We start from the raw sequence: 72,089 nt of genomic DNA on the forward strand, positions 1-72,089 counted from the left end.
CAAACCCTAAAACAAACTATATATTTATAATAATCAATACTTGTATTGCAAGGAAATAACCCTAAACTAATTACTAAAAGCACCCGTAATTCTATTTGGTGTCGGTGTCCCAACATCCTTTTTGTTTTTCAAATTTCAAACATTAGCATTTCCTCAAAACCCTCTTTTAAACCCTAAACCCTCGTTGTTGTAAAACTTCTCTTTCTACAGCCTCCATCTCCACCCTCTCTTAAAACCCTACAAAAATTATTGGTTCTAATGGCGATTTCTATATTACTTAGAGGTCTTGCTGGTCGTAGTCAGATTGCAACCCAGGGGCGGAGCTGAGTGAAGTTGTCCTCCCTAGAATTTACAATCCGGATATTTTAGGTTTAGAAATTTTAGGTTTTCCATGATTGTCCCCCTGGATTCTACAAAATTACTATAATATGCTTCATTTGTATAATTATTTACATACATTTCAAAATTTTCTATAACAAATTCTAGCACTAGGCTTACATACTATAAGGTTCTATGAAGTATTGATGATATTTTGTGGAGTCTTGAGGCAAATTATGTTCTTTTTGTCGCAAAATACCCTAAAAATTTCGGGCGGCCGTTAGTGTTATCTTCCCCTTTATATATTTCTCCCCCAAGTTGGAAAGTCTGGCTCCGCCACTATTGCAACCTGTCTCTCTTCTTATGAATCTATAAGTACTCTTACCCATTTTGGGTTTCTTTCAAACTTTCAAATACCGCCCCTTTTCTTGATTTGTAACACGATCCTTTGGTAGTTTTGTTCTTTACAATTTGGGAATTTAGTAATTTCTCTGCATATCTATTGGTTTCAAATTCTTGTTCTTAGGGTTACTCAATTTTCCTACAGTAAGCATAGAGATTTCAGTGAGTTGATATTGTTATGAAATTTTAGTCGAAATTGGGCATGATTTTTGGTTTCGGGGTTTTATCCAGTGAAGTGAGTTCATGCTTAATCTAGCTTGAATCAATTTGGTGTTTTGTTTGCCTTTCGTACATGTTTCAATAGTGCCAGATTTTGCAGCTTTTTAACTCTCTAATGCAATGTTTATAACTATTCGTGGGTTTTTCTAATCATGTGGTGTTCAGGAATGTTAACACTCCAATGGTTCCATCGTCTGGTTTTGTGGTGGGTAAAACGCTAAGTTTGGGTAGTAGAGCACTCTGGTAATAAGAATTCTTCCCTTTTGCCATTAGTGATACTACATTTTTCTTTTGTTAAATTGTCAATTCTGTTTGCTCTAATTAAGTTGATTTTTTTTGTTTCCACTCCAGCTCAAAACCAGATATAGATGTACAGGTAAAGGTGTTTACCTTTTGGGTTGTTTTTTGCATCAAATAAATGTAGATTGTGATTTTATTCTTCCCTAATTGTTGTATAAATTCTATGTGACATAATGAAACCAAGATATTGTCTGTGACCAACCCAACAAAGATAGTATTCAAGTATGCACGTGCCACTGACAAGCCTCAAGAAGATAGCAAGTGCTTCAAAATAAGAAAGATAATTGAGACTCCTCCTGGAGATGCACTCTTTTAACTCAATAAGGGAGGTGATAAATATTATTTCATGAGCAATTTTTTCTCTCCCTATTTGGGAATTTTTTGAAAGCTGTGGAGTCATTCAGTGGACGAGAAGTATCAGCGCTTTGTGTTGTAATACCTCCATTATTCAATTTGGATCTGCATTATTTTTTGATGAAGGCAGAAGCATTTTTTGGTATACATGTAGGAGGCGTGATTGCTGACATGATAGCTGACTCAATTCCCAGTAGGATTAACTCCGTCTGTAACTACTGGAAATCCAGTAGCACACCCAAATGGAAATAAGATAATTCTAAGACATAATTCAAGTGAACGAAATAGTAATGTTGCTTTATTATTAGATCGAGATAATGATGATATTACAAGTATTGAGACTCATAATAACCCTAACTTACTTTCTCTAAACATGACCTCTCCGCATACAAAATATCCAACCCCCTTTACAAGCAATTAAGGTCTCTATTTATAGGCGAAACTGAGTAGTGGAATATAACTCATTTTACTTCGTGGACCATCACACAATTCACGTGATCCTACTTTGTAATTCGCCCAAACCATTTTCAATAAAGTTTTTCCATTCTTTTTTCCGATAATCTCGGTAACTTGTCGGTACAACTGTCCCATTTCTTGTGCAACAATCCATCTTCGTCTGAAATCACTGTTTACTTCGTGTGACTGTTTCTTCGTTAATCGCTTTCCCCCTCGATCGTATCTATTTCGCCTATTGGTTATCAGTGTTTATTTCGCAGATTTGATATCCAGGATGAGTTTATACTTCGCAGATCCGATCTCGTAAAAGTAGTTCTGGCACTTGATTTGACTCATCACTGACATTTCCCTCGAGGCTGATAAAAGATCTTTTGTTTTAAGATTTACTTTGCGTATTTCGTTTAACGTCGTTTGACCACGTGGCGAGTAAGATTTCTGTAACTACATTTTGACTTTTCTCATTCCATTCCCAAGGACTTAGGAATGGAAAGAGAATATTGCATTAAACCCGTAACCGCCACGTTTCCGCTTTTGTCGCTCTCCTGTTCCCCACGATCTTTTGTAACCGTCTATAATCGGTTCCACTTCCCCCTCTAACTCTGCAACCTGCCTTTGTCAGTTACCTCTTGGTTCCACTATAAATACCCAGCTTCCCTTTTCTTCCCTTATTTTTCTCAAACTTCATCTTCCACCCTGCTACTGCTGTTGCTGCTGCTGTTGCCTTTCTTCAATTCTTTCTCTCTGCTTCTATTGTTTCTTCCATAGTTCTTTTTTGTTTTCAAGACTTCAAAACTTTTTAATTCTTAAAGCAATGGCTCCTAAGAAGATTCCTTCTTCAACAATATCTAATATCCTTGAGGATTTTCAAGCCAACTTTGGGAAAAAGGGTTTAACTTTAACTCCAGCAATCGATTCTTCGGTTTCTCCTCTCATTACTACAAACAAGTTCATGGAAATGAATTATAGGTGGATTCAATCAGAAACTTGGTTGTCTACCATAGTGATCATCACTTTAGGTCAATTGAAGGTAGGCCTTTCTTTTCCTCTGTATGATCCAGCCAATCCCTTTTTCTACGAGATATTAACCAAACTCCAGCGAGGTGTTTATCAATTGAGTAGAAATGCAATTCGTATTGCGAATGAATTCGTGTTATGTTGGAAGGGTGGTCCTTCTCAGATTTCGTTAGTCGCGAAGGAATTTGACCTTGAAGATTATAACATTGATTCCTTCGTATTGAACTACACCGATAAAACCTTCGTATTAAGCTCACTCGAAAACCTATGGATGATCCCTCTAAAGCTCTTATTCAAGAAGTTGAGCCTTTTGGTCATGCGAGGAATGATCGTCTTCGTTTCTCTAACGACGAAGATTGGATGATGTTCCCCTTGATTGTTGAAGGCCCTTTGATCTGGAGAATTGGCGAAAATGCCAAAGTTCGTATCTCGTAGCTAATGAGCCTGGGAGGTTCTGATGGTCTGAGATGCCAAATGGGGTAAGCTTTATTCTTCTTCTAACTCGCTTGTTTCTCGTCTGTGACATTTTTTAACTCTATCCTCTTCGTTATAGTATCCACATCCTTCTCCTGGTTTACTTAAAGACCGCACAAAGAAGAAATCCACTGCTGAGTCTCCTGCTTCTGAACAGGTATAGTTTAGTTGCTTTACTTCGTTTCTTTCATTGTTCTATCGTTTTCTAACTTCATACTTCGCAGGAGGATGAACCTGTGGGCCCTCAAGCTGCTGCAGGATCTACTAGAGGTCAGAAGAAACATGACCGCCCTTCGGTACCTTCCCCTGTTGCTAAGGTATTTCGCCTTCCTTACCTCGTGGATTCCACTTTATGTCATTTTCTAACTTCGCATGTTTGTAGGATGGTGCATCCAACTCTCCTTCTGCCAAAGATCTTACAAAGCGTCAACGCAGGGTCCTGGATTTAGCTACTCTAACCCAAGTCAAGGGTTCTACTGTGGCTTCGAGCCAATCTACTCCTCCTCCTCCTAAACATCAATCAGCTGGCTCTCGTCAAGAGACTGTGCTTCCTGAGTCTTCCAAGGATAAAAGTTCTACTCTTCCTACTCCAATCATTGAGGTGAACGACTCTCCAGACAAGCTTTCTAAGGATAATAAGGAGAAAGACAAGGGAAAGAGGAAAGTTTACGAAGTAGAAGATTCTGCCTATATCCCTGACATGGATTTTTTTGAAAAAGATCTTCATTTCGGCTCAGGGAAGTGCTTCTCTTAGATCACCTGCTCTTGAATCCATGGCTTCTTTTAGCGATGACACCTTCCTAGCTGAGGATCAGTCTTTCATAGTGAATGCCTCGTTGAATCTCTCTCTTCAACAACATGCTGCTATAATGGGTTTGGTGAGTCTTAAAATTTTCTTTTGTAATATCTCGTGAACCTTTCTTCTAATTTTTCCTTCTATTTCGCAAGAATTTAATCGTCACATGGCCCATCTCGTTGAGACCAAGATGTCTCATGAGCAACTGGAGAAATCTAGTGCTCGTATTCGTGAACTTGAAAAGCAACTTGCTGAGGAGAAGAAGTATTCATCCAAGCAGGAGAGTAAATCTGATGAGCTTCGCAGTAAGTTCCCTTCCCTTGTGTGTTTAATTGTTGCCTTAGCTTTATTTTTATTGTATTTTGTTTACTTCTCGTCAAGCTCGATGTATGAAACGTCAAATGGCTGCTTCTGAGGCGAAGGACTTGCTTGAAGACGCTCGTTTGGAAAACTTAAATCTTACAACCCAAATTGATAGTTATGTGTCCGAGAATGGGATCTTGACTAAAAAGATTGAGACTTTGTTCCTTCAAGTGGATCGCTTAACCGTTGAATCTTTGAACAATGAAGAGTTGAACTTTCATCTCCATAAAGAAAATGAAGGCCTGAGGATTGAACTACAACGGGTTGGGAACTTTCTTACTACCTCGAGGAATCTCCATTCTTCATCTTTAGCTACGGTTAAGCGGTTAGAAGAAGATAAAGTTCGCATAATCAAGAGAAAAGATAAGTCTGTAGCTGATCTTCGTAAATATCGTGATGAAGTTAATGATTTGAAACTAGATAATGATCGTCAGAGGAACGAGGTAAATTTTCTTCTATCTTGTTTAGAGGAGTATTAGGGTAAGAGGCGTGGCAATCCTTCTCCTGGACTCCAACCGGCGAAATCTTCCAAGAATAAAGGTTTTGTTGTAATCTGCGGTAACGAAGATGATTCTAAGTCTGGTCATGGTAAAGGGTGGGATAACTCATATCACGAATTGTGTCTCCAACTTGAAGCCGCGGATTCCGAAGTTTATAGACTCGACCATCTAAAAGTTGACATTCAAAAGACTTTGGGTTCTGTTATTTTCTCAGAAGGAAGGTTGTTTTAGGTGTTAGGTAGTTTTTGTTCCTCATTGTATTTCACTTCTTGTGTTTCTCACTTGCTTCCTTTATTTTCACACAATCTAAGGAGCGCTTCAAGAATCAAGTTCTTAATCTATCTCGCCAAAGGGACGAGCTTACTAGGGAGGTTTCCGATCTCAAAGAGGATATTAAGTATCTGAATGAGGACTTTGCTAACATGGAAAAGGATGATGCTAAGGTCGCGAAGATTACTCGCAAAAATGCTCAAGTTGCCAAGGTCCATCTCTTCAACGAATTTTGAGATTCTCGTGGCATTCCTCGTGTGGCTCTGGATCTCGAAGTATTTTCTGATGATGAACCTGCCGACGACAAGAAGGCTCCTTCTGATGAGGATGATGACGCCGAAGATACAGAAATTGACGACGATATTGAGACTGAGGACCCTAAGGGTGAAGCGCCTTTGATTACCAAGGTTGCTGCCATTCCTTCTTCTTCGACGAATCTTCCTGATCAATCTCGTGATATTGGCAATGTTGAAGTTGAAACCGTTGATGCTGTTAGTGGTGCAGAGGTGAAAACTGACGGTGTTGGTGGTGATGTCGAGGAGAAAATCGTCCAAGATGTTCATATTCAGCAATTGCCTCTTCAATCTTGATTTCCTTGTCCATGTTGGTTCTTTACTTTTGACATCTCGTTTCTTCTAACATTTTCTTAAACTGGGCACTCCCAAGCTTAAGGGCATAACACTTTGGTTTTTGCTTCGATATATTATCTTTTTGCTTCTACCTGTCTCAAAATCCTCATCGTATGTGATTAGTTATAGCTGGCATGATTAAAGTATATCTTATTTGCGAAGTTAACTTTGTTTTCAAAGCAAAAAATATTAAACTTATCCTTAGCATTTTCTTATCTCTAACATGCGAATTGATTTTACACATATAGTATATACTTGCGAAGGAAGTTCTCAAAAGAATAAAAATTATAAAAGTATATACTTGCCTCTTATTCTTTTGTGGAGTTCCGAAGCATACATGTGTTTCCTCGTGGATCACCTTATTACTTCGTGCAGTATTCAGATTGATAGTCTTGCCTCTTGTTCATGGGCCTGATCTCGCTGTTCTTATTCTTTTGTGTAGTTTTGTAGTTCATCCATACTTCGTTGTATTCTGCCTTTGCATATGTGATATCTGTCTTTCATAATTCGTCATTTCCTGCAATATTAGTTTCTTTTCGTAGTATTAACATATTGTACAATATGATGCCTTTCATCTATTTTCTTTGTTTTCATAATTTACCTCATGTTTTTCATATTATGTTGCCTCATGTTTTTCATATTATATTGCCTCTTGCCTTACTTTCCTTCATCCTCTCATGCGATCGCGAACTACCACTATGAGGTCTTATTGTGCCTCCTAGTTAAGGTCTTTGTCTTCTGCAAGTATGCGTAGGGTCTTATCAGTCTGGAAAGGTGTCAACGTGCCCCAATTCTTCTACTTTTATGCCTCTTGTCTTCGTCTTCCTTGGAACCTTCTGTTAATTATTATTTAGAGGTCTTATTTCGCCTCCTAATTAAGGTCTTATTGTGCCTCACCCCGTTGTTCAGGGTACTCTTTCGGCAAAGTCTCAGGCGCTCTTATTCTTGCGAATTAAAGATCCATCAACCTCGCCTTAGCATATGTGTCGAGGTATTACTTCGCGACAATATGACATGCCTAATTATTCCCATGAATAATAGCCCCGTGATATTGCCGTCTTTTTTGGTCACTCAGCTCCCTAATCTGGAGGGTGCCGTCCCTTTATATTCCTCCTGATTACCCCTTTAAGGTTGGTATCAATTGTTTTCGTGACTTCTTGTCCCTTCGCCGATATGGCTCATGGTTACGAAGTCACACCCTAGGTGGCCATCTACTATCTCCACTGGCTATGTTTTTACACCCCTTACTGAAGGCCATCATGGTAGGGACCCTCATCGGATAGGTCTTATCATTGCCCCTATTTATCTCTCTGAGAGTTATTCATGACGTGCGTTAGGTCTTATTATTGCCTCTTGCATCTTGTACGAACTAGGTTGCACGCCACGGATTCCCATCCTCCCTAGGTAGAGGTTTTAAGTTTCCATAGAAACTGTTTTATTTCGTGGGTCTTTGATGATATTTTCAATGATGTTGTAGTAAAGAGTTCGTTGAGGCTTGTGAAGGCAATGAATTCTAGACTTAATAGAACTTAAAAATATAGAAAACTTAACTCAAAATTGATTTCAAGTGATTGGAAAATAACCAAAACACTAGAATCCACTATTACACATGAATGATGTCAAATATTTCATAACTCTAATTATCCTTTTAATCCTTTATTTCTTAATCCACAAATAATCAAACATATTCTCAAAAATTAATTGTATCCCTTAAGCATAGATTATCTAACCAAAGCATAACCTATCTAATTGAATCACAACTAATGAAGAAAATTATGTAAACTCTTAAGAACTCTGCAAAAGCAGTGATTGAGTGAATTATAATTAAATATTAGAGAAAATGAAATAGTTACCCATTGTTCATGTGTCAATAGCTTCATCCATTGCCTTGGTTACGACAGAATTAGCCGCTCATCATGTTGGAAACACGCTCAAAAGTTTATTTCATTTATGCTCAAAGGGTTACAAATGATGAATAAGGGAGACTTATAATAAAAATCGGGTTTTCAACGCTTATAACTGTTGCAAAATCCGTTACAAAGAGCCGTTACTGTTGCTGTTGCGTTTTTAAGTCTGCCTGTAAACTGCGACCCACAGAATGAGTCGCTGTCACTGTTCAAAAACGACTGCTGGTGCAGGTCCGTTCTTCGTGTTCTTCAGTTTTGTAGCAGCAGAAATGGCAGCTCTGCAAATTTGATTTTTCGCTCTGTGGTGCTCTTTTTCTCTCCAAATCTCTCCGTCCCTCTTCTGCTCGACCCCAGTAGCCTATTTATACACCTTTGGACTAAGAATCTTCGCTCATTACTCCAGAAAATCTTCCCATATCTCAACAGTAAAGAAAAAATAATAAAGGAAATTTTCTTTCCTTTCTCGCCTCTTCACACGCCTGCTGATGTCGATATACTCTCAGGGCATTGTTTTCACGTTCCACCATAAGTAAAACTCTATCAATCCACACGCCAACTACACAGAACTCGTGATGGAGCAACCAAAACCCGAGCAACGCTGTTTTCTTCACTGCCGATTATCCAACCAAATCCGGATGATTTTGAAGCCCATACCACGCCTGTATATCTCAGTCAAGTGTTCCCGTGAAGTTTTAGCCATTGAATCACACTATAACATCTTCAAATTTCGATCGAAAATTCTTAGAGAACTGCCACATTTTTCCCGCCAATTTTTAAGTTTCAAACAAAGAAGATGGTGTCCCCCTAACCAACTGTAGGGTGCGAATAGCAGTTGCTTTTTTGGGGTGCCCCTTAGTAATTGAGGTGCCCCTTAACCAAATCTGGGCTCCGTATAGCAAGTGTCCTCCGGGGGGTGTTCCGAGTGATCTTTCGAGCCGATTTATCCAACAATATTTATTTTCCAAAAATACCTAAAAATACACAAAACACCGTAATAAGGACGAAAACGAGTACCAACAATACGAAACATTAAGGACAAATTAGACACATAAATGCGTCTATCAAATACCCCCAAACTTATTATTTGCTAGTCCTCGAGCAAAACTAATAAAAAATAAATAAAACCGAGTTAATCTCGGGAGGGTTTACCAGAGGTGTACCCACAAAACCATTACTTCTAATTGGTCACAATTATCAAAATGGCTATGAGGACATACATATTCTCAACCTATCTCCAAGTAACTAGAATGCCGGAGAAATTAAAGGTGTCAGCTCTAAAGCTGACTGAAGAAAAGGGAGACACATCCGCAAAACTTCTAGATAAAGAGATATCCGCTACACAACTAGATAAACATTGTAAAATGCGTCCGCCGCTTTACAGCTGGATAAGATTAGGAGAGAGATAAATATGAGAGGGACATCTGCTACACAGCTGGACTAATTACGTGTGATAAGTTAAACCAGTTCTAGAAAGATCTTGTGCCAGATTGAAAGCGGACTAACAAAGCAACCAAATGTATCTTTCTTCGACTCTCTCATAGTGCTCAGTAGAAACAACGTCTTCTTCGGTCTTCAACTGTTGATGATAAACTATCGAACCTCATAGAACCTTGACAATTAACTCTTCTCTTCGATTTCTTGCTTGACTTATAAATTTCTACTTCCCTTTGGCCTTATTGATCAAAACGTAACGATGATTTTTTTTCATTTTTCAAATTTTTTTTCATTTTTCAACTTTTTTTCATTTTTTTTTTTTGAAATAAAAATTACAAGACAACAATTTACATGGCCATGAGAGAAGGACTTTCAAAACTTGGATCTTCGCAACTTGTGATGTCTTGGTATCATGGGTTCTAACAACTTATATCATTTGCTCTTATAACTTTAACTTTGATTTTTGAATTATTCTCTTCTATTGTTGCTTCTAAACCTAAAACGTCTTCAACTTTCTTCATAGATTTTGATGTCGCTCCGCTTGTTGATGATGATAAGTTTCTACTGAGAGAGAGTCGCAATCCAGTAACTAAGACTACATTGTGAGGTTGCTTTGTCTTTCTGGCATTTCCTGACCTACTTGCCTTTCCATCATGTATGGTTAGGTCCATCACGGTTACCCTCTAAAAGAAAAAAGTTCTCTCCTGAATTTCAAGGATCTCAATGTCTTTTTCTCTAATGTCTCAAAAGGTTGTTATCCCTAACATTCCAATTTCTATCTTTTCGCTGAGAAATAGTATGTAAACTTAGCTAACCGGGTACCATGTGACGCTAGAAATTTCAAAAGTGCAACTAAAAAGTTCTTCCCCACCCCCAAACTTAAATCTAACATTGTCCTCAATGTTTCTAATGAAAGAGAAATACCAAAAGTAAAATAACACGAGGAGAAGTTGGAAAGATAGTACCTGGGTGAAGAAAATCAAAAACTAATATACAACATACAACTTCCTCGATGGTCAATCAAGGGTAAACAGGGTCCTCCAGAGGGACCTCCTCAACATCACCTGTAGGAAAGGGCTCTAAAAAGGGTTTCAATCTCTGACCTTTAACCTTCGAAGAACTACTACCATCCGGTGTCTCAATTTCAACAGCTCCATGAGGAAAGACAATGCGAACAATAAAAGGACCCGTCCACCGAGAATGTAACTTCCCAGGAAAAAGATGTAAACGGGTATCATACAGAAGAACTTTTTGACCTGGAGAAAATGACTTCCGTAAAATATTTCTATCACGCACAAGTTTCATTTTGTTCTTATACTCCTTCGCACTATCGTAAGCATCTATACGAATCTCGTCCAACTCATTGAGCTGGAGTTTCCTATGGGCTCCTGCCTTGTCAAGTGAAAAATTTAGTTGCTTAACAGCCCAATAAGCTCTATGTTCTAACTCAACAGGTAAATGAACGCCTTTCCATACACAAGCCGATAAGGCGACATTCCAATGGGGGGTCTTAAACGCAGTAAAGTAAGCCCATAAGGCATCAGTAAGCCTAGACGACCATTCTTTCCGATTAGGATTAACTGTTTTCTCTAATATACGTTTTATCTCCCTATTGGAAACCTCAACCTGACCACTAGTCTGTGGATGATACGGGGTAGCTACCTTATGTGTAATACCATATTTCTTCATCAAAAGCCTAAAAGGTCCATTACAAAAGTGCGACCCACCATCACTAATTATAGCTCGCGATGTACCAAAACGTGTAAGAATATTATTTTTCAAGAAATCAATCACAACCCTATGGTCATTGGTTTTACACGCAATCGCCTCAATCCACTTAGAGACATAGTCTACAGCGACAATGATGTATAGGTTACCAAAAGAATTAGGAAACAGACCCATAAAGTTAATACCCCACACATCAAAGACCTCGACAACTAAAATAGGGTTCAAGGGCATCATGTTCCTACGGGAAATGGTTCCTAATTTCTGGCAACGTTCACAAGTAACACAGTAACTGTGGGAGTCTTTAAACAACGAAGGCCAATATAATCCACACTGCAATATCTTAGCAGCAGTCTTCTTAGCACTAAAGTGACCCCACACGCATGATCATGACAAAAGGAAATAATACTGGACTGGTCACTCTCAGGTATACATCTCCTAATAATCTGGTCTGGACAATACTTAAACAAATAAGAATCATCCCAAAAGAAGTGCTTAACCTCAGCTAAAAATCTAGAACACTCTTGTTTACCCCGATGTTGGGGCATTCGACCAGTAACAAGATAGTTCACTATATTCGTACCAAGGTAATTGGGTAACAAAGAACAATTGTTCATCAGGAAAGCCGTCCCTTATAGGTTGGGAATCATTAAGGGTATCCACAACAAGTCTAGACAAGTGGTCTGCTACTACATTAAACTTCCTTAAGAGATCAACAAGATTTTTAGTTATAGCTTTATTGGCATACTGTAAAGAACTTCATTATTTCATTCCTACCAAATTGTTTTTACTTATTTTTGTTTCCTATGTTATTAACTCCTATAATGGATTTGATGCAGGTCTCTAGATTTATATGTGATATATATATGAAGGATAACAAGTATTACACGGAACAAATCGCTGCAAAGTTCAGACTACCTGAACCTATAAAAAGGCCATCTTGACTGCAAACCTGTCTGTCATTTCGATCTCTTCCTCTTCAGCCAAATGATTTTTTTTTTCTGATATTTGCTTCTGATGGTCTTTGGGAACACTTGAGCAACGATCAAGAAGAACCCACGTCAAGTATGTTGTCCCTTGTAATCTTTTTCCACTAGTTATGTTAATCCCTCCTCTATGTTCTGCACAAAAAACCTTTCATGTTATTCAGTTGTCTGGTAGAAGTCTTTGCCTTATAATTTTACAATTCTGAAGATGTCTTTGCAAAGCATGTTAATAATATCTAGTTGCCTGTGACTAGTTGAAAAAAATGTTTCTTGTCTTACGCAAAAAACTATTTTATATTTGAATTGATACTTTTCAACTGCTAGAGAATCCAGCCTTAGTTTAGACTGACAAGTTTCAGTTATGCAGGGAAGCGCTAAAACACTTGTAATAGTAGTGCTCCATGAAGCGGTTAGAAAAAGAGAAATGCGGTACGAAGATCTTCGCAGGATTGACAAGAAGGTTAGGCGCCACTTCCATGATAATATAACCGTCATCGTTCTTTTTTATACAACATGACCTTGTATGGGAACATACCTCATTGGGGTGTACAGTTATTATGTACCTTGTTTAACGTAAACTTATCTCAAATGTCAATCAGTAAGTTTGATGATTTCTGCACCCATCATATTTAAGAACATCAATACCATAATTTGCTTAATTTACTTAGAACTTATAATCTCAGCTTATCTTTTTCTCTAATTAGTGCAGGTTTTCTGGATCATGTTAGCTTTCAAATTTCTTTGGTTGCTGAGATGCATTGGAAACTGCAAAAATACAAAGGAATTTGAGTGGTATAATCTTTGCTGACATGATACATTTGATGAGAAGTAGTAGGTACTTTGTTTCCTTATAGTCTCAGTTTTGTGTCATGGATTGTGAAATTCCATTGCATTGTACTCTTAATCTTCCAAGTTTATTTTTTAACTGAATAATAAAGTTGTGAACTCAATATAATCATGATCGAAATTTTCTATGTGTTACAGCGGTTTCCATGGTTAGGCCGTTTGTATGTTCTTATAAAGTTGTGGATGGTTCACTTTGTGTTTTGAGTTTGAATCTTTCTGCTACTATCTTACAGATTGGTTTCTTGCTTTATTTCCAAAAGTTGTGACATGAAGTTTGACTTACTGTGAATGTGGACATTGTAGGTGGATTTTAATGGAGATTCTATCCCGATTGTTACTAAACAGGTACCACGCCATTGGCTAATCTCTATCTCATGTGATATGATTCTACATGTTTCACGTTGCATGTTATCTAAATATGAGCCACGTATATTATATGTTTATGCATATAATTATTCATATGTTTAATCAGGCAGCGTAAGGTATATTATTTTTTTTTTGCTTCCATACTGAATTGTGATGAACTTTGTTCATATAATTACCTAGGACTATTTCCTAGCTAGTTTCCTACTTTTCAAGAAGGTTTCCATTATTAACATGATATGCACATGAGGATAAGTTTTTGATACTCCTTTTTTTTGAATTTCCAAGTGTTTAGAAAACTCACAACCTTTTTAAAGTCCTTGCCTATATGTGGTACTAGTTGCAGTCAAGATTTATCACTCGTTGGGTCGTTTAATGATTTTTTTTCTCGCTATAAACAAAAACAGTCATTATCAATGATGTCGTCAGCATGTCCGGGTATGTTGCACCTCTCTTGTTGCGCACCCTCCATGAATGTCGAAGGTTGTAGGCCGTTGTAAAGATGGTTTTGGGTGACCTGATATGCTACCATGCTAAGACTCTACATGGTTCTGATTTAGCAACTTTAACCAAGTGATGTCTGTAAACTATTAATGACGTATATCTTGGTATTTTCCAAGTGATGTCAGTTAATTGTTAATGATGTATATATTGGCTTTTTTGTGCTGAGTTTTGCAGTTTGTAATTAAGCTTCGAACTAAGTGTTGGACACTGTAAAGGGAAGAGAAGTTTGCAGTATTTGTGGTCGTAAGGTGATAGAAAGAACCAACGAGATGGGAACTCCACTAAAAAGTGTATGTGTTGAGATAAGGACTTTAAAATTATGTAATCTAGCTTGTAATAGTCCTTTGTTAAATTTGTGTTTTGAGATATTGATTTCATTCGTTGCAAGGATGAATTACTGATTTGGATGGATGTTATATTAGAATCATGTACAGGTGCATTGATATATATAATATTAAAATTTCTGGAATTTCCGAATGTTTTTTTTTTAATGATAACTATATAATTTGAGACATCTATACGCGTCTCTTTATTACTATATGCGTCTCTTTAATAATTATATATGTCGCTTAAACTAATTTACGCGACGTTTATATGTGTCTCTTAATTAATTTAACCGACGTTTATAAGTGTCGCTTAAAACGCTCTCAAAGGATTCCAGACGCACGATTTGAGACACTTATAAGTGTCTTTTAAAATCAAAGCAACATAAATAAATGTCTCAAAATCGTTGATGATGGTGTACTGTGAGAATCTTCTCTTCTGATATAAGATTCACTCAAACTAGATCGAAGTATCGACGGGATCTTTAAAACTGTTGTTAGATCTAAAGAGATCTTGTGATAATCCATTGTTAACAGACGTCGTTTTGTGTGTGATTGATCACAAGATATTCAAGTGGTGTTGTGCAGGTTATTGAAGATTAAAGAAGATTTGAAGACGAAAAAGATTTTTTTATTGGTTTTCGTATCTTGTGAATTGTGTGCACAAACCTTGATCGGCTAGGATCCAACTATAATCAGATTTAACCGATTGATTAGTTGCGTGAGATCGACATTCCCAATATATCTCTTTGAGATTCATTTGATTGAGTGCGAATCTATACTTGACTATTTCGGTAGTTAAAGTTAGATTGATTTAAACAGACAAAGGAGTTTATTATATTAAACATAAAAGCCTTTGTCAACGATTCATCCATATCTTGTAGCAAAGTTTGATTAGAGCGGTTATCAAACAGATTCTTCCTTTGTTGTTTGGTATACGATCCAAATGACTTTCTATTCACGTGCGTTACTCTAGAAGTCGAAGGTGCAAGGATACTGAGGGAATTATAAGTAGCTAGGAGTAGTCTGCTTGGTCTCAACTATACGAAGTTGGTTTATATTTTGTATATCGGCTTAATTATGAGAGTATTCAAAACTGGACCAGGTCCCGGGATTTTTCTGCATTTGCGGTTTTCTCGTTAACAAAATCTTGTTGTGTCTTTTACTTTGATTTCCACATTATAATTGTTTTATTATGATAAAGAAAAATACACATATACGTTAACTCTGTTATACTTGATAGTGATCCTATAGAGTTTGGTTATTACCGAACCTATTATCAAGTAGCAAACTTTGATTGTCGTATTGTCTCGATCCCATATCCATAGACGATCACACAAAGTGTGAATTCTGAAGTTGTTGTATTGTCTCGACTTTGTCCATAAATGACCACATTTGGTAAGAGGACTTATAGGTTGAAACAAAAATAATGTGATATATTTGGGTACCCTCGTCTTTTCAGACAAAGTCTAGCAAACCTCAAAATCCGGTACTTAAGACTCCCTAAGAGCAGCCTAGATTATTATTCACCTCACAAGTAATTCCTACTTCGATTTCAACAAAGAATCATTATAGAGGAATGTACCTGTGGAATCACAAAATCCGAGATGAAGAACTTTGTGATTTCTATCTATCTCGCCTATTGGACCTAAAGGCTCAACAATCAGTAGCAAGATCAGGATACATGAACTATAAAGATAAAGATAGTTGGACCTGGCTTCACGAATCCCTAGGTGAATCCTTTTTAGTCGCTAAACCCAAAAAGGTTTAGATAAGAGGACGACTCTAGTTTACAACTATGACACACAAGAATAGTGTCGGGGATTCAAAGATCCCAGTTGCTTGAGGTTCTCCTTGTATAAACTTTTAAGATCAAGGTTGATTTAGATTTAAGTTAAGTTAGGTTTGGAATCAAGCAATCAATAATCACCGTTAAATGAAAACTTGACTTGAAATTAACATAACATAATACACACTCTGGTAAGGATGAACCATAGCCGAACCATGTACAATGACTTATTCATGAAAGGTTAGCCGAAACTAGCCAGACGAACTGTAATCTTAACCATTTTCATATAACACTTTAATACTTTAAACTTGAGTCATGAACATAGGTTATAATGTGATCAAATATGTATAAAATATATTTTTAGAGAGTTGTTTAAATGTCGATTATCTCATACAAATAATTCTGATGCATCTGAAAATATTCGACATGGTAAGTATGTGTATTGTATTCCTGTTCGTGAGCATTTTTTTCATGGTACGTGTACCGGGTTGTATACCCTTAAGAAAAAACGGATTCAGGAGTCAACGAATCTTTTCCGGTTTGCATACTAGGTATGCATACCATCCTGGTTCAGGAATCAACAAATTTTTTCTGGTTTGCATATTGGGTATGCGTACCATCCTGGTTCACGAGTCAACAAAATTTTTAAAGTGTGCATACCGGGTATGCGTACCAATAGTCGTTGCCAAACTATAGCTACGCCGGTACGTGTACTGGATACATGTACTGCGGCTCCGGACCTATACCATATGTGTCAGTATGTGAACTAGTATGCATACTGTCCAGTATGCAGATTTACAGTAGTTTTGTATCTCTCTAATAATCAATTTGAAACATTCTCGGATAACATCAATGACACATATTACTGTTCCACGCTATTTTCAAGTGATTAAATCTTGAATCATAATTTAGGTCATAAATAATAAATTGTTCTTAACCAAATTCATCTAGTATGAACAAATGTTCTTAAGCTTAGTCAACATATTTCAAGAATGATTAACAAGATAAACTTGACTCGAAATTTATGTTATGCATGTAATGTCCTATTTAGTCATGCGATATTGTCTCATAGATATAAGTGGGAATTATATAAATACCCTTGATTTTCATGACCTTGAAAAATGCCCTCCACCAACAATAATTATACCTAGTTTAATTGGGGGCCATAACTTCTAATTGGGGGCCATGGAATTTTGTTTGCCCCCCAAAATTTTCAGGGGTGTAAATATCGCAATATGAATATACTATTTTACCCTTCACTAATTGAAAATCAGTTTCACTAATTAATTATCCTAATTAAGGCCCCTAATCTATATACCCTAATTAAATCAAAGACAAAATCAGTTTCTCTTTTCATCTTCATCTTCCTCTCCTCCCTTTCTCTTCTCCACCTCCACCATTAACGACTCCACCTCCACCGAGGAAAATTCTTCGAACCGATTCATCGCATAATCGTCGATGATAAAACTTTAATCGACGATTAACTTCTTCTACAAATATGGCTACAACAAAGCAAACCGCTCGCAAATCACTTCAAATTTCTAATCTTGTAGATACGGTGAATGCAAAGGTGTACGTACGAATAGCTCCTGAAGCAAGCAAATCGGAACCCAAAAAGGGAATGGCTCCAATTAGAGGGTACGTGAACTTAAACCCACCTCCTATTCGATGTTTTGGTTGTTTTTTGATTGTGTAATCGAGATTGGTAATTGAAAAATAGAAGTTACAGAGTGAGAGTCGTTAGTATCGAAGAAATAATACCCTAACGACTCTTACATTGCATGCTTTTTCTATGAAAAATCGTTAACCTGTTAGTGTAAATATGACGACCCTTATTCTGCTACTTCGACCTTTTGTGCCCTAGAATAGAGTCGTCGCCATATTAGGTTGAAGATGACGACCCCAAATTAGTGCGTAACGACTCTGGGTTGAACTTGAACTTCCTTATGTTGAAGAAAACGATAGAGTCGTCAGTAGTATATAATCCCTAAACTAGAGTCGTCAGTAATCTATAATCCTTAGAGTCTTCATCTCTTTTATAGGGTCGGCAGTTACTTGTTTGACGACCCAAGTTTAATCTTTAACGACCCTTCAAGGATCAAAATCATCCTCACTGTCCAATTTTTGCAAAGAGTCGTTACCTTATAAATTACAGTCGTTAGTTTGTTAGAGCATATCATTGACGACTCTTTAACTGATAGAGATAAAGTTGTTGTCTTATAATTTATTTTTTCGTGTTTGGAATGTAGTGACAAGAAAACGAAAGACAAGGTTGAAATCACGATAACTCCTCCTTCGAAACCTCCCCGCAACGATAAATACTTACTTGCCGGTCCATTGCACGGAAGAAGGCCGAGTGAGGTATCATTTTCTATCACCGAACCAAGAGACAAACGTAATGAGTTTTCCGATTCGTCAGAATCAGACACTCCTGTTGTTTCGGCTAACACTAGTGGTGAAGAAGAAGATGAACAAGAAGAAGAGCAAGTAGAGGAGGAACAGGGTGTAGAACATGAGATACAAGAAGAAGAAGAGGAACAAGAAGAAGAGCAAGAAGAGGAGGAAGAGGGTGAAGGTAATGGTAGTGGTGATGATGAGGATGATGGTAATGAGGAGGAACAACATAAAGGTAATAATGGCGGTGATGATAATGATGATGAGGAGGAAGAGAATGATGATGAAAAGGATGAAGGTGGTGATGATGGTAAAACCACTGTTGAGGATGAGGAAGAGAATGCAAAGGCGAAAAAGCCGGTAAAGAGGGCTAAGAAGGATGGAACAGATATTGCACCCAGTGCGAGACACGTTCCCGCTACTCATTTGATGTTGCCTCCTCTTCGAGGTGGTAAACTTAGAGGAGAACCTAGAGATGGGGGCAAAGTTCTATTTGGATATCCTGGATCGTGGGCTCATTGCATCAGAGACAATCGTAAGAATCCCAAATTTGCTTGCTATTTGATTAGTTGGTGTTAACTTGTTTATGTTTTGTTTTTTAAATACGTGTTTGTTTATGTTTTGTAGGATCATAAGGATGCCGCACGTCTTTTCCGGCACCAATATTCTTTCAAGAAAATGGAGTTGTGGCCGCTAGAAGGTGAATGTGCAAGAGTTAGAGATTTGGTTGAAAACTCAGGTTTGTACAATGTCGTTGTGAACTCTGTGATTGCGTATGACAAGGTCGCAGTATCTAGTTTCTGTGAAAGGTATCACGCTGAAGTCGACAGATTCCAATTTCCTTTTGGTGAGATGGCGATAACTCCTGATGACGCAGAACAGATATTAGGGCTGCAGGTCGAAGGCAAATCAACCGGTGAGAAGTTCAAGAGAAGGCCTAGTTGAAACAAGTCAAGGAACGCTTCCAGAAGATACAATTCGAGTGTGATGTTTTGAAAAGAGAACTTAAGGCTGTTAGGGAAGCCTTTCCGGATATGCTGAGTGTTGTAAGAGTAAGTATTTGAACAAGAGGTAAAACTTATAAAAATCTTTGATCGATACTAACTAAGTATATTTGCATTTTCAGTTGGGGAAGGCGTATCGATATTATGAGGAGCTTCGTGGGGAAAAGTTTGAGCTCCACGATTGCTACTTTATCTTGGAAGGCACTAGATATAACTACGCCATATATGATTAAGTGTATAAGTGCACCTTTATTATCTATTGTATTTCATTTCCTTCAATGCAACGCTATGCGAGATGTATGCCTTTTACGATTCAATGAAATGATTCTATGAAATCAAAAATTATGAGAATCTAGTGCAAGAGTCGTTACTTTATATAATTAATCAAACTAACGACTCTAAAAGAAATTAGTAATTGATAGCTAGGATCGTCATTTCATATGACTACATGTATGACGACCCTAAGTGTTACTTTTTACAAAGAATTTTGGTTTTAAAGTCTTCTATGTGTAAACAAAACAACAAAACGACTCTAAGTGACCTAGTTAAAAAGGGCCGTCAATGTTTAGCACACTACCCTGACGATTTTTCATAACATGGAAAAGTTGCAGGTTTGATTCGTTATTGGTAGTGTCAATATACTGACGACCTCAGAGAGTTGTTTGGGTATACACCCCCCGACTATGACGACCCTTTCTCTGAGTTGTTCCATAGTGTGGATGATTCGACCACTTGGAGAAACAAACAGACAAATCGAAGGGTATAAGATGTTTACCTGATTGTTTTGAGCTTCGGGTTCCTCATTTTGAGTGTTGGTTCCTACATCTTGAGCAATGGGATCTTCATTCCAACCATTGTTCATGCCTTCCTCTATCAACATCTTCTCATCAAACATCCAACCCATATCATTAGTTGAGACAATCTTACCATCAACACAATCATTGTTGTTATTTGAAGCTTCACCAATCTCATTCCCTCCACTTGAATCACTCATTTGTAAAAACCCTAGGTTTTCCTCTCAAAACTCCTCCTCTTCTTCTCAACACATAAAACACATAACACACATTTTCCACAATTTTTTTTTCCTAAAATCAGATTTCAATCTAAATACACTTACCACACTAATCAAACTAATTAATTTCTAATACTAATCATATAAGAGCAGTTTTGCCACTTAGAAAATATTTTTTTAAGTGATGACCCAAATTAGGATTTGATGACCTTTTTTATCCTGTAGTGCATCGCCCCCAATTAAAAGTTATGGCCCCAATTAAACTAGGTAATTATACCCCTCACACTTATAAGGAAATTCATCGTGTCGTTAATTCCATAAATACCCTACATAGAGTAATAAAAGAAAATCGTTTTTTTTTTTTTTTTTTTTTTTTTTCAGATCTGAACTTTTTCTCTTCTTCTCTCTCGAAAACAGACGCCACAACCACCACCATCGTTTCTCAACCTTTTTTCAGCCGTCGTTAATGGTGATGATGCTGGTGGTGGAGGATATCAAATATCTATTAATTAATTAATATGAATGATTCTTCTTACTGGATTTCGCAAATCTCTGTTTCATTAGTTGATTATGGTGGTGGCGGTGGCGGCGGCGCTAATGGAGGAGCATATGTTTCGTTAGTTGTAGATTCAATCAAAGTTACTAACTGGTAAGAGATATTACTTGAATTTTATGTTTCAGCTTCAAAAATTCACTCGACTGATTAGTTTTATTGAAATATGTTTGAAATTGCTCTTGTTTTGATTTGATTAGGCTTGAAGCTATTGAAAATTCAGTTGACTTTCCTTTCTATGGATCTTTAGTGTATCTTTTTTTATTTTCTTCTGTTGATTAGTGTTGATTGGTGTTAATTAAGTGACAGTTTGAGCTTGATTCGACTCGTATTGAAGATTGATGAGATTATTTGTTATGTTGATTTGGTTTCTTGAAATTTTGCATGTATAAGTTATTTTGCGGATTTAAACATGTTCTGTTTGAAGTAAATGTGGAGTTGATTAGCATTTAGTAATATATATTCATAAATTCATAATGTGGAGTTGATTAGATTTCAACTAAATTAATGAGTACACAAATAGAACCAGTAAGGGGAGTAGGTGGTGTTGCAAATCCTAGTGGTGGTATGGTGGTAGTGGATTGGGAAAGTAATACTTGGTAGCTGGCGGTATTGTTGGTGCTATTAGTAAAACTTGTACTGCTCTCTTCTAACTATCCTTTTCCAGGTTTATTCCCTAATCAATTTGAGATTTTTCTGAATTTAGATTATGTTTTTATGCGATTTGGTGACATTTTAATTGAAGTAGTTGAAAATTGGGTAAAATTTTGCTCACTGTGGTTCACTTGAGTTTCACTGTTTGTTTCCCAAGTTATGTTTGTTTTCAAGGGACTATTTTTGGAACTTATATCGGGTAAAATGTATGTGAGTCAGTATTATCTGTATGAAGAAATCTAATCCACTCTTTCAAACGTTAAGTATCCTGGCTTTCCCGTGCAGGATGTTAAGCCAAAATTGCATCCAGTTGATGTGAGAGGGTCGGAACTTTGTTCAGAGCATGTACAAAGGACAAATAATGGTCAAATTACTTCTTTCTCGAGTGGCGGTAATGCTCTTATAATGTTTTAATGCAACAAATCTTTTAACGCACATTTTTTAATCCTTAGGTACATTTCTTTTCCATCCGTTTACTGATCTTAATGCTAGCCAAAGCGATGCCTGTTTCTATTACTGTTCATAGTCAGTACTAGCATGTTTGCTTGATAATTTAATTTGACTTTGTAGTTTGAAATCTTTTAGAGTTGTTTGTTACACGGTTAAGTTTCATTTAGTTAAAATGGAAAAGGTATCTTCCTTTACAAACAAGCATCTTGTACGCCATACTTTTTGAAGGGTGCTGGCATGTTTGATAAGTACATGAATACGTAGATCACTAAGCTAGATGGGAAGGTAGATGCTTTTGACAGTTTGGATTGAAGGAGTCTCTGGGAAGTTTTTCACGGGATCCGTTAGATTCTGGGATTGGTTATTTGTCTGCTATCTTGGTTGCCTCATTCTTACTGTTTTAGTAAATGACACATTTTACTTTGTTGTATAGCTTGTACTCTTTAACAGACTATAAGCATTCTCTTATTCTGTTTGTTTAGAGTAATTATAATGTCAGATGAGACTAATGGCTTTACTTGGTTGTCTGCCAAGAGAATTTTTTCTCGCATGAAATATTTTGACTTGTTCTTTTGCAGGTGCCATGAATTTCCAGGGAGAAGAAAATGACTCCAGAACTGTACTTGTTACTAATGTAAGTTCATTTCCTTTGATTAGTGTGAAATTGAACTGATCCTGTGGTGCAGTGGTAGCACGACTGACTCCACGTCAAAAGATGCGTGTTCGATTCACGTCAGGTTCACTAATTTTAGTATATCAAATTTTTGGATCAACTTTGGATGTTGACAACAAATTTTGGGATCAACTTCGGCTGTTGACTCCATTCAGTGGGATCAACTTTAGTTGTTGACTCCATTCTGGGATCAACTTCCATTGTTGACACAAAAAAGCTAGAGTATTTGTCAGTTATTGTGTGAACTTTGGTTGTTTACTCTATTTACCGGGATCAACTTCCTTTATTGACATAGCTGAACTGGAACATTTTCAGTTATTTGTGTCAACTTTGGTTGTTGACTCCGTTCACTGGGATCAACTTCCATTGTTGATACAAAAAAGCTGGAGTATTTTTTCAGTTATTGTGTAAACTCGTTATTATCATAATTAAACGGGATATTTTTTGGTTATTTGCGTCAACTTTGGTTGTTGACTCCATTCATTGGGATCAACTTCCATTGTTGACACAAAAAACTGGAATATGTATTTGGATCAACTTCGATTGTTGACCAAATTTTGGCGGTGGTGGCGGCGGTGGTGGCAGTGGTGGTGTTGGTGGCGGCGATGGTGGCAGCAGCGATGATGGTGGTGGTGGAATATTAGTGGTGGTGGAATATTAGTGGTGACTGTAGTTAGTAAGTGGTGGTGGTATGGTGGCGGTGGCGGTGGAATGGTGGTGGTGGTTGCGGCGTCAGTGAAGGGATAGAGAGAAACATATTGTATTTTGAAATGAAAAATAATGTTATAAATGAGGGTATAAAGGTAATCTATTTTCTAATGGATAAGGTTTTTAAATGATAGGGGTATATTTATTGTTGTATAAGGGTATATTTATTGGGTGTCAAAATTAGGGGTATATAATTAATGTACCCTAGATATAAAGGTGAAAATTTGAGTAATAGGTGGTTTAGTCTGCACTTACCTTTTGTTGATGAAGTTCTCCAAAATCTTCGGTTGATCTTCACCTTCAAACGGTAGAACGTAATGATGTCTGGTACTCAACTACATACTTCTATCATAATCCGATATTTGACTAAATGTATCTAGAAATTAAGATATAGTTTTGATCAACCAAATTTGATAACAAACTTGAGATATCAACACTTGTGAGTTCGACCGAGCAATGCTCTAACAGAGTCTACCAGCAAAATAGAGCTTTTTTACCTTCCCGAGACTTGACTAAATGTGGACTAGAAATCAAAATAAAGTTTTGATAAACTAAATTGGGTAACAAGTTTGAGATAGCCACACTTGTGAGTTCGACCAAACAATGCTCTAACAGAGTCTACCAGCAAAATAGAGCTTTTTTTTACCTTCCAAGACTTCAGCCTTGCAATAACGCTAGAAATGGGAGGTAAATAATATTCATAAGAGAGACTAGTGGAAAAAAGGGACCTACCCAAATACCTAAAAGGGAGAGAGACACTAATACAATCAAGACGCTTTGTAATAGACTCAATAGGAGTATAATCTAAAGCAGAAGAATAAAGAGCAGTCTTTTGTTTATTCATTTCAAGCCCAAAAAAACTGATAAAATCATCAAGACAACCTTTAAAAACATAGGTAGCATATATAGTTCATTTGAAGAAGACTAGGACATCATCATCAAAACAAAGGTGTGTAAGCTTGGTGAGGGACCATCTTGGATGAAAGTGAAATGACAAGGGTACCAAATACACCAAAATCTTTGTGATATCAACCTATAAATCTGATACCTTACATGATCTAAGATGTACAAAGATTGTCAAGGAGATAACAACCATAAGGTATACACTTGATATATAGTTATTAGTTCGAAATCAAACCTAACTATTGGGATCAATCCGAGTGGTTGGATTAAGTACAAGTACAATTACTTTATTTATGACTTAAACAATTATAATGCATAAAGTAAAGTAAAGGCACACAAAAAAAATTCATTAACGAGGAAACCGCAAATACAGGAAAACCCGGGACCTACTCCAGTTTTGAAAACTCTAAGAATTAAGTCGCTATATATACAAAGACTACTACCAACTTCGTATAGTTGAGACCAAGTAAACTACCCTTAGTTACCTAGTTTCTTGAGTATCCCTACGCCTACAACCTATCTGGCCAACGCATGTGAACCCTAAGATAAAGTCCACTGTTTTAAGTTGCTTCAGCCGTTGTGGGGACTTCAAGCACTCAACTCCTTTGGATCTTCTTCGAAACAGTAAATGACTAATCTGTTTAGTAACCGCTTTATCAATCTCAAGAAGTAAGTCAGAGATTATGTTGTGTGTACGACAAAGGCTCTTCTGTTTCCTTTGTCTGGTTTAGATCAATCGAGATCTAGATTACTGAAATAATCAGATCTATATTTACAAATTATCAGATTCGGATACTAAAGAATACCACCAAATGACAGCTTGTCGATCTACTATGACTATTAAATCAATCACCTATCAAAGATAAACGAGATATAATCGTATCCCAGCCGATCAAGTTTGTGCACGAAGCAAATCACAAAGATACGAAAACAATAAGAAATCTTCTTCTCTTCAAATCTTCAATGTCTTCTTTTGTACCTGCACAACCAAACTTGACTCCAACTTATGATCGATCAAGCATGGAACAGAGTCTGTTAACAATGGATGATCACTAGTCAACGTCAGATCTAAAGACAGATCTGAACTACCGTTAATCCCTTGATGTAGTTTGAGTGACCTTATGTCAGAAGAGAAGGCTCTCAAGAATAATCAAACTAGGTGCAATCAAGGTTTAACAACCGTTAGTCAAACAAATCAATGATGGAAAACTAAAATAACAATGTTGATTCTAGTTTCCCACCAACAGTACTAGTAGACACTTCTTGATCCCAAAGAAGTCTTTAAACTAGCGTACAGTTTTCGCCTAATTAGGTTACTTTTCTCTCCAAGATAGTAATTATAAGTAATACAGACAAAGATCTCAAGTATATTTACAGTTTCTTAGGTTAGAGAAACATGGAAGGAGAAAAGTCCTTTCCAGAAACAATTTCTTGGTCCAACAAAGAAATCAGAAGATTCCTTGTTAGTTTCATAACCTACCAAGAAAATAAAACTTGTTTTATACAAGACTAATATGCTAGGGCCCACCGGTTATGGTTCATGACCAAGTGGTATGTACAAGGGCATAATATGCGGTCTGCCAAGTAAAGTTTATCGTGTATGCACATCTTCAAGACTTCGGCAAGGTTTTATCTTTCATGAGACAATATATCTTTCATGTCAGGATTACACCTATATACATCCTTTCAACAGTGAAAACACAAAAAGCTTACTTCAAAGGAAGTTTTTCCTTTCAATTACTATGCATTCGCCAATTACAAGAGAAGGCACGGGGTAGTAAGATTAGGTTAAGTTGTGATAAGCACCTTTTTGCTTATCCTGAACAATTAGATCCTTTTCTTCAAGTTTCTGTTTGGAACCTAATCAGATCTTGATATTAGTCTCAAAGACAGTCTTAGAAAAGAGAGAAGTAGAGCAGTTACCTGAAACCAATCTTTGCTTTGCTCTTTTTATGCCTCATCTTACTCTGTTAATGAAACTTTTAATATCATAGATTCTTTTGTCAATATCAATATGACAAATATCTCTGCTGAAGAAATAGTGCTTCTGTGAGAACATGTATAAAAGGCATACTTTAAATAAGTTTATGGTTTGAAGTATCCTTCTTATTATCGCAAGACTTAAGAGTGACAACACATTTAATAATATGACGCAACGATTTCTTTAAATCAGAAAATATTGTACTCTCAAGTTGCAAAGAACAATCCTTTGAACGATGTTCATTTGATCTGTGGTGACAAAACTTACAATTGTTGGTAGTACTGGGAATTTCAGTATGTGAAAAGTTTTCTTAAGATTGTTCGTCACTGTTTCAAAAGGTGTCCCTTTTTTCCACAACCATAAAAGTTCTCTGAGTTCTTATAAGATCAGTTTTAAGCTTCCTAAGTGGCGTAATGATAGCTTTAGAGGATATTGAATCATTCTTTTTCTCAAGGAATTTAGAATTATGGGAGATTACACTTTTTACCCAGTTTGTATACAAGTGTGAGTTAGACTCTTTCACTAGATCATAACATGATTTAAGAAGAGATACATCTTTCTATGTTTCTTCAATCCTTGAGAGAGCCTGAATGAGATCTTCTCTTGAGTCGTTAAGTTTCATTCTCAAGAGTTTCTCAATTTTTATTACTTTCTTCTAGTCTTTTATTGACTCAGCATTACTTCGTTCGTTCGATTCAAGAAGTTTATCAAAAATAGTAATTTTGTCAAGTAACACAGACTGGATAGATAAGTCCTCATCAGAACTAAGCACGGTAACTGAATTAACCATTTTTCCAACTGGTTCATCAATATAATTTAAGACCCCGTTGTTCAACTATCTTTGTATAGTGGTAAGGTATATTCTCTGAGGAGATCTAAGTTTTCATAGAGAGTAATCTCTTTACAAGTGGTGTTCTTAATTCTGGGTAGAACGTACGACGAGTATTTTCTTGGTAAAAAAATAACAACCATGATTTGACTCATTGAATACAAGCCTAGACTGTTTACAAACACAGACTTATCATGTGTTATCAGTGTCTTCCCACTTGGATACCAATTGAAAAGGATAGGGTACCAAGTACACCACAACATCTTCTTTCTGCAACCTGTATAGACGAAACCCAATACAATTTCAAGTAGACCAACTTAATGATCCTTGAATATATGTATATGAGTTTATATCTCTATCTTTATCTCTTTTCAATCAGTATGTATAGACTGGGAGTCCGTGAACCCGATTGTTAAGAAGAGTACTTGGACGATCCCAAAAATCAATATCCAAGATCAATCTAGTCGTATCCAAATAACCCAATTGGATTGTTCCAAGTAACAAATTTGTTATCTATCTTTCAAGATACGAATTCTACAATAAACAAGTCTCGTAATCGATCACAATTAGATGGACGTATCTGATAAGATTGAATACGTACTATTTGTGTAAATCCTATTATAAAGATAAACAATATAACGTGGAAAACGAAAAACACAAAACACCAGAAGTCTTGCTAACTATCGGACTTCGGAGTGGAAGTCTCGTCCATATTTGAAAACCAAACTGTATTAGGACACTACAGACACTAGCTAGCCTACTATCAGACTTCGTAGACCGTATCCACCCTCCAAGCGATTCAGTTACAGTCGCTCCTTACATCACTTGAAACTCGCAAGGGTCTACGCAATTGATTCCCTTAGGTGACATCCTTTATAGCCTAAGAGTTGCTTCAACCCAAGTGAAGACTTTTGATACCAATATGCCTCTAACATATGAGACTATTTGGTTTCTCTTTAGATCAAAGATCGAGGCTTGGAAATATTTTTGTAATAGACAAAGCTAGCAAACCTCACAATCCGTTACACTTACACTCACTTTGATGAAAAGCCTGGATCATTTACCACCTCTCAAGTACAATATTCAACTTATCAATTAAGAATAGTTTTCAAATATTTATCTTGAGGAATCACAAAGTCTGAGACGAAGAGAACTTTGGTATTTATATCTATCTTGCCTGAAAGAGTATCAACTTCAACAAAAACACCCAGATGGCTCTCCTCCATGTATCCCTGATAAAGATATCGCAGCACCACCTCTTTCGGTTGATGCGAAAGCTGTTCAAGCCGTAATCAAAAGCTTCCCTAAGGGAACCGCGTGTGGCAGAGACGGTTTGAGGGCTCAACATCTCCTTGATGCGTTGAGTGGAAATGCTGCTGCGGTTGCTGATGAGCTATTACAATCCATTGTAGGGGTGGTCAACTTATGGCTATATGGCGCTTGTCCACCCATTCTCGTTGAATATGTTGCCAGTTCCCCTTTAACTCCTCTTCTCAAACCAGATGGAGGTGTTAGGCCCATCGCAGTTGGTACGATCTGGAGGAGGTTATGTTCCAAACTTGAAGCAACTTTAGTTTGCAAGAACATTCTTCCATACTTGGGAACATATCAATATGGTTTTGGTGTTCCATGTGGCGGTGAAGCTATCTTACATGCTGCAAACAGGCTTCCCGAGACAAAAGGTACTTGCAATTCAATTACAATGATGTTGGTTGACTTTTCCAATGCTTTCAATCTTGTAGGTAGATCTATATTGATTCATGAAGTGCGTGCACATTGCCCTAGCATCTCCAAATAGGTAGAATTTTGTTACTCTAAACCTGCCAGGCTATACTACAGTGATACTACTCTATCTTCTACCAAAGGGGTTCAGCAGGGTGATCCATTGGGTTCGCTCTTATTCGCTTTAGCATTGCACCCCCTTGTTCTTCAGATTGCTGCACAATGCACTTTGGACATGCAGGCATGGTACCTTGATGACAGTACAATTGTAGGAGATACTCTTGAAGTTGGGAAGGCTCTGGACATCATACAGACTGAAGGTCCTAAGAGAGGCTTACATCTGAATGTTACCAAGACGGAATTATTATGGCCTACAATCGATCCAAGACGCAATGAAGTGGGAGTCTTCCCTGCCAATATTTGCAAACCTACATCAGGCGTAAAACTACTAGGTGGACATGTCAGTTTAAACACTGATTTTTGTAGTGATATGGTCACCAGCAGGGTCGATAAAACCATAGCATTGATGCAAAAGATCCAGAAGTTGCATGATCCACAATGCGAACTTCTGCTTCTCCGTAATTGTGTCGGCATATCAAAACTCTACTTTACTCTCAGGACAACCAACCCACAAGCACTACAAGTTGCTACTGCTCACTACGACAAGCACCTTCTCGACTATCTGAGGCAAATCATTGTAGGCGACGGTGCAGGTTTTGGCTTAGTGCAACAACGTCTTGCAACCTTGCCTATTAAAGACGGAGGTTTGGGAGTCTACACTATGAAAGATACCAGTACATATTGTTACTTTGCATCTTGTGCACAAACTAAGTACCTGCAGAATACCATCTTGCAACCTACATATTCAGGTGAGCCATGCCTCATCTATAATCACGCCTTGCAACTATTTACACAAGCTTGTGGGATATCCGAATCTGAGTTCAACATCAATGACACTGCCCCCCCCCCCCCCCCCCCATTTCATGAAGTCATTGGCAGTAATATACTTTGGTGTTGTCAAAGATTCTACGCTCTCTAGCCTCCCTTTCAATGAGCGTGAGTCGATCATTTGGAAGTGCAACAAAACAAAACATCCCATGGATTTTCTGAAAGCCATTCCTATTACTGGGCTCAACCAGTCTGTTGGTCCTAGACAATTTCAGTCTGTCCTCCAATATCGCTTGGCCACACCAATGTTTGTTGCTGATAGTGTTTGTTCTAGCTACACTAAGCCGATGGATATCTACGGAGACCATGATGTGCACTGTGCTAAAGACGTGTGACCTAAATACAGACATGATATGGTAAGAGATTTGATCTCGGAAATATGCTACAAGGCTACTATTCCTTCCCAGAAAGAGGTTTCGTTGGATTTCTTTCTAACAATGACAATGATCTTAAGCCGGCAAATATCTTAGTACACAGCTGGGAGGATGGGAAGGATGTGTGTTTTGACGTAACAGGAGTCTCACCTTTCACTAGTGCACGTACTCGGTTGTTCACCCCTGGACAAGCCATTACCGCTGCTGTCACACGCAAAAATAATAAATATCTTGACAAGTGCATTAGTAATGGTTGTGGTTTCAGTGTCTTGGCTTTCACTAATTTAGGTGAGTTGAGCGGTGTCTTTATTGTTTTTCTAAAGAGGTTGAGTAACCGCCTTGCTAATTACGATGTGAACTACAAAGTTGACAGTTTACTCTTTCATAGACTAGGTGTTATTATTCGGAGAGGAGTTGGAGCCCAGATTGTCGCTAGGCTGCCAACTAACCACTTGTAAACAATCTTTTTTAAAAATAATAATAATAATAATAATAATAATTGGCAATCCTAGAACTTGAATGATTTTCATATTTTTATTCCAAATCTAAACTATGTTATGCTTCTGGTGTCTTTATGATCATGTGAAACTAATAATTAGATGTTTCTAAATGAATTTATAAATTTCCGCTATGATATAAATGCTAACATGAGCATACATCAAATTAGCCCCCATAAATTACTTAATGAGTTTGGGCTTAGTAGCCGGGCTTCGGCTATGATATCAACGTAGCATCTCGTGTTTTTGGGTAATGAATTCGAGTCGGTGCCAGAACTCAAAATTTGGAGTGTTACATGCTCGGTGAATATTTTAAGACAATTTAATTGCATTCTTCTGAGACTTGATTGGAAGCCAAACTCAGAACTAGGTTACTGCCCTGAGCAGGTAGTCTTCTATCTAATGCATTTTTAAGAAAAAGAAAGAGTTGGTAGCTTTTAATTATTTTACAGGAAAAACAAATTTTAACACTCTGTTTAGGAAACCTGTTTTGAGGCATACTAGATTTTTTTGAGGCATACTAAATAATGCCAAAATAGGGTCACTAAATAAAAAACAACATCATCCCTTATCCATCATTTTTGATAATGGCATAACTACCCTTACATAATTAGTGTTAATGATTATGATTAGATTTGATTAATTAGGAATTTTAAGGATTAATTAAAAATTAAATTATTAGTGTTAAATTAGTGAAGAAATCAAATTTTTGTGAGAGAGTTAAAAATTTTGAGAGGAAGAAGAAAAAGAAGTGAAAAAGAAACTTGGGTTTTGAGATTTTAGTGATTAGAAGTGACCAAAATGTGTGATTCAAATCAGGGGTAGACTTTTATACGAGGTTTAATGTCTTTTTTATAAGTTGAATCTATCAAAAAAATTGAATTTTAAAACCCAGATCTACTGAGAAGATGAACAGTTCGGCTGATAACTTGTCAGCCGAACCTATGTGTTTCAAAAATATACCTAGGTTCGGCTAGCAGCTTGTCAGCCGAACCTAGGTATATTTTTGAAACAAAGAGGTTCAGCTGACAAGTTATCAGCCGAACTTTACTCTGTAACTCATGAATTTAGGTTCAGATGATTCGAACAAAATTGTTGTTAGCCGAGCCTGAGTGTATTTCCAAAAAACAGAGGTTCGGCTGATATCTTGTCAGCCGAACTTCACTTTGTAACTGTCGAATTTAGGTTCGGTTGATTCGAACAAAATCTAGAAGAACATAGTGTTTCTTCAAATCATATACTAGGTTCGGCTCAAAATTGATATTCCAAGATCAGACGAACTTATCTTCTGAAAACCCTAATTTCATCTTTGAAATCATATTTTATCGATCAAACAAAATAAAATCAATAAAACACAAGATGAGTTTGTTACAAATGCATTCTAAAATACGTATAAGAGCAATTGAGATTTGGATTTCTCACTCCAACATCGCTCACTTCGATTCGTGTTTCCTTTGATTGATTGATTGCTTGATTGAATTGGTGTCCAAGATGTTTAAGTTTAAAGGTTATTTTGATTTTAGGTTTTTGAGGATAAGGGCACTCTAGTAATTAAATTGTTTAAGGATATATAGGTAATTGCACTACCTTTAGACACCCCTTATAAAACGACCCTAGATGGGATAATAAATAAGTATGCCTCAAAAAAAATTCAGTATGTCTCAAAACAGGGTTTCTGCTTAGCCGCCTCAAAAGGTTAACAACAAGTGTATTGGCCCACAATTCAGTCACTAAAGCCCAAACTATACAAGAAGCCCACTCCCCTATGATCATTTGTAATGAGATTGCAAACCAAACGTCCTGATAAGAAAGTACAAAAAGAACCTTAATGAACGCCCTGCAATGGATTTTCATTTTCTATCTTTTCATTGACGCAATGAGGGGTTTCCCTGTGTACTACTTTAATTCGGTCGAAATCTTGCGCTGAAATTTTCCGATACAGTAAAATTGCTCTGATTGGTGCCTAGTTAGCAATTCGTGATTCGGCAAATGTACGGAACGGCAAACGTACGAGTATTATACGGTTTTGTAAAATCCAGATTCGGTCCAAAATTCGGTCAACGGGACGTGATTCGTCAGTAATTCGGAACGGCATACGTACGTGTATAATTCGATTTATAAATGTGAGTTCGGCTCTGAAAATTCGGTATCTATATATAGCAAATAATTTGTATTTATAAGGTCATAGACCAATTTTTATGCATATGTGTGAGTTATTTAAAGAAAAAATAAACTTAATATGATGATATTAATAATATATACAACATTAGTTATCCAAGAGGACGTCGTATGGTGGTTTAGATGCTTGGTTAGTGAGTTTGAGATCTCTCTCACCTTCACCTTCAAATCTCTTCAGTCGTTTTTGTTTCATAAAAATTACAACACGTTTAATATTCGGTCGTGTATGCTCGGGAGGCAGTAAAGCCCAAAAAGTGGAGTCTTTGAAAAGTAAAAGCTAAAGAATTTATGGCGAATTAAGCGGACGTATCATTCGGGATACGTAAAATTCGTGAACGGTTCGCGAATAATCCGGGAATGCCACATAATACGCGACTTGGGTTCGGAGTTGCAAACGTACGCGAATAAGACGGTAAAATTCGTGATACGGAAAAATTCGCGAATGATTCGCGAATCATTCGCGAACTTACTAACTAGGGATTGGTGAAAACAAAATTCACCGTGGTGAAGCTGCTAGTAGTTGGTCGACCTTTAATTCCTCATTTTTTCCCTATCTTTTAAACCATTGTGGCTATCCAGACTTTTTGGCCTATTTATTGAGATCGTAAGCGAAGTAGTAGGTATTTAATAATTGGCATGTTTCACACGTCTGTTTTTCATTCTCTCCTTTTCTCGCGTTACAACATGTGCTATGTACGGATGTTTGTAATTGTAGGGTAGAAGGCAATGGTCGACACTGGCATATGTAGATTTTATACTTGCTGCTTTAACAACTTTGCTACCTAGACTGAGCACTTTATGCTGTCAAATTTATGGACAAACATAGTTACATTTTGGTCACTTCAACAACAATGAAACACGTCTTCAACAACCTTTACGTGGTGCCAACGCCATTTATTATCTTTTGCGTAATGTTTTTCTAGACATTCATCGTAAGCTGCACATGAAAAACTTAAAGGTGATTCTGTGATATAACCCGTTTTGAATGTGAACTTCCATTTGCAATCCCACTTTGTAAATTGTTGCTAATTTAATCCTATTCTTAACTCTTCCATATCGTGGGTGGCCAGACCCAACAATTTTTCAAGAGAAATTAAGAACGAGCACCTAACTCAGTTGGTCATCCTCGTTCCCCAAAATTTCATGCGTTCCAGGGGATCCCAGGTTCGAATCCTCAATGACGTAATATTGCAGAAATTAACATGGAAGATAGAGTTAGTTTGCCCCCTTGTGATACAATCTCAGCCCCCATCCGTTTCGACTCATTAGGCTAGGTTATCATAAGGCTCGCTGGTATGCTAGCACAACAACCTGTTCAATTAATGTACTAGTATGTCGTTGGAGCTTAGCTTATTAGGCTTCCAACTAGTTTCACGTAATAATCGTTATCCAATAATATAATAAAAGGTCAATATTATCGTGTTTTTTTTTTTACTCTATTCTCTCTCTATTTTTAATTGAATTCCTCGTCATAGAACTAAACATTAGTAGGATGTTTGGATACATGTTAATAACGAAGTTATGTTTTTGGACTTTTTAAAGTAAAAAAATCTATTAAAAAACCGAAAAAAGCATAGAAACTAAATCACATATTTTGAACCAAGGAGCACTACGGCAACTTCGAAACAAATTGGATTTTTGGTGCTTCTTTTTGCTTGACGAGTTTTTTCCCATTGGCATAAAAAACCTGGTTAAATTTGGATATAAGAAATTGATTCCCATATAGGAATAAATAATCTAAACGTGAAAAAACTCAATTTTCTTGTACTTTTTAGGCGCAAATTGGTAGAAACGAACATTTATGTATGCCAACTTCAACTGGATGGAGACATACAACTGCAATCGGCATGTTATGTATTTCATACCTACTGATTTTAGGTAATCTCAGTTAAAAAATTCTTTATCATCCCCGACACGCAAACTCTTTGTATACTCTTGTTATCTAACTCTAACTTAATCTACTACACTACTCTGACAAGTATTACAATTAACCAACATTAATTAAATCAGGTATTTATGTTAGTAACAAAAATATGACGATGCGGGGTTTAAGGGATTAGTTCCAGATAACTTGTTTTGTCATATTCAATATACCCCGATTAAAAGGGGTACGCCCTAATTTAGCCAGGAAAAATTCCATCTTTATTCTCTTTCGACTATTTTTTTTGTGTTATTTTTCAAACACAAGTTATAGGATAATATGTTTTAACACACTATAACATATATTATCCTTTTCAGAAATGGGTTGAAGAGGAAGTGATAAGGTGTTTACCCCACTATAAGAATTAGAAGAAAAATCGCCACTGTTCCGAGCAAATTTTGGATAAAATCGCGACGGTTCTCTGGTTTATTTGGAAACACAGATGCTCAGTTGTTTTCGAAAGAAAAATTCCTAATCCCATAATGTTGATAGACCAGATAAATAAGTATTTACAATCAGCAGCTTCTATACCTACTAAAGTAAAAACTATGGCTAGAAATTGAATGGTTCCAAGCCAAATTGGACATCTCTGAATACAGACTAGATAATCTTTATCGATGCGGCTTTCAAAAAAGAAGATCTATCAATGGGTTTCACGTTTATTTTATATTCGGTGGATCAAGAGGAATTCATGCATATTGAAGCAGGTTCAGACAAGGCAATGACAACAACTCATGCAAAAGCAAAGGCAATGTTTAAAGCTACATCTTGGTTAAAAATAACATTTTATCCAGCGTTTCTTTCGTCACAGATTGCAAGTGTTGTTGAGTATTTAAACAAGAATTGTAAAGAAATTTCCTGGGAAGCTGAAAACACAATGAAAAAGGTTGAAGCGACTTTGGATACTCTTCCACAAGCCAAGGTGAGATATATTAACAGAAAATACAACTCAGCGGCAGACATTTTAGCTAAAGAAGCTAGGATCAAGAGTCTCCAAAATTTATCTTTGCACATTAGAGGAAAAAAAAATAGTAAATCAAGTATTTTATCTAGTTCTTTTGAAAAAAATGATGTTGTAAACCTTTTGTACTATATTACTTGATTTATAAAAGTTCATCTTTTAATCTAAAAAAAAAAGAAGAAAAAAAACACCCTAAATGGTAAAATATTGTACCCCATAGTTCTAAAATATACTTAAAAAAAGATTTGTGGTCCCTCAAATTTAAGAACATAATAAAAATTATGGCCCCTCATCTATGAAAATATAATGAAAAAAGATTTATGGCTTCTAAAGAGTTGCTCAACCTACTTTTTTCTCAAGCGACTTCTAAATTTACTTCATACGAAGTAGCGTGCGAATAAGTTTAGGTCGAAACTTACTCCACTAATTCTACTCCCATAGTGAGAGCATATCATATCATTTTAGGGATACTACTTCATTTTAAAGCAGTATTGTACTCCCCGTATCCCTTGCTATGAACTTGATTATTCTTTATATCCATTTTTCTATCAAATGCCGATAGAAAACTTATTTTTTCTATCTCCATCTTTTGTAATTTCTTATTCTCCCAATAATCCAATTACAGAAAATCACAAATTAGCTATATATACGGATCTTTGGAGTTTTCCTTACTAATTGTTCTCTAATAAAATTCATCACCGATTTTTATTTTTAGTAACCATAAATTGATAATATTGACTAGTTCGTAAATCCCTAAGATCTCACAAGAAGGAGAGTAATATATGAAAATGCGGGGTTCTAACAACCACAACCAACAATTCGTTTGGCAATCTGAGAGGACTTACTCCAATACACTTTCTAGAGAATCAACTAGGCAGTCAGACTCAATCTAGAATAAAGTATATCAAAGAGTTTAATATCTCTAACTCTTAATTCAATCCGCAGTCAGCAAATAGAAATCTGCGAGCCTAATTGAATATAAGAGGAGTTACTTGAACGGTACCAAAGACCAATGTTCAAGTGTCAATCAATGTAAATCAACAACCAAAGGTTGGATATTCTAATTGATTGGTCTTAACGCACAACCTGTGATATTTCAATTATATAACAAAATATAATGCGGAAAAGAAATAACACAGCCACCAGAATTTTGTTAACGAGAAATTCGCAAATGCAGAAAAACCCCGGGACCTAGTCCAGATTGAACACCACACTGTATTAATCCGCTACAGACACTAGCCTACAACCAATTAAATTCGGACTGGATTGTACTTGAACCCTAATCAATCTCACACTGATTCAAGGTACAGTTGCGCTCCTTACGTCTCTGATCCCAGCAGGATACTACACATGATTCCCTTAGTTGATCTCACCCACAACTAAGAGTTGCTATGACCCAAAGTCGAAGACTTGATAGACAAATATGTCTCGCACAGAAAATCCAATAGGATTGAATAAATCTGTCTCCCACAGAAATACCCAAGAGTTTTTGTTCCATATTTTGATAAATCAAGGTGAACAAGAACAAATTGATAAACCAGACTTATATTCCCGAAGAACAGCCTAATATTATCAATCACCTAACAATAAACTTAATCGACTAGCGAAACAAGTTATTGTGGAATCACAAACGATGAGACGAAGTTTGTTTGTGATTACTTTTCTATCTTGCCTATCGGAGATATAAAATCTCGAGCCAATTATTTCAATTGCACTCAACACGATAGAAACAACAAGATCAGATCACGCAACTACAAAGATAATAGTTGGGTCTGGCTTCACAAACCCAATGAAGTCTTCAAGTCGTTAACCTATAGGGTCTCGATAAGAAACCTAAGGTTAAAGGAGAATCGACTCTAGTTATGCAACTAGTAACACACAGGAGGTGTAGGGGTTAGATTTCCCAGTTAATAGAGTTCTCCTTTATATAGTTTTCAAATCAGGATTTGCAATCCAAGTTACCTTGGTAACAAAGCATTCAATATTCACCGTTAGATGAAAAACCTAATTCAACCAAGCTAATATATTTCAACCGTTAGGTCGAACTTAGCTTGTTACACAGAAATGAAATGTACCCTCATTTAGGTTTATGTAACCGTACCTAAACGTGTACACTAGGTTGGTTCACAAATAGCTAACCGAGGTTAGCCATATGATTACTCTCATATCAACCTTATTCATCATAACCATAACTAGTTCAAATTACTCAGATGAAACTAATTAAAGAGTTGTTCAATTATTTAAAAAACACAATTGAAACCAAATCGGTTTGATTCACTTGAATCAATCATGAACACTATAGTCACGGTTTGCAAAGATTGCATTCCTCATGATTTAAATGTTTAAGTCCATGAACTGACCGATTTAACAAAGTAACCAGCTTAAGTACGCGTACTTAAGCAACCGGATTTTGAGTTTGTTAAGTTTCCAAACTCAGCAGAAATTTTCGGTTCGAAAACTTCCGCCAGTATGCAAACGGGTAGGCATACTTAACGGGTAGGCATAGCCGTTTTCACACACTATTAGCATCAAAACAATTTTCAAGATATTGAAATAATCATTATCGAAACATTCCAAGCCTACATCAAATGATTGTATCACATAAACCATGTAAGATGTTACTCGGCAATTTTCTCATGATATAAGATGAACTTGGTCGAAGCGAAAGCTTACCAACACATATTTCGAGAAATATGTAAGCGAGATATACTCAACTCGAAATCTCAAATGTGTATAGAGAAAACTATATCGTAACACGACTTATGTCTCAATATAGGAGATAGTAAAAATAGACTTTCCAAGTGAAAGATGAGTTCAAGTCTCCACATACCTTTTGTCGAAGAAGTTCCACAAGCTCCCCTTAGTAGTTCTTCGTCTTCAAGAGATAAACGTCGAGAGATCTAAGCTCAACTATACTATCTATGTCCTAATCCGAGACATCTATAAATAGGCTAGAAATCAAGACTTATAGTTTTGATCACTAACATTGACAAACATGCTTGAGATAGCAACGCATGCGATTTCGACCTAGCAATGCTCTAACAATCTTCCCCTTTGTCAATTTTAGTGACAAAACTATCAATACATATGAATTACAAAAAAGATAAAAAAAATGTAGCTTCTCATCCACATGCTTGATCTCCTTGGCATCTTCAACGCGACTCGAAATCTTCGTCACTTCCAAGTACTCCATGATCCTAAAGGTTGTAAGTTCAGCATCACAATTGTTGAAGATCCGTAGCTATAACAATGAGAAAACAAAATGCTCTCAGTCATTGTTATTCAGTGTCATAGTATTATTACACAACATCAAAGTTCAATTGTATAACAACTTTGACAACAATACTATGGTGATATGTATCACTCCCCCTTAGTCAATACATATATCAACATGAAAACCATTCTCCCTTACATAATGATCCATAAACCATATGTATTTTTAGTGTGAACTACACATTAATTCTCCCCCTTTTTGTCAAAAAAATTGGCAAAGGTACGAAAATTAGTGAGATCCTAATGAAATTTCCACAAATATACTTCATGACCAAAAGGTGTATTAACCTACCAACAAAATTTAGATGCAATCATAAAGTCTAAGCTAAATGCATTCATCAAGGAGTTAATAAAGATACAAGATAACCCCTAAATATTCCACATCCGTACTCCCCACAAAGATTTGGCAATTAAGCACAAGTTCAAAATGAACTCTCCCCCATAAAATGTCATCCCCGAAGGATCAACAAAGGCGACCTTACTTTCACAAGAAAAGAAGGATTTCTTTTGGACAAACAAATCACATGAAAAACATGAATTTGAATCCAACATTATTCAATTGAAATAACCGCAAGAGAACCCATGGTTAGTTCAATCGAAGAATATAACCAAATTAATCACAAGAATCCCATGATTAATTTACAGGGGGTTAGTCCACGAGTGAGTTGGGGGAAGTTTAATGTATTTTGGATCTTGGAGATTTTGAGGGAGTGTAAGAGAGTATAAGGAGTTTGAGAGAGTTTGGTGTTTTGAGTGTAGGGAGTTTGAGAGACTCTCCCAAAATCTCTACTCTTTTGAGAGATTTGGAGTGATGCAAAAATACACTATAAACTCCCTAGAACTCCCCAAAAAAACCAAAATCCCTAGCATTCTAGTTTTTACCACTAACAGGGAGTTTAAGAGTTTCTTTCAAACTCCCCCACGACTAACGGGGTTTTCTAGGGAGTTTGAGAGACTATTCTAAACTCTCCCACGACTAACGCGGATTTTGAGAGACTCCTTTGAACTCCCCCACGACTAACGGGAAAAAACCCAACTACACCCAACTCCCCCACCTCCCTTGAGGACTAACACCCTGTTAATTGAAATACACAACCAAATTAACCACAAAGTGATCAATTCAATTGGTCATGCTCGACATAAGAGACTTTACGGAGCAACAACTAAAATAACCAAAAGAGAATGACTAATTTAGTTGGTTATGCTCGACATAGGGAACCTTACGGAGCAACAACTAAGTTAATCATAAGAGAATAATCAACTCAGTCGGTTGTGGTCAACATAAGAAACATTATGAAAAAATCACAGTATATGCACAAAAATGTGGATCGGAGATCGACCAAATACTGCGAAATAGACAAGGATTTATCCTATTTTCCATCACTATTTGCACAATGACATACAGTAGGCTTCATCCTCGTAAAAAAAAAGTTTTATCCTTTCTTCCATCAAAATATGACATAAAAGGCTTTAACTTTTGTAATGCCAAAAGTTCATTCTCTCTTCCATCAATACATTCATATCGACATAATAGAGATAACTTTTGAACAAGTATGGGACAGTCACAGGTTCACGAACGTACATAACATATCCCATAAAAATTTGCAATATATAAAATCATAAAGATTAAAAATTGCAAAAATCATCTTCCAAAAAATTTAGAATTTAAATAAATAAATCTAAAAAACATGAAGATGAAAAATCGTTGGACATAGTTATATGTACTCACAATAATGGGTATTCCAAACCCTAGTTATTCTTCTAAAAACATAACAATGAATATTTACTAGACATTGAGACCTCTGAAGAATTCTTTATCGTCCCCGAACCCATTGTCGTCAACAACCATTGGTACATAGGGTTCATGGAGAAAGGAGTTAATTCCAACAAACATTCTAGGTTGATGATGTCGAACCAGGGCCTTCTTAATTTTGAGAGTTCTCATAACAAAAGCTTTTATTTGTTTAATATCCTTCCTTGCTTCCTTCAACTCTTCAAGAACATCAGAAAACTTCTGAGAATTTGAAGGAACAACTCTTGGCTTCCTCACATTCCTTCTTTTTCTTTTCAAAGTTGGAGGCAATGGAGATTTTTCTTTTTTCTTCATGATTGATGGCTTAACAATCATGTTAACATCTTTTCCATCAGAACACATGATGCTTGGAGTCTCCATGCGTGTATGGGTTTGTGATATGAAATCACAATATAAACTCAACAGGTAGTCTTAAGATGAAAAGAGTTTCAGAGAAGGAAAAATGAATGTAGGGTCACGGAACCTTAAACAGTACAGGTTCACGCACGCACAATTCACAACCTTAAAGAGAGTAGAATTATCGAGAATAACCTTCTTTTGATAAACAGGGAGGTTCCTTCCAATATCAATTAGATATGGAAGAATTCAAAATCATACATCAAATCTAAGAAAAGCAAAACAAAAAGAGTTTTTTTTCTTTTTATTTTTAGCCTGAGGTGTGCACAATCTTGTCTCTTTTAATCAGGCACATGAGATAAGATGCACCAAAACAACACAATCAAGTTATGCTGCGGTGAACAACAATTTGTCCACCATGACTCTTTTGAAAGGAATTCATAGATCCCTGTCTATCAAAATGTTTAGACCATACTATTTTTTCTAGTGGTCTTGACCTATCTTTGGAAACTAACTTCTTTGAAGAGGATAAAATCTTACATACCTCAGCAGTTTTTTGAACAAGTTTGAGCTTGTTAAATAAATAAATCTAAAAACTTAGAATTTAAATGAATAAATCTAAAAAACATGAAGATGAAAAATCGTTGGACACTCACAATAATGGCTATTCCAAACCCTAGTTATTCTTCTAAAAACATAACAATGAAGATTTACTAGACATTGAGACCTCTGAAGAATTCTTTATCGTCCCCGAACTCATTGTCGTCAACAACCATTGGTACATAGGGTTCATGGAGAAAGGAGTTAATTCCAACAAACATTCTAGGTTTATGATGTCGAACCAGGGCCTTCTGAATTTTGAGAGTTCTCATAACAAAAGCCTTTATTTGTTTAATCTCCTTCCTTGCTTCCTTCAACTCTTCAAGAACATCAGAAAACTTCTGAGAATTTGAAGGAACAACTCTTGGCTTCCTCACATTCCTTCTTTTTCTTTTCACAGTTGGAGGAAATGGATATTTTTCTTTTTTCTTCATGATTGATGGCTTAACAATCATATTAACATCTTTTCCATCAGAACACATGATGCTTGGAGTCTCCATGCGTGTATGGGTTTGTGATAGGAAATCACAATATAAACTCAACGGGTAGTCTTAAGATGAAAAGAGTTTCAGAGAAGGAAAAAGGAATGTAGGGTCATGGAACCTTAAACAGTACAGGTTCACGCACGCACAATTCACAACCCTAAAGAGAGTAGAATTATCGAGAATAACCTTCTTTTGATAAACATGGAGGTTCCTTCCAATATCAATTAGATATGAAAGAATTCGAAATCATACATCAAATCTAAGAAAAGCAAAACAAAAAGAGTTTTTTTTTTTAGCCTGAGGTGTGCACAATCTTGTCTCTTTTAATCAGGCACATGAGATAAGATGCACCAAAACAACACAATCAAGTTATGCTGCGGTGAACAACAATTTGTCCACCATGACTCTTTTGAAAGGAATTCATAGATCCCTGTCTATCAAAATGTTTAGACCATACTATTTTTTCTAGTGGTCTTGACCTATCTTTGGAAACTAACTTCTTTGAAGAGGATAAAATCTTACATACCTCAGCAGTTTTTTGAACAAGTTTGAGCTTGTTTGCTAGGCAATTTGCTATTCGTTGAAGTCTCTTGACATGTATCGTCTTGTATTTATACTTAAATCACTTTGAAAGTTCATGACCTTTGAGTGAACAATAAGAGCATGTCAATGAATAAGCTGATTCAGACCCCCGAGATGTGCAAGCTTCTAGGCACAAAGTGGAACCTGAAAAATCAGACAGAGGGTTTCCAACAGAAAGGTTAATTTCTTCTTCCAGATTGGTTGAGTTTCTTTCTGGAAGAATATCAAGATTGATGTATGTATTGCTACAGTTATCAAAATTGATATCTTCACAAAGAAGTGCAACACTTGATTTTTCGTCTTCATTGGAATTAGAGCTGGAAAACGGGCGGGTCGGGGCTGGCTTGTTACGGGTTACACGGGTACGGGTTAACACGGGTCAAAACCCGCGGGTTGATATTCTTCAAGGGTTGTCATTTGTCCAACCCGCACCCGCAACGGGTTAAACCCGCGGGTTCACGGGTTAACCCATTTACGGTGAGTCAACTCGCTAGAAATGGTTTTGGCAGAATACATATAAAAAGCAATCAGGAAATGTGAAGCAATCAGGAAATGTGAAGAAGTTTCTTAATGAACCTCCTGTAGTAGCTACTACTGATCATGAAGGCCGGGCTATGTAAACATACTCGCCGCAGTATCATGTAGCTAGCGATTTTGGGTCATTTTAACGGTTCATGCTTAAACCATTTTACATAAATTGTTTGGCAAAATAGTTACAAGGCTGCTGCTACAGGTTTAAACAAAAATAAATAAAAAATTGACAAAAAAAAGGCAAACTTTATAAAAGAATGAACTAAAGAGGTGATAAGAAACCCAAAAACTTTATAAGGATGTGTAAGTTACAACATACATATAAGGAAAACTTTATATTGCAGATATTGATGCAGTTTTAATGCTTACAAATATAGGTTCATCAAGTTGAATACCAATAATAACAATGAAAACACATTAACAAAATGCAGTAGCCTACAAACTTTGAAGAATAAAATCTCTCTAAAATCCTCATATAGGAAGAAACTATTAGTGCATCTTCTTTACCACTGTCGAGTTGCACAGGACAAAACCAATTGCTTGTAAGTTGTAACTCTACTTTCTTGAAACTCAAGAATGGACAAGACTCACCACCAACAGTGAGTAGAACAGTAAACCCCACAAAGTATGGACTAAATCTTAGTTGAGAAACAAACCAAAGAATCGAGAATAAAAATTGAAGATCTATAATACCTTTCTCGATTCCGACCGTATCCTTATTATAAAATGAGGAGACCCTGAATGTTTCCTCTATCCCAAACTCTAAACTGAATACAGCATCTGAAAATTAAAATCAATTAAAAATCAGATTTATAAACTGAACACAGCATCTGAAATTTGAAAAATGAAATTGCAAAAGGAATTGAAAGAACAAAGAAACTAAAACTAAGTTTTTGGTGTTGCGGCATTATGTTTACAAAAGGAATTGCAAAAGGAATCAGGTTTATTAGGTCCTAGAACAAGTTCAATGAAACTCATCAAGACTGATCAACGATATGATACCACATGACAGTACTCAAGCTTTTCAAAACTAGCAAGATTAAGAACCATATGTCTTCAAACAATCTCTTGAGAACAAGAATAGAATTAGCACATAAAATATCTATAAGTTGAAATTATTCAGCACCATTAAGTTCAAGAGATGTTACAAGTTCTCAAAGAAGCATTATATACATCAACAAAGCAAAATTTCAAAACCCCAAATCAAACTGAATTCAAGATTATAAAGACATTTGAGGTGAACTATGACAACTACACAGGACAGATAACATTAGTATTTTTTGATCCATTAAAGGTTCTAACTTCTAAGTCTACATTAGACCATTAAACATACATCATTAATCTCAAGATAATAGAACATACACTGCAACAACATTGTCTAAGCAAATAACAAGGCATTCTTGGTTGTTTTTTTTTTTTAAATAAAAAATTATCAAAATTATAACCTCAATTGTTTCCTCGTTCAAAACTCTTCTGTTTAAGTTGATGAAGATGGTCAATTCTTCATGGATGCAGCTTGACTCCTTGAGTACCTAACCAAAATCCCCAAATTAAACCCTAAATCAGGAGTTCAGGATCAGGACACTCACAAAAAATCAAAATAATAATTCAAAAATTATATGAAAAAAGAAAAACATAGTCTAGTAGTGAATTTATTATGTTTTATACCTTCTCTGTTTTTGAACAAATTGATTCAGGTGAAGAAATAAAAATAAAGATTGAAAAAGGAAAGGAAGAGAGCACATTCAATAGAACAATCAAAGAAAGTACCTATTCGCCTAACAAAGAGCAACCACGAGAGGGATATCAGCTTGTAGTATGAGAAAATGGAGAGAAATCGACGAGAGGGAAAGTCAGGGCCTTCAGTTCAGGCGATGACCGCTGCAAACGGAAGAGAAGAAGAAAGAAGAGAAGAGAAGTTACGCTAGGGTTTTTTAGTTTTATACCTAGGTCTTGGACTGGAGACACGTATCGTATGAATTAAAGGGACACGTGTCAAAAAAAATTATAATTACGGGTTCACAGGTTCAATCCGCGGGTTCACGGGCCGGGACGGGTTAACCCGTTTACTCACAAGTCGGCATTTCTCCAACCCTAACCCGGCTTGTTTAGACACCAACCGAGCCGGGTGCGGGTTTTTTACGGTCCGGTCCGGGTAAACCCGCGAGTTTTGACTTGTTTGCCAGCTCTAATTGGAATCATAGTGATCGGACATTTCATCAGATTTGCAGTAAGACCTTTGTTCCCAGTGTATTTCCTATCATTTGGACACTCATTTGCAAAATGACCAAAACCTTTGCACTTAAAGCATTGTGGCATATCCTCGTCATCAACCTCGTCAGCATCCCTGTTTTTAGGAGGATTGCGATTGTGACGTTTAACTGACGACCTAGGATTGTTTCTTGAAAACCGTTTACTTTTCTTCAATAAAAGATCCCTAACATGTCTTGTGATCATAGAAACTGATTTGTCAAGATCTTCATCTGATGAATCAGTCTCAGAAAGATCATCCTCAGAGACATAAACACTTTTACTTTTGTCAAGTAATTTAGTGTTCTTTTGTGCTTTGAAGGCAACATACTTTCCGATTTTGGATGTACGCTCATGATCAAAGATATTTAACTTTCCAACCAACGTGTTTCTGGAAAGAGCATCAAGGTTATTTCCCTCAACGATGACATGCTTCTTAGAATTGTATCTAGATGGCAGCGATCTGAGAATTTTCATCACAATATCCTTTTCAGGAATAGTCTTACCCAATGCAAAAGATCCATTAACAATTTCAGACACTTTGTGATTAAACTCATCAAATGAATCTTCATCTGCCATACGAAGGTTTTCCCAATCGGAATTAAGATTTTGAAGCCTAGGTCCCTTTTCACTGGTATATTTCCTTCGAATACTGTTTCTAAGATATCCCACGCATCTTTAGACCGAGTGCACGTAGTCACATGGTGCTGAAGATCTGGGGTAATGGCATGTATGATGGCTTTCAAACCGCCAGAGTTTTGCTTTGCAGCAAGTATCTTGGCAGTATTGTATTCACCAATGTTCTTTGGAACGGTTGCATTCCCTACTTCCACAACGAGAGCATCATAGCCATTAACTACATAAACCCATGATTATAAATCACACGGTTGAATAAAGGCATGCATATCAATTTTCCACCACAAGTAATTAGAGTCATCGAAGACTGGTGGTAAGTTTATAGAGATAGCACCTTTGTCCATATCAGATCGCTATAAACACAGGCTTATGAGGTCTTTAATGTGTTTGCCTGCTCTGGTACCAATTGAAAATGCGGGGGTCTAACAGCCACACCCAACAATTCGTTTGGCAATCTGAGAGGACTTACTCCAATACACTTTCTAGAGAATCAACTAGACAGTCAGACTCAATCTAGAATAAAGTATATCAAAGAGTTTAATATCTCTAACTCTTAATTCAATCCGCAATCAGCAAATAAAAATCTGCGAGCCTGATTGAATATAAGAGGAGTTACTTGAACGATCCCAAATACTAATGTTCAAGTGTCAATCAATGCAAATCAACAACCAAAGGTTGGATATTCTAATTGATTGATCTTAACGCACAACCTGTGATATTTCAATTATATAACAAAATATAATGCGAAAAAGAAATAACACAGACATCAGAATTTTGTTAACGAGGAAACCGCAAATGCAGAAAAACCCCGGGACCTAATACAAATTGAACACCGCATTGTATTAATCCGCTACAAACACTAGCCTACTACCAATTAACTTCGAACTGGACTGTAGTTGAACCATAATCAATCTCACATTGATTCAAGGTACAATTGCGCTCCTTACATCTCTGATCCGAGCAGGATACTACACACTTGATTCCCTTAGTTGATCTCACCCACAACTAAGAGTTGCTACGGCCCAAAGTCAAAGACTTGATAGACAAATCTGTCTCACACAGAAAAGTCTATAGGATTGAATAAATCTGTCTTCCACAGAAACACCCAAGATTTTTTGTTCCGTCTTTTGATAAATCAAGGTGAATAGGAACCAATTACTAAACTAGACTTATTTCTCAAAAAACAGCCTAGTATTATCAATCACCTCACAATAAAATTAATCGACTAGCGAAACAAGTTATTGTGGAATCACAAACGATGAGACGAAGTTTGTTTGTTATAACTTTTCTATCTTGCCTATCGGAGATATAAAATCTCGAGCCAATTATTTCAATTGCACTCAACACGATAGAAACAACAAGATCAGATCACGCAACTACAAAGATAATAGTTGGGTTTGGCTTCACAATCCCAATGAAGTCTTCAAGTCGTTAACCTACAGGGTCTCGAGAAGAAACCTAAGGTTAAAGGAGAATCGGCTCTAGTTATGCAACTAGTAACACACAAGAGGTGTGGGGATTAGATTTCCCGGTTTCTAGAGTTCTCCTTTATATAGTTTTCAAATCAGGGTTTACAATCCAAGTTACCTTGGTAACAAAGCATTCAATATTCACCGTTAGATGAAAAACCTGATTCAACCAAGCTAATATCTTTCAACCTTTAGATCAAACTTAGCTTGTTACACACAAATGAAATGTACTCTCATTTAGGTTTATGTAACCGTACCTAAACGTGTACACCAGGTTGGTTCACAAATAGCTAACCGAGGATAGCCATATGATTACTCTCATATCAACCTTATTCATCTTAACCATAACTAGTTCAAATGACTCAGATGAAACTAATTAAAGAGTTGTTAAATTTTTTAGAAAACACAATTGAAACCGAATCGGTTTGATTCACTTGAATCAATCATGAACATTATAGCCATGGTTTGCAAAGATTGCATTCCTTATGATTTAAATGTTTAAGTCCATGAACTGACCGATTTAACAAAGTAACCATCTTAAGTATGCGTACGGGTATGCGTACTTAAGCAACCGGATTTTGAGTTTGTTAAGTTTCCAAACTAGTTTAGGAGTTTCCCAAACTCAGCAGATATTTTCAGTTTGAAAACTTCCGCTAGTATGCGTACGGGTACGCATACTTATCTTGTCTCCTTCACCAATTTCGTATGCACACATATGCATACTCTTGGTTCCCGGTTTATGGATTTATACACTAATGTGCAAACACATTATATATGCTTATATCCAAAGATGGTTACATCATCAACTCTTTATTTCAATTATTGAAACATTCTTCTATAATGACAATTGCCGTTTTCACACACTATTAGCATCAAAGCAATTTTCAAGATATTGAAATAATCATTCTCGAAACATTCCAAGTCTACATCAAAGGATTGTATCACACAAACTATGTAAGATGTTACTCGGCAATTTTCTCATGATATAAGATGAACTTGGTCGAAGCGAAAGCTTACCAACATATATTTCGAGAAATATGTAAGGGAGATATACTCAACTCGAAATATCAAATGTGAATAGAGAAAACTATATCGTAACACGACTTATGTCACAATATAGGAGATAGTAGAAATAGACTTTCCAAGTGATAGATGAGTTCAAGTCTCCACATACCTTTTGTCGAAGAAGTTCCACAAGCTCCCCTTAGTAGTTCTTCGTCTTCAAGAGATGAACGTTGAGAGATCTAAGCTCAACTACACTATCTATGTCCTAGTCCGAGACATCTATAAATAGGCTAGAAATCAAGACTTATAGTTTTCATCACTAACATTGATAAACATGCTTGAGATAGCAACGCATGCGAGTTCGACCGAGCAATGCTCTAACAATATATTTAATCTCGGACAAATTAATTTCTAATGAAAACTTGAAAACATGATATAAGTCGATTTCTACATTTTTTATTCTTAAATCTCTTGAAAAGTTTTCAATATGTTTTTTCACATATTTGTAGTAACCCTCAAAATAATGAACTCTCTAATAAATTATAGAGGAAATGATAAAGTGTTAAAATAATGTACTCTCTGGTAAAAGGAATTACACTTTTACACATGCTTTGTCATCCATATTGAAAAACATAAACCGTTAAAGTACTTTATCGATTAACCCTTTTTTTTTGACTTAAGAGGTTAATTCATTAATAAAAAAGGAAAAGAGAAAAAAGGTGAGAGTGTCGAAGCGAATACAAAGTATGGTTAAGACCTACCAAAACAAGATAAACAAACAACCCTTCACTTGAAGGGAAAAGCAAAATCAAACAGGAGTACAAAATACCAAAAAAATCAAAATGCCGAAACAAAGAAGCCTGACAAAAGCTAAAAACTAAGAGTGACCCTTCTTATTTTGAGCCATATGTCCTCTCCCCAAATGTTCTTGCTTGTCATTCATATCACTGCCATGATTCCCATTTCCAATTGGATCTGCGAAGTTCTCTATCTTTTATTTCGATGTCTCTCTCTTTTCGTTTAGAGATCTTGTCTTCATAAGACAAGCATTTTAACTGCCTCTCAAACTCACAATCATCCATTTCTTCACAGTCTTCTTCAACCTCTTCTATAATGACTCCGTCGACAATATCCACTTTTGGAGAAGTACTACCCTCTGTCTTCTTTACTTCTAGCTTCCTGCTATCAATAGGAAATCTGTTTTCTTCTCTGAAATCACTTAGCATCAGAATTGGGTTCCTTTTTAGAGAACCCACAGTCTTGATAGCTTTTTTTGGAGATGGCTTCTGTGAAGCTTCTTTTTTAGGAGGATATTTACTTTGACAGCCGTCCAAACTCCATGCGAAGAGTCAGATGGAGTTAAACTCCTTGTAACCTTACCTGACTTTGTTATAGTTGAAATCGCTGGATTCTGTGGCTTGCAAAAAAAATAATTCTTCCTCAAATTTACTACCATTCACATAAACAGTAGTCCCATCGACCCTAGCTGAACTTGTGCATAAATTCCCATTAGACTCCTTTACTCTATGCGTCACCGTTGCAGCAACTGCCTCCTCAGTCACAACAATTGTGTCCAACCTTCCAGCATCCTTAATAACCTGAGTTTCTATACCCCCTCCGCCCATTCCTTTCAAGTTGAGGGTCATGAATTGTTCTTGTAATCACATTATCCCCAACAGGTCTCTTAAGAGTTTCTTCATGTTACTTGTCACAAGCATCACCCTCCGTTTCTCTAGATTTTGAGTTTTCAAGTACCTTTTCGTGATTTCTTGGTGTCCATCTAGGCTTCAGTTTCTTGGTGCAGTTTTTCGAGGAATGTCCAAATACCTTGCAAGTTTCACATGTTGGAGGTTTTATTGATATTTTACGGGCATTTCCAAAGCGATCTTTCCATCAATCATTAGGGGTATACTCGTAGGATAATTAAAATCTACATCTACTTCAATACAAACCCTAACATATGCTAATTTTGTTCTCAATAGTGTGCAGTCATCAGCAAATATCAGTTTTCCTAAGTAGCTAGAGATTAAGCCCAAACCATCGTTATCCCACATGTTTAGAGGTACACTAAATATTAACATGGGTAAGGTCCTAATGCTGGATATGGATGATTCAATCAAGTTAGACCAAGGCCTCAAGGTGAAAACCACTTTGAGATGCAAAAAGATCCTAATGCTAGCACCATTCTGCGATCTTCATCGTCCTTAAATTTAAGAATGAAGATACAATCGCTGTGAAGTTTGATACTTACCTCATTCTTTAGGTTCCAGTATTTGCTTACAACTTCCTTTACTGTTGAAAATGATAGTATTTTCCCACACAGAAACCCACAACATACTCTTCGAATCTCTTAATCCTGCAGAGAAATCACCAGTTGAGTAATCTACTACTCTCTTTCCATTTAGCTTCGAAGGTGGAGTGAACTTCATTGGAGGTTGATGAGTGATTGGCTTTGCAGATGGGAAAAGGGTTCTCCACCCTTTTGACTTAGGGTTTGTAAAACCTCCAATTTCAGCTGCAGAAGAACCAACTTTTCCATCTCACTCTTTACTCAAACCCTCTTTCCCGTGTAACACTATCTCCAGTTTGTTAAGATCCAAATCAGAGACTGCACCATCACCACCAATTTGAGAATCAACACCGTTTTTAGGGGTTTCACCTCTAACTTCCTTAAACCGAAAGATTCTGATAAAGAAAGGAAATCAGTCTCAATCAATGTTGAATCAACAACATTTGAGGACAATTGAAACAAAGGCTTATGAAAATCCCCAGTATGAGGAAGATTAGATGACGAATCCATGAAGAAAATTAAAAAAAAAAATAGATCTGGAAAATCGCACTTTTAGTCGCCTCCACGTCATCACTCTCGCTCTACTGTGATTTTTTTTTAATTTTAATGAGATGATTATCCCTCGGACTTACTAGGCGCTCCTCCGTCCAAGTTATATATGTGAGATTATATTTCCAAAATGAGTTTTCACATGTATATCCTTAATTATAATGCATGGGTAATATAAAATTAGTTTAATGACTCTAGTTATTGGGAATAGGCTAAGGATAAATTAGGAAAAGGAGTAGAAATTTATGAAACCAATTTTTTTCTTCTTAATATGAGATATAATAAATTTCCTCGTACATATCTTAGTCGTACGAAGTATAACATTTTGGCAGTGATTACTTACGCAAGAAAAAAAAAAGAAAAAGAAAAGAAAAGGTGAAAACCACATATTTGTATCTACTCTTTCCATTTATTTTCTTAAATCTCTAAAGCCTCTAATATAAGTTATCAATGGAGAGGACACAACATCATCTTCCAGTATATTTCGAACCTACTTTTTTGTTGCTGATGGGAATGTATGCCAAAGTTAGGTGAAGACTTCAATTATAAAGCTACAAACTGGCCTTATCTTGGAAAGTAGATTTCATATTATAGAAGCAGCTCATATATGTGTTTACTTTAACCGTTTAGTTAAAAATCATATCTGACCAGGTGGAAATCTTAGAATTATTTTAAACAATCTCCATTACCAATTGTGGGAAGATACTGTAGTATAATCTACTGCCTATTATAACCAGTTAGCCATAAATTACTTACAAGGGCGTATTGGATCATGATTTATATGGATAAATAAATCCGATTTGTATACCATGGATATTTCATGATTCCTTATTTAGGATTGTTAAAAATCCATATATATCCTAATCCAATACATCCATGTTAGGGTAAGATAGTCTATTTAAACAATCTTCAATCACAACCTTAAGACTGGAATATCAATGTAACAAACTCTATTACTCTTGATAACGAGGAGTCGGAAATTCAAACAACTATACTACTCTTTATAATGAGGAGTTGGAAATTTAAATCTTGATTAAGGGGGTTCTTAGTTTTTTCTTTGGTCCAGGGTTATTTTTTAGTGATCCCTATTTGCAGTACTAGTTTAAGGGAATTGTTTCAGGGTTGGAATCTTTATTATCTGGACTATTTGGTTCTTCCTATAGATGTGATTGTTTGTGTTGTAGTTTGTGTTTTAATATTTGTTATCTTCACTAATGATGTTATGAAGATTTGGAGCAAGTTTGGTATCCTTTCAGATGTATTTCAAAAAAAAAAGAAATTCGCGGCAGCAACAAGCATTGCAACAACTCAAGGAATGGAAACCAAGACATCAACAAGCTGTTCATCAAGATCAACATCAAATTCATCAATCACTTTAATTATTACCACATCTCCAATGCCGAGTCAGCCCGATTCAGATTCTTAAAAACCGATTCACATTATCACTGCCACTTAAGATACTTTGGATATTAATGTTACTTAAGACTCTTTGCATACTTTTTAGTTACTGTTACTGTTAGTTGGGTCACTGTTGCGTGATTTCCTTATGCAATCAAAATTTCAAGAACTTCAGTTTATGTTATTTACATGTTCTGATGAACATTGGGTTAGGTTTGTTCATTCATTGCCTAGTCATATTGTGGTCGAAGCCGTTCCTATTGAATTCAGCTTACTTTAACCGTTTAGCTATAAATCATATATGGCCAGATGGTAATCTTAGAGTTATTTTAAACAATCTCCATTACCAACTACGAAAAGATAATGTAATATACTCTACTGCCTATTGTAACCGTTTAGGCAAAAATTATTTAAGGGGTGTATTGAATCAAGATTTATATGGATAAATAAATCCTATTTGAATACCATGGATATTTCATGATTCCTTACCTATCCTAATTGAATACCTAGGAGTTTTTAGGATTGTCAATACATCCCTAGGGTAAGATGAAAACTCTGGAGTCTATTTAAACAATCTTCAATCACAACCTTAAGAATGGAATATCAATGTAACTAACTCTATTACTCTTGATAATGAGGAGTCTGAAATTCAAACAACTCTACTACTCTTTATAATGAGGAGTCGGAGATTTAAATCTTTATCAAATGGGTTTTTAGTTTCTTCTTTGGGCCAGTGTTATTTTTTAGTAATCCCTATTTTCTATACTAGTTTAAGGGAGTTGTTTCTGGATTGGAATCTTCATTATCTAGACTATTTGATTCTTCCTCTAGATGTAATTGTTTTGGGTTGTTGTTTCTGTTTTAATGTTTGTTATCCTCACTGATGATGTTATGAAGATTTGGAGCAAGTTTGGTATCCTTTTAGATGTATTTCGAAAAAAAGAAATTCCGCCAGCAGCAACAAGCATTGCAACAACTCAAGCAATGGAAACCAAGACATCAACAAGTTGTTTATCAAGATCAACATTAAATTCATCAATCACTATAATTGTTACCACATCTCCAATGCCGAGTCAGCCCGATTCAGATTCTTAAAAACCGATTCAGGTTAACACTGCTACTTAAGACACTTTGGATAATACTGTTACTCTTACTTTTTAGTTACTGTTACTGTTAGTTGGGTCACTGTTGCGTGATTGCCTTATGCAATTAAAATTTCAAGAACTCCAGTTTATGTTATTTACATGTTCTGATGAACATGGGTTAGGTTTGTCCGATCATTGCCTAGTCCTATTGTGGCCGAAGCCGTTCCTACTGAATTCAGATTTGATACACACTATTTTTTTTTAAAAAATCAGTTTTAGTCGTTTGTTCCTCTCCCTTGCGGGAAAGAAGAAGATCCTCGAGACTATTTTTAAGTCCGAAAAAATAAAATTGATAAACAAAAATTGGTGGAGATATTACAACTTGAACGATTTTTTTGTAATCTTCAAAAATTCATGTAAGGTCTCCAATTTCCTAAATCGACGTTATAAATACAGTAGTTGACGTTATATTCTTTTTCCGAATAAATAAATAAATAAATTCAAGTCTTAAACGAGGTTAATCCTCTTTAGAATATAAAGCTTTTAATAAAGATGTACAAACACATTTTTGATCCTCCCCTTGGTTTTGTCCGGAAACGACCTCCCTGAGTTCCCACCTAAACGCAAAAACCGTAGGTTTATCTTTCACTTTCTATACACATATCTCGAGGAAAGACAGAGTTGTCTTGATGTTGGGAGGACGGAGCTACAGTTCTGCTTGAACACAACACAGGATTCCCATTAAAAAATGAAAAGGAAAGTAAAATAAAGTTATGTTTCTAGAATTCAATATAAAAAAGCAAAAGACGAGCAAGTTAGTAAGATTCAGATCACTTATTTTCTTTCTCCTGTTGAGGTAGAAAAAATACGGGTTAGTAACCACATATTTAACTAAGGGTACTCTCTAGTCGATTAGGTAAACATTTCGATCTCTCATTGGGCACCCGCACATCGCACATCTCACTTACCGTGTTCGAGTTGGATAATAATCTCATACGTACGATATTTATTTTCGTTGTTTTTGTCGCGAAGTCTTATTTGTACATACGATTGAAAAAGCATAAAAAGGACTACAACTACACAAATGCTTTGAATGAGGACAATACAATAGTCCCTCAAGAAATTAATTATTAAAACATAAAAAGGACTAGAAATGCTCAAAGAAAAGAAAAATGATTTTGCTTTTTGTTTAGTTTTTCTGAAACCAACCACTTCCATTTCTTCACTCTTCAATAAGTCTTCTTCTTCTTGTTTCTCTCTCTAGATCCCCCTCTTACTTTTTCTATCTCTTCTGATTGGTCGGTTTTCACAGAGAAGTTGATAGGGTAAGCAGAAAATGAGTCAGAAGGCGCAATAAACGAACAAACCCAAATTTAATCAAAAATTCAAAGCAATCTCCTCTCTCATCTTAAATCTTAAAAACAGGTAAAAGAAGACCAATCCTAGACTCCCTATACACTAAAACCCAAGTCTAGGATTGGTTGGTGATTTTTTGTTTTCCTTGTTTCACCAGAATAGCAAAAATAATAAAGACTCCTTCTTTTAGGGTTTGCAGATTCTTCACTTAATTTGGAAAAAAAGAGAATACTACTTTTTTTTTTTTTTTTTTTTCCTTCTATTTAAAACAAAACCCCATCATTTTTTCTTCTCTTTTGTAAGAGGGGGTTCTGCTCTGTTTTTGTAAAAAAAGAAAGAAATTAAGAAGGTTTTTCTTTTTTGTTCTTGTTTGAGTACAGAAGGAGGAGGAGGATTGTTTGTTTTTATAATAATGGCGAGAGAGAAAATACAGATCAAGAAGATAGATAATGCAACAGCAAGACAAGTAACGTTTTCAAAAAGGAGAAGAGGGCTTTTTAAGAAAGCTGAAGAACTCTCTATTCTTTGTGATGCTGATGTTGCTCTTCTTGTTTTCTCTTCTACTGGTAAACTCTTTGAGTATTCCAGTTCTAGGTATCCATATCTCTTTCTCTCCTTATACCACGCTTCAAGCTGAACTTCATTGAATCAAATCATTTAGTTTAGTTTGTTATTGTTAATTTGCCGTATCGGTATCTGGTACCTATATCGGTATCTGTTATACATATTGTTAACTAAGATCAGGGTCCTCTTTTAAGTTTTAGATGGTTATTTTCTTCTCAAGTGGGTTTTTTTTCTTTCCAATATTGTTTTTGATGGGAAGTTCCATTGAAAGTCTTGAACTCTGTGGTGAGTGATGATAAGGTTCTTCTCTATCTCTTTCTAGCTAGATTATTAGCATAGGTTCTATATATGGATGGAGACGATGGTACAAAATTAGAAACTTTTATTGATTAATTCTTTCATGAAATATATACTAAATAAAAATGAAAAATAAAATGAAAAAGGTTTGTGTATTAGCATTTTATATTCTTACAAAGTACGGATGATTCCTGTTTCAATTTCAATAACACAAATTTATACATACATTTACTCGGTTCCGTAAAGTTATTGTTCCGGGGACAGTGCACTCTGGTTATTTATAATGGAATAAAATACTAAATGAAAATACAAGTTGGATTGACATTTAGTAGTTGATATCAATCATGGCTGTAGTCTTCTGAACCAGTTAAAGGATATTATGCTGTTTCAGTTTGATCCTCTTACTTATTATTTCTAGGCTTCTGGCCCTTGTTTGAAATTCTGACTGGAAATGTAAGTATGTTCACATATGATCAATATATGAGAATAATAGTAAACGTAAGTAAATCAATCTGGCTTGAGACAGTATTTCTATTTTAATAGGGATCGGATCCAAAAATTAAACATGTCTATAGATAATACATCTCAGAACACTAGGGAAAAGATAAGACTAATCGAACAAACATCACAAGGAAAAATGTCTATAGATAATACATCTCATATGATCATAAGATATAGCACCAGGTATGTGTCTCATGAAAGGGGGCATGTTTCATAAGCAGAATAAATGAAGTGATGAGGTCAGTCACATTTTAGCCTAAAGAAAACCCTTTAAAATGTGTTTATATTAATTCTTTTGTGGTTTTTCACTACTGTCAACTAGGCTGGATCTCTCAGGTACTTGTAAAACCATTGACTTCTTTTAGTTTAGCAATACACGCCATAAAACTTTTCCGATCATATGTCAGTTTTTTTTTTTTTATAAGCGTCAAGGAAATGATGTTAAAAGCGCGTAGTAATATAAATCGCACTGTCGATGCTTATTAAAGTGTTTGTTCTATTGCAACTACCCGAGTGTTAATTTGATCTAGGTCTGATTTCTTGAAGTTGTCTAGGGTTTTAGCTAAACAGACTTGAGTGTTTTTCTTTTCTTAAATAAACATTTACTGCTTTTTAGCTAAATTGTTTGACCACATAGATTACTGCTAAAGATTTTTAACTGTGTACCTTGTTGTTGGTTTGTTATCTTAAGTATGAAGGGTATTATTGAAAGGCGTGATTTGCACTCGAAGAACCTCCAAAAACCTAACCAACCAGCATCCCTAGAGCTTCAGGTAATAAGCTGGTCTTTGGTTTTCTTGTTTCTCTTTACATTAAAGTACTTGTTGCTTCTTTTACACTAAATTTTGTACAACGCACTGATGAAGTTAATGGTCGGCTTTCTATATCATATGGAGTCTTATATTTGAAGAATATTTCCTGAGTTCAGTTGTCATAATTTTAAGAAAACTTTAAATATATGAACCCATTTTTCTCTTCTTAAAGATTGATCTAATTTAGCTGACTTACAATGTGTTGGTGGGACTTATTAGCTAGAAAATAGCAACTGTGCCAGGCTACAGAAGGATATTGCAGAGCAACGTCGTCGATTGAGGTATATACGGCATGCTCGCATGAACTAAATAGCAAATTATGTACTATGCCAGGCTTAGGACATGCATTGTGACTTTTATTATCAATGCAACAGGCAGATGAGGGGAGAAGAACTGCATGGACTAAATATTGAAGAGTTGCAACAACTAGAGAAAACCCTTGAAGCAGGATTGAGTCGTGTTCTAGAAACTAAGGTTGATCAATGAATTCTAGTTTGCATATAAGTGTAGTTTAACTGCTAAGTAATCAATTGTTGCACCAAATTATCTCATTGTATTCCAATTTTTGGTTTTCAGGGAGAAAGGATTATGAAAGAGATTAGTTCTCTCCAAAGAAAGGTATAAACTAAGATTTTCATAAATGCTTTTTTTATTAGGTTTTGGTAATGCGTGGATAGAGAGAAAGGGACCTGTCGCCATGAGCTAGCTCTGATAATCTTGTCTTGTCAATATTTAGTGATGAAGAATGTGGTTACCTTCAATTGGTTTTCTTAACATGATTTGGCAGAACATTTCATGTCTCTTAGAAAATGCAGCTGCTCTTCATGTAATTAAGTAATTAATTGTCTCGAAACTCTGATGTTTAAATTTTCGGTTTAGTGTTAATCAAATTGTTTGGACGTGTACAGGGAATGGAGTTGTTAGAAGAGAACGAGCGACTAAGACAACAAGTAAGTACTTGATGAAAACTTCTTATTCTTGCAGCTTAATAAAAATACAATGAGGACAGTATCAATCTAATCATGTCAAGCGATCCTACCCCAAATTTTAAATCCTACTGGTTTCTTATATTCTCAACGGATTTTGATTTCAGATGGCCGAAATTTCGAGAGGAAACCAAAGATCTACTGTACTGATCAACTCCGACAAAGAAGGCGGTCAATCTTCAGAGTCTGTCACCAACATTTGTAGCTCGATTTCTGGCCCTCCTCTAGAAGACGACAGCTCTGATACTTCTCTCAAATTAGGGTAAGTGTCATCTGTAGTACCATTCTACTGTTTAAAAGATTTATTTTTAACGTTGAAATTGCGTACACTGTACTCGGTATAACTCTCAATCTTCCTTTGTTGTTTTGGTCTTTGCAGATTACCATTCCCTAACTAGTTGGTGAAAATGCCATGACAAATGTCTGTGGATAGGCTAATTTGTACTCTTCTTAACAATTGGACTGCCAACTACATCTATCATTGGACTGCAAACACTACATCTATTATATTTTGCTATAATAAGAATCGTGATATATATGACACGCATAAAAAAGTGCACGGACTCTAGAAATTAATTAATTCTCTAGGAATCAGACTGGACTCGAACCTTACATAGGGCGTGTATTTTTATACCAGCTGGAACTGCATATAGTATTGCGATTATGTTTATAGCTACAGCGCGAGTGTCAGTTTTGTTAGGCTTGGTACAATCCAGTGGTCCAATGGGGTAAAGAGGAGTTCCGGATGAAGCCAAGAATCCTCAATTGGAACATTGAAGGCTTAAATGATCTGTTTACGGAATCAAAGATGGATTTTTTTTCTTCTCATTTGGATATTATAGACATATTTGGCTATATATTTTTCTATTTCGATTTTCTTCCTTCTGTTGGGGCTAATGGTGGGATTCTTATGCTACTGGTAAGGTTTGAGATCAACAATGTGCAAAGAGGTATCTTCAGTTTGTCACTCACACTATGTGCATCAATGATAAAGAAGATCCATGATCTTGGTTTTGTGCAGCTGTTTATGGTCCAAATATGACTTTCCGGTGGAGCTGAATGTTACTCGCAGGAGATTTTAATGTAATTAAAACCTGAAAAGAAAAGTGGATCGGAAACAACAAGGTTTCTCTAACTTTAACGGCAAAAATGAGCTTGTGGGTTAACCTTTGCAAGGAGTTTTTATTTGCATGGTTTAATATCCAACAACCTAATCTAGTAATGGTGTGAACCGACAAATTTTTTCTATTTTTTTTTGAGGTAGTACATCTTTTATGTATCAACTACGACAGTTGACTCCTGAAGCGTGTATCAACTGTGACAGTTGATCCCTCGTACTTGTATCAACTATAACAGTTGATCCCTTTTTCTGTCTGTCTCAGTTTACTTGCCTTGCAAGTATTTTCTTTCCTACTTTGTTTAGCTTTCCTTTTTTTTTTACAGTAGCAGTGTTCATAATGATACTTGGTTTTGGCACAAGAGAATGGGACATGTGAACTTTAACAGTTTGCAAACTTTAGCAAAGAAGGAGATGGTGTCAGGATTACCTTTCATTCAAATTCCAGAGTCAAGATGTGAGAATTGTATCTTTGGCAAACAACATAGAGATCAATTTCCAGTTAACAAAGCAAGAAGAGCTGAACAACAGTTGGAGATCATTCATAGTGATTTGTGTGGTCCTATAGAAGTTACATCACATGGAGGTAATAACTATTTCATAACTTTCATTGATGACTTTAGTAGGAAAGCATGGGTATATTTGCTTAAACAAAAGAGTGATGCTTTTCATGCTTTTAGAGGTTTCAAAGCATATGCTGAGAAACAAATTGGTAAAAACATAATATATTAAGAACTGATAGAGGGACATAATATACTGTTGTTGATAGTTTCATGGAAGAACATGGTATTCTACATCAGCTAACAACAAGATATACACCTCAACAGAATGGTGTAGCTGAAAGAAAAAACAGAACCATAATGGAGATGACAAGAACTATAAGAAGAACAAAAGATTTACCAAAGAATTTCTGGGGTTATGCAGTTGATACAACAGTGTATCTACTTAACAGGTGTCCTAAAAATAGTTTGAATAACAAGACACCAGAAGAAGCATGGAGAGGAGTAAGACCAAGTGTAAGACATCTGAGAATTTTTGGGTGCATTGCATATGCACATGTGCCAAAAGAATTGAGAAACAAGCTGGATGATAAGAGTGAAAAATGTATTCTTGTTGGTTACAGTTCAGTGACTAAAGGATACAAGCTATATAACCCAGAAACTAGAAAGATAGTTAAAGTAGAGATGTGATATTTGATGAAGATTCACAATGGAATTGGAATAATGGATCAACAATCAATGTTGATCCACTTGCTGCTGTCAGAACAGTTCCAATTGTAGTTGAGGAAGAAGTGCAAGCTCAAGACAATGTTGAAGAACAACATGAAGAAGCAAGAATTGAAGCAATAACACAACAAGAAAATACAAGACCAAGAACAAAATATATCATACCTGCTAGGTTGAATGATTATGTTGTGTCAAGAGATGATGAAGATACTGATGATGAAGTAATGAATTTTGCACTATTTGGAGATTGTGATCCTGTAGCTTATGAAGAAGCTTCTAAAAAACAAGGTTGGATTCAAGCCATGAATGAAGAATTGGAGTCAATTGAGAAGAATAATACTTGGGAAATAACAACACTTCCACCAGGTAAGAAACCTATTGGTGTTAAGTGGGTTTACAAAACAAAATACAAGTCAAATGGTGAAATAGAAAGACTGAAAGCAAGGTTAGTAGCTAAGGGTTATAGATAAAGACAAAGAGTTGATTATTCAGAAGTATTTGCACCAGTTGCTAGACTTGATACAATAAGGATGATCATTACTTTAGCTGCACAAAAGCATTGGAAAATATTTCAGATGGATGTGAAGTCAGCATTCTTGAATGGAGTATTGGAAGAAGAAGTTTATGTAAAACAACCAGCTGGCTACATTATAGAGGGGAAGGAGAATGAAGTATACAAGCTAAACAAAACTTTGTATGGTTTGAAACAAGCACCAAGAGCTTGGTATACAAGAATAGATTTTCTTGAGAAAGGATTTACAAGATGTCCACATGAGCATACTCTATATTTGAAAGTTGATACTCTTGGCAATCATATTATAGTATGTTTGTATGTGGATGATCTCATATTTACTGGAAATAGTTCTGAGATGATTAATGAATTCAGGGAGGATATGGTGAAGGAAATTGAAATGACAGATCTTGGTTTGATGTCATATTTTCTTGGTATTAAAGTTTGCAAACTGTTAAAGTTCACATGTCCCATTCTCTTGTGCCATAACCAAGTATCATTATGAACACTGCTAGTGTAACAACTTTCCTTTTGATGTTGAATGTTCAAAGGAAATAGTCTGTTTTTAGTCATCTCCACCCTTGCTATCAATCTTTTTCTTCTATCTCCGATGAAGCATAAACCATTTTAAATATTCATAGAATATCCTCTTTCAGACAATTGACCCATACTTAGCAAGTTTTGATGTAAACCTGGAACATAAAATACATCCATGATGTATGCTTTAGAACCATTCTTGAGAACAATTCCTATTCTTCCTTTTCCCATAACTGGAATAGTTGAACTATTTCCAAACTTCACTGTGGATCTTACAAACTCATCCAAGCTTTCAAACAGATATTTTCTGCCATACATATGATTGCTGCAACCTGTATCCAAGCACCACTTAAGTTTAGGTTGTTCTTCTGCTGTATGACATGCTAGTAACATGTCTTCAGTCTTCTGCTCTTCTGTTTCTTCTTCTTCTTGACTTTCACCAATATTATCTTTGAAATTTGCTTTATAGTTATTAGCAACTGTCTTTCTAGGTTTTGGACATTCAGTAACAATGTGTCCAAAATCTCCACAATTATAACATTGTATCTTTGATCTATCAAATGGCTTCCTATAACTCCCATTATTTGATCTTCCTCCATTATTGTATCCTTCTTGAGAACTTCCAACATTAGATTTTCCTTGATTGTTTCTCCAACTAACTTGACTCTGAAGTGTTTCTTCAACTTGTTATGCATCTGCTTTTTTCTCTAACAATATTTGTTCATAAGCTTGTAATGAACCCAGTAACTCATTAAGAGTCATAGTTGTAACTGTGTTGCATTCCTCTATAGCAGTCACCTTTGATTCAAATTTCTCAGGAAAACTTCTTCATATCTTCTCAACAACTGTTGAATCTTCTACAGTATCACCATTAGCCTCCATCTCATTGACAAGATTCAAAGTTTTTGAGAAAAATCTGATATTGTTTCAGTACTTTCCATCTGCAACAATTCATACTTTCTCGTTAGGGTTTGCAATCTAACCTTCTTGACCTTGTCAGACCCTGTGTAATAGCTAACCAAACCATCCCATGCTATTTTAACTTGCTTAATATAGATAACTCTGTCCATGAGAGATTCATGAATACCCTGATGAAGAATATATGTAGCTTTAGAATTCTTCTTTCTGTTTTCAGTTAATAGAGTTAGCGCATCTCCTTCAAGTACTACTCCTTCTGCTGGTTCAGCATAACCATCTTTCACAATATCCCATACCTCCTGGTATGTGAAAATATTCTCCATCTGCAACCTCCAATGTTCAAAGTTTTTACCTTCAAACACGGGTACCTTAATCGAACTTAAACTCGTCATCTTCTTTAACTCAAACTCCCATACCCACAACCCTAGAACCTGATACCAGTGCTCTGATACCAGATGTAGAAAATATGATATCAAAGACTTAATGAAAGAACACAGAACTAAACTCAAACAAACTTCTCTTAATTAATGTATTTCGACTCATGGCTCAACAACCTTTTTATATGACTAACAAACTTGACTCTCAAGTAAAAAGACTTTCATAACATAATCAAATTCTAACAAAGAAACTTCTAGACAATTCTCACTAAACAAACTCTTAAAAACAATAATACTTGCAACCCAAGTAAACTTCTAAAATACCGTACCACCGTATCAACAATACTTGTTGATCCATTCACATCGTGTCAACTGTACCAGTTGATCCAACCTCATTCTGTCAACTCTCATAGTTGATCCATACTGCTTGTATGAACAACTCTTGTTGATCCCTTCTGTCTTCTTCATAGTATCTTGGTTTATTCTTCAACATCCTCCCTTAAACCAAGATACTCTTTGCTAATCATCCCTAGCTTTCCACGCAAGTAAATGAAAGTGTTAGACTTCAAAGACTTGGTGAAAATATCAGCCACTTGTTCTTCACTTTCAACAAACTCCACAGCTATCTCCTTGTTACTGACAAGCTCTCTGATGTAATGATACTTAATATCAATGTGTTTACTTCTCCCATGAAGTATAGGATTCTTGGTTAGTGAGATTGTCGACTTATTATCACAAACTATTGTTGTTGGTGTTGTTTGTTCTTGAAACAATGACTTCATCATCATTCTTAACCATACAGCCTGTGTAGCACAGTTGCTAGCAGCTATATACTCAGCTTCTGTTGTAGATAATGCATCAACTTGTTGCTTCTTAGATGACCAAGAGAAAAAACCAGTTCCCAACTGAAATCCGTAACCTGATGTACTTCTTCTTCATTCTGTATCTCCAGCTCAATCACTATCAGTAAAACCAACCAACTTTGGATCTTCTGGAACAATATAGAAGATTCCCATGCTTGTTCTTCCTTTTACATACTTCAGAATACGTTTTGCAGCTTGTAAATGTGATTGTCTAGGAGATTCCATGAACCTACTAACCAACCCAACTGCATACATGATATCAGGTCTTGTAGCAGTCAAATATCTCAAACATCCAACAAGACCTTTAAATTCTGTTGAATTCACAAGCTCTCCTGATCCATCTTTTGTTAACTTCAGTCTCTCTTCTACTGGTGTTAAAATTGGATTACAATTATCCATATGAGATATAATAAATTCCTTCAGCATACCTTTGTTGATTAATAAAACTTCCTCTTTCAGTTTGTTGTACTTCAATACCGAGAAAATATGACATCAAACCAAGATCTGTCATTTCAAATTCCTTCACCATATCCTCCCTGAATTCATTAATCATCTCAGAACTATTCCAATAAATATGAGATCATCCACATACAAACATACTATAATATGATTGCCAAGAGTATCAGCTTTCAAATATAGAGTATGCTCATGTGGACATCTTGTAAATCCTTTCTCAAGAAAATAAGAATCTATTCTTGTATACCAAGCTCTTGGTTCTTGTTTCAAACCATATAAAGCTTTGTTTAGCTTGTATACTTCATTCTCCTTCCCCTCTATAATGTATCCAGATGGTTGTTCTACATAAACTTCTTCCAACAAACCAACTCCATTCTAACTGAAAGTCTCTTTTACAGACTGGTTTTGTGTTGTCGAAACAGTCGTAGTATAAAGATCCATATCCTTCACTAGATACCAAATAGTTCCCCCTCTGTCACAGATGGTAGATCTGCAGCTGTCTCTCGTATACATCTTGTTGTCAAGAATTGTATAAGGGTTTGCTTCTTGTGAGTACCAATGTATTTATCGGTTGTCTGGTAGTCTGTAAACTTGCCTATAAGATATGGAGTTAATATTATCTTCCCTGTATTGTAGAGAACTCTACCACGGATTCTCCCACTGTAATTCTCATTACATGTAGCAGGAACAAAAAAATATCCAAAGAAACTCTCCAGGACATCTCAAAGAAAAGATGTTGCAGTTGCCATGCAAAGACTCAAAAACAACCTGATTTTGCATCAAAGTCCAATTTGGATCACTACGAACTATAGTGCTTGGTTTGTCAAAAGCAATCAACAAAACATCATAGCCACGTATATAATTAACCCCATGTGTGCTTATTGGATTAATTTCTAACTCTTTTTCCAAAGATACTCTTTCGGCGTTTGAGAATATACCTTCGCGAATTCTTCCGGCATAGTTCTCAGTAGTTATATCTTCTTGAGATTTATATACAAACACATCGGCAGAAATATATGTCGACACAAAAGAATTCTCATATGATCTCACAAGTTATTCCTTGGTGTGAGTTATATCGAAAACCATTGGTGTATTCAATTGATCAACAACTTGAATATTATGAACAACAGACAAACAAGATAAATTTATATCATGATCTACTAAATCATTAGGTTTATCAAGAATTGAAGACTCACCATTATCTCTCAAGTCATGCGATTCATGAAGGACCATGCTGACTTGATTTCCTTCCTTATGAGAATGATTTACTTCGTTTGTTTGAGAAGTAGTTTTCATCTCTTCCTTACCAATTGATGTCGCGGTTGAAGATGAATCCACTTGGTATTCTTCGCTCTTTTCAGAAGTAACTTCAATAACAACTGGAACAAACGGAACTTCATGGACCAGATTTTCTTCTTCTTCTTCTGTAGGAACAACATTCTTTTCTTTACCAACAGATGTAGTCAAAACGTCTCTAACACCCACAGATGATAACGAAACCTCTTAAGTTGAAGACGAAACTTGTTTATCCTGAATTTCCACTTTCTCTTCAGAAGTAGATTTTGTCTCTTCCACGGGAACAACAACTCCCATCTCCTTTGTGTTAACTGAGGTAGCCGAAACATATACGGAATCATTAGAAGACGATGAATTCTGTTATACTTCTTTACCGGAAAGTTTGGACATAGCAAGGTCATATTCACGTTTAGCTAAATCAAACCTAAACTTTTCACGTTCAGCTTCAGCAAAGCAAACTTTTCACGTTTTTTACGTTCAGCTTCAGCCAAAGCAAACTTTTCACGTTTTTTACGTTCAGCGTCAGAGATCAGAAATTCTTCAAGCTCCTTCAGTATTTGTTCATTCTCTTCTATGGAATGCAAAAGTTTTGTGATGTTTCTTTTATCTCTTTCATCAGGATCAAACTTATGCCAAAGCTCTAGCATTGTATCGGTATATTCTCGAATATGAGTTGATAATTCTTGTTTAAGCTTCAAAAGATCTTTCATAGTTATGTTTTTCATGATACAAAACGTAGAAGAATAAGAAAAATAGGCTTTTTCTTTAATATATGGGATATGGTTTTGAATTTGCGGAAACGGGTTTAAGGATCTGTTTCTAGATAAAAATCTAAAAACTCTGTATCTGATACCAACTAGTGTAGCACAAAACAGGATGTAGCAAACTAGTTGCTTAGGTTTTGAAGATAGATGAAGTTCCGTCAAGAACTTAGTTAAAATCTGATTCTAGGATCTAGATTCTAAAGTAAAATATTAATAATCAAACTTGATAATAATATTGATAATAAGATGTTTTTCTCTAAACAAGAAGGCTTAGCCTTTATATAGGTTACAAGAACCGACTAAAAGAAAATAAAAGGTAATTCTACCTAAACTAGGAAATTAAAGGACTTGTAAAGCAAGTAAACTAAAACAGACGCAAGGGATCAACAATAATTGTTGATACAAACGTACAGGATCAACTATAATAGTTGATACAATGAAAATAGGCAGATGTCCTATATCAGTGCTTAGGATCAGGTACTAAAGTAACTTAGGTACTAGTGTAGCACATAGCAGGATATAACAAACTAGTTGCTTAGGTTTTGAAGATAAATGAAGTTCCGTCAAGATTTTAGTTAAAATCTGATTCTAAGATCTAGAGTCTAAAGTAAAAGATTGATAATAAAACTTGATAATAATATTGATAATAAGATGTTTTTCTCAACAAGAAGGCATAGCCTTTAAATAGGTTCAAATAACCGACTAAACTGAAAAGAAAAGGAAAGCTAAACAAAGTAGGAAAGAAAATACTTGCAAGGCAAGTAAACTGAGACAGACAGAAAAAGGGATCAACTGTCATAGTTGATACACACTTCAGGAGTCAACTGTCATAGTTGATACATAAAAGATGTACTACATCAGTCCCCCCTTCTTGAAAGAAACTCGCCCTCGAGTTAATGAGTAAAAATAACTTCATTTTCTCCATGAAATGTAAATATCTCTTGTACATTGAATACATTAGAGATGTTCCAATTTTATGGAAGATCAATAACATATGCATTATCACTGATTTTCTTCAAAATCTTGAATGGTCCATATTTCTTCATCTTAGTCTTGTTGTAAGTTCCAGTAGGAAATCTTTCTTTTCTGAGATGAATCATAACCAATTCTCCTTCATCAAAAGTCTTAAGTCTTCTATGTTGATTTGCATCTTCCTTGTACTTTTTTTTAGATCTGTAAGCTTTGACTTTACCTCTTGATGTATGAGTGAAGCCTTCTCAACAAAATTGTCTACCTTAAGATTTGATTTACGCAGCTTGGGAAGCACCACCAAATCCAAAATATGATTAGGAACTTTAGAATAAACAATCTCAAAAGGTGTCTTACCTATGGATCGATTGACTGAAGTATTATAAGCAAATTCCATATTTGGAAGGAAATTATCCCATTGCTTCTCTTTTCCTCCAATAACCTTGGCTCTAATCAGATTTCCCAAAGATCGATTGACTACTTCAGTTTGTCCATCTGTTTGGGGGTGAGCAGATGTACTATACTGAAGTTTAGTCCCCAAACACATCCATAAAGACTTCCAAAAGTATCTCAAAAACTTAGTGTCTCGATCAGAAGTAATTGTCTTGGGAATAATTCCATGCAGACGTACTACTTCTTTGAAAAATAAATAAGCAATATTGGAGGCATCTGTAGTTTTCTTACATGCTATGAAGTGATCCATTTTTGAGTAGCGATCAACAACCACTATAATAGAATCATTCCTCCTGGCAGTACGTGGTAAACCAAGGACAAAGTCCATGCTAATATCCACCCAAGGTGCATCAGGAATTGGAAGTGGAGTATATAATCTAGTGTTTTGAATATTACCTCTAGACAGCTGACAACCCATGCATTTTTGTACGTACTTCTGAATGTCTCGTTTTATTGAAGGCCAAAAATAACGTTCCTCAACCAAAGCAATGGTTTTATCACGTCTAAAATGTCCTCCTAGGCCACTTCCATGTAATTCTTGGATCAAATGAAGACGTAAAGAACATTGTGGTATACATAAACAATTTCCTTTAAAAATAAAACCATCTTGAATGAGATAATCATCAACACTGCCTGTTAAAGAACCACACTTTTCCCATAGATTCTTAAAATCTTTATCTTCACCATACAGATCTTTCAAGAAATCAAAAGCTAAACTCTCATGTTTAAGAGTAACTAGAAGATGAGCTCTTCTATTCAAAGCATCTGCAACTTGATTAATTTTTCCACTTTGATGTTTAATGGAAAATGTATATTGATTGATAGTTGATAACCACATATCATGCATCCTATTGACCTTTGCTGAAGTTTTTAAGAACTTGAGAGCTTGATTATCAGTGTTAACAACAAACTCACCGTGAATAAGATAAGGATGCCAATTCTTAAAAGCTTGAACAAGAGCAATTAATTACAACTCATAAGTTGAAAACTTCTTCCTTGTATCTGAATTCTTTTCACTATAATATGCAACTGGATGTCCTTCTTGAGATATCACAACACCAATGCCAACAACAGAAGCATCACAATGAATCTCAAAAGGCTTATCAAAGTTTGGCATGGCAATAACAGGTGCAGTGCACAATTTTTCCTTGAGAAGATTAAAGCTCTTATCTGCTTCTTCAGTCCATTCAAAAGTATCATACTTCAAACAATCTGTCAAACCAACTGCAATTGTACTAAAGTTTCTCACAAATCTTCTATAGAATGAAGCTAACCCATGAAAACTTCTTACTTCACGTATAGATGTTGGAGTAGGCCATTCCACAATTGCCTTAACTTTAGAATCATCCACAGAAATACCAATACCAGAAACAACATAGCCTAAGAAAGTGACTTTGTTTGTAAAGAAGGTACACTTTTTTAAGTTCACATACAAAACATTGTCTTGAAGTGCCTTAAAAACTTGAGATAAATGTGTAAGATGTTCTTCTTCACTATTGCTAAAGATTAAGATGTCATCAAAATAAACAATGACAAATTTTCCAAGAAAAGGTTGCAAAACTTGATTCATGAGACGCATAAAAGTGCTAGGAGCATTAGATAAACCAAAAGGAATTACCAACCATTCATATAAACCTTTTTTTTTCTTGAATGTTGTCTTCCACTCATTACCTTCACGGATTCGTATTTGATGATACCCACTACGAAAATCAAGCTTTGTAAACACTTTAGCACCAGAAAGCATATCAATCATGTCATCAATTCTTGGTATGGGAAACCTATATGGTATAATAACTCTGTTTAAAGTTCTACAGTATATACACATATGATATCCACCATCCTTCTTGTCTACTAAAAAGGCTGGACTAGCACAAGGACTTTTGCTAAGTCTTATCAAACCTTTTTGTAACAAATCATCAACCTGACCTTGTAATATATCATGTTCTTTAGGACTTAACCTATAATGAGGTTGATTAGGAATAAATGTTCCAGGTATAAAGTCTATCTGATGTTATAGATCTCTTAATGGAGGCAAAACATTTGGTAACTCAGCAGGAAATAAGTCACTAAAAGAAGACAATAAAGGTTGTACCTTGTATGGAATCTCCACCATAGGTTTAGCAACTTCATGACAGCTCAAAGAATGAGTGTTCAAAGAATGAACTATAGTAGCTACTAACGCAGTCGTCTTCTTGTCTACTGATTCTTTGAGACAAGTAGAAGATTGTAAAGGCCACAAAACTTTGGTAAATCCTTCATGAACAGAGGTATAAGTATTCTCATAACAATTAAGAACAACACGAATGTCATATTTCCATGGTCTTCCCAATAATAAGCTCGCTGCATTCATGTGAATAACATCACATAAAGCATAATCTGAATATCCAGGGAAAGAAAACTTTACCAAACATTGATGAGTTATCTGTTGAGTGGAAGAGTTGTTTATCCAACCAACTGAATACGGTTTTGGATGAAGAGTAACAGGTAAACCAAGTTTCTCAACTAATAATGCAGAAACATAGTTTTCTGTACTTCCACTGTCAATGATCATGTTGCAAAGTTTCTCTTCAATGAAACAATGAGATTTGAAAATACTATGTCTTTGAGTAGGACATGGTTCAGTGATTAATATTGGTCGAACTACTCCAAGAAAATCAACATCATAAGTCTCATGTTTTTGTAAATAATTAAACTCATCATCTCCTAATTCTTCTTCTGCTAGTGTTTCTTCTTGAGTTTCATTAATGTAAGCATGAAACTTGCGACAATCACTAGAAGTATGGCAAGTTTGGTTGCACTTGTTACATCTATCTCCTTGAAACTTTGAATAAGGATTAGAGGGTTTAGATAATGGTGGAAAGTTTTGCTGAAATTGATTACCTCTAGTATCGCGAGCAACATCTCGTTGAGGATTAGCCTAGCAGATGATATATTCATCGTTGGAGCAGTGTCTGTAGGAACAAATGTTGTTTGGTGTTGCTGATATGGTTGGCTTGCACTTCTGTCATGTGGATCAACAAAGACAGTTGATCCCTGTGAATATGGATCAACAATCGTTGTTGATCCTTTTTCACCCTGATAACCATAAGAAAAGTTATATGGTCTGGCAGTTTTATAAAAATGTTGATAACGAGCTTGTCTTGGATTTGCTTGGCGAGAAGTACTGAGCACACGCCTTTCAACCTTAAGAGCTTGTTGTATTGCTTCAACCATGGTAAACGCTGATTGTGTCATCCCTTGCTGAATTAAATTGTTCAAACCATCAATGAAACGTGCAACCAATTGTTCTTAAGTTTCTTTTAGTTGGTTACGAGCAACCAAACCATAGAACTCAGCTACATATTCTTCAACCAATCTATCTCCTTGTCGACAGTTTTGAAGCTTGATAAACAATTGCTGCTTATAATCTTTTGGTAAAAATTTGGCTCGTAATAAATCTTTCATTCTCTTCCAAGTACGTATAGGGGGTTTGTGATATTTATCTCGATCTTCACACAGTGTTTCCCACTAAGCTGCATCTTCACCTTTCAGTTTATAGGCGACCAGTTTTACTTTAGAAGAGTCAGGGACTTCCATGAATTTAAAAAAGGATTCAATTTCATAAAACCAGTCTAGTAATCCTTCAATTTGTAAACCACCATGAAAATTGGGTATATCAGCCTTTAACTTGTATTCTGGTAGATTTCCATAAGGATTCATAGTAGAGTTTAATCTCTTCTCATCCATCCACTTTTGTTCTTCTCTGTCCTCGACTTTGTCATCTTCGTCAAGGTTGATAGTCACATTAACCTGTTTTTTTGGAGTGTTAAGAAAACCTTCCACAGGTTTTGTGTGTTGAATGATATGTGACACATAGCCAGGAATAGAAGTATTTTGAACAAAAGAACCAGTCTTTGTTTCACCATCTTCTTTTTTTCCTTCTTCCTCATCCTCAGTTAACTTAGGCATCTCTTTATCATCCAGACCTGCATGTTTCCATAACTTGTCTAAATACTCTCCTTGGAAAACCAACCTTTTTTCGATAGTTCTAAACTGTTTTGTAAAACTATC

The 72,089-nt window shown here is 35.9% G+C and overlaps 3 protein-coding genes and 1 long non-coding RNA gene across 5 annotated transcripts; all 4 read left to right on the top strand.

Moving 5' to 3' along the window:
* The first annotated feature begins 4,523 nt into the window (after positions 1-4,523).
* On the top strand, positions 4,524-6,056 carry LOC113349168 (spindle pole body component 110-like). The gene is made up of 4 exons (XM_026593101.1): positions 4,524-4,638; positions 4,715-5,139; positions 5,508-5,678; positions 5,778-6,056. The coding sequence occupies exons 1-4, from the start codon at positions 4,524-4,526 to the stop codon at positions 6,054-6,056; spliced, it is 990 nt and encodes a 329-aa protein (XP_026448886.1).
* A 14,717-nt stretch (positions 6,057-20,773) lies between these two features.
* On the top strand, positions 20,774-22,999 carry LOC113296562. The gene is made up of 3 exons (XR_003333055.1): positions 20,774-21,031; positions 21,875-21,980; positions 22,618-22,999. It is a non-coding gene; the product is annotated as an uncharacterized LOC113296562 (long non-coding RNA).
* Positions 23,000-24,100: 1,101 nt separating this feature from the next.
* Positions 24,101-30,138, top strand: LOC113349177. Its single transcript, XM_026593111.1, has 4 exons — positions 24,101-24,107; positions 28,345-28,840; positions 28,961-29,724; positions 29,879-30,138. Exons 1-4 carry the CDS (start codon positions 24,101-24,103, stop codon positions 30,136-30,138), a joined length of 1,527 nt encoding a protein of 508 aa, XP_026448896.1.
* A 25,057-nt stretch (positions 30,139-55,195) lies between these two features.
* LOC113296567 (MADS-box protein JOINTLESS-like) lies at positions 55,196-59,430 on the top strand. Of its 2 annotated transcripts, XM_026544869.1 has the most exons (9): positions 55,196-55,461; positions 55,773-55,986; positions 57,446-57,527; positions 57,786-57,847; positions 57,941-58,040; positions 58,143-58,184; positions 58,475-58,516; positions 58,660-58,814; positions 58,932-59,430. In XM_026544869.1, exons 2-9 carry the CDS (start codon positions 55,805-55,807, stop codon positions 58,948-58,950), a joined length of 684 nt encoding a protein of 227 aa, XP_026400654.1. In that variant the 5' UTR covers positions 55,196-55,461; positions 55,773-55,804; the 3' UTR covers positions 58,951-59,430. The 2 variants fall into 2 exon arrangements, with proteins under 2 accessions (XP_026400654.1, XP_026400659.1); XM_026544874.1 differs by lacking the exon at positions 55,196-55,461 and having other exon boundaries at positions 55,657-55,986.
* The last annotated feature ends 12,659 nt before the right edge of the window (positions 59,431-72,089 follow it).

Source organism: Papaver somniferum, chromosome 1 (genome assembly GCF_003573695.1).
Source record: "Papaver somniferum cultivar HN1 chromosome 1, ASM357369v1, whole genome shotgun sequence".
In the NCBI taxonomy this organism is placed as follows: Eukaryota; Viridiplantae; Streptophyta; class Magnoliopsida; order Ranunculales; family Papaveraceae; genus Papaver; species Papaver somniferum.

Bases quoted from the DNA above. Each gene is read 5' to 3' on its own strand.
- LOC113349168 (XM_026593101.1), top strand. From the start codon at position 4,524: ATGTCTCATGAGCAACTGGAGAAATCTAGTGCTCGTATTCGTGAACTT. The intron at 5,140-5,507 runs GTAAATTTTCTT...ACACAATCTAAG, and splicing joins ATGATCGTCAGAGGAACGAG to GAGCGCTTCAAGAATCAAGT. The intron at 5,679-5,777 runs GTCCATCTCTTC...GACGACAAGAAG, and splicing joins AAAATGCTCAAGTTGCCAAG to GCTCCTTCTGATGAGGATGA.
- LOC113349177 (XM_026593111.1), top strand. The intron at 28,841-28,960 runs GTTGGTTGACTT...TAAACCTGCCAG, and splicing joins TGCAATTCAATTACAATGAT to GCTATACTACAGTGATACTA. The intron at 29,725-29,878 runs GTGAGCCATGCC...GTGTTGTCAAAG, and splicing joins CTTGCAACCTACATATTCAG to ATTCTACGCTCTCTAGCCTC.
- LOC113296567 (XM_026544869.1), top strand. From the start codon at position 55,805: ATGGCGAGAGAGAAAATACAGATCAAGAAGATAGATAATGCAACAGCA. The intron at 58,185-58,474 runs GTATAAACTAAG...GGACGTGTACAG, and splicing joins TTAGTTCTCTCCAAAGAAAG to GGAATGGAGTTGTTAGAAGA. The intron at 58,517-58,659 runs GTAAGTACTTGA...TTTTGATTTCAG, and splicing joins ACGAGCGACTAAGACAACAA to ATGGCCGAAATTTCGAGAGG.